The 72,089-nt window shown below is 39.0% G+C and overlaps 1 protein-coding gene and 1 pseudogene across 2 annotated transcripts; both read left to right on the top strand.

Moving 5' to 3' along the window:
* The first annotated feature begins 34,604 nt into the window (after positions 1 to 34,604).
* On the top strand, positions 34,605 to 63,392 carry RLIM (ring finger protein, LIM domain interacting). 2 transcript variants are annotated; one of them, XM_005593969.5, is made up of 5 exons: positions 34,605 to 34,790; positions 36,589 to 36,652; positions 52,537 to 52,729; positions 54,218 to 54,301; positions 55,539 to 63,392. In XM_005593969.5, the coding sequence occupies exons 3-5, from the start codon at positions 52,561 to 52,563 to the stop codon at positions 57,158 to 57,160; spliced, it is 1,875 nt and encodes a 624-aa protein (XP_005594026.2). In that variant the 5' UTR covers positions 34,605 to 34,790; positions 36,589 to 36,652; positions 52,537 to 52,560; the 3' UTR covers positions 57,161 to 63,392. The 2 variants fall into 2 exon arrangements, with proteins under 2 accessions (XP_005594026.2, XP_005594025.2); XM_005593968.5 differs by lacking the exon at positions 36,589 to 36,652.
* Positions 63,393 to 65,181: 1,789 nt separating this feature from the next.
* Positions 65,182 to 65,982, top strand: LOC141409453 (polyadenylate-binding protein 1 pseudogene; annotated as a pseudogene).
* The last annotated feature ends 6,107 nt before the right edge of the window (positions 65,983 to 72,089 follow it).

Raw genomic sequence — 72,089 nt, 5'->3', positions numbered from 1 at the left:
GGAAAAAATCTTAAGGGCAGCCAGAGAGAAAGGTCGGGTTACCCACAAAGGGAAGCCCATCAGACTAACAGCAGATCTCTCGGCAGAAACTCTCCAAGCCAGAAGAGAGTGAGGGCCAATATTCAACATTCTTAAAGAAAAGAATTTTAAACCCAGAATTTCATATCCAGCCAAACTAAGTTTCATAAGTGAAGGAGAAATAAAATCCTTTACAGATAAGCAAATGCTTAGAGATTTTGTCACCACTAGGCCTGCCTTACAAGAGACCCTGAAGGAAGCACTAAACATGGAAAGGAACAACCGGTACCAGCCATTGCAAAAACATGCCAAAATGTAAAGACCATCGAGGCTAGGAAGAAACTGCATCAACTAACGAGCAAAATAACCAGTTAATATCATAATGGCAGGATCAAGTTCACACATAACAATATTAACCTTAAATGTAAATGGACTAAATGCTCCAATTAAAAGACACAGACTGGCAAACTGGATAAAGAGTCAAGACCCATCAGTCTGCTGTATTCAGGAGACCCATCTCACACGCAGAGACATACATAGGCTCAAAATAAAGGGATGGAGGAAGATTTACCAAGCAAATGGAGAACAAAAAAAAGCGGGGGTTGCAATACTAGTCTCTGATAAAACAGACTTTAAACCATCAAAGATCAAAAGAGACAAAGAAGGCCATTACATAATGGTAAAGGGATCAATTCAACAGGAAGAGCTAACTATCCTAAATATATATGCACCCAATACAGGAGCACCCAGATTCATAAAGCAAGTCCTTAGAGACTTACAAAGAGACTTAGACTCCCATACAATAATAATGGGAGACTTCAACACTCCACTGTCAACATTAGACAGATCAACGAGACAGAAAGTTAACAAGGATATCCAGGAATTGAACTCATCTCTGCAGCAAGCGGACCTAATAGACATCTATAGAACTCTCCACCCCAAATCAACAGAATATACATTCTTCTCAGCACCACATCATACTTACTCCAAAATTGACCACGTAATTGGAAGTAAAGCACTCCTCAGCAAATGTACAAGAACAGAAATTATAACAAACTGTCTCTCAGACCACAGTGCAATCAAACTAGAACTCAGGACTAAGAAACTCAATCAAAACCGCTCAACTGTACATGGAAACTGAACAACCTGCTCCTGAATGACTACTGGGTACATAACGAAATGAAGGCAGAAATAAAGATGTTCTTTGAAACCAATGAGAACAAAGATACAACATACCAGAATCTCTGGGACACATTTAAAGCAGTGTGTAGAGGGAAATTTATAGCACTAAATGCCCAGAAGAGAAAGCAGGAAAGATCTAAAATTGACACTCTAACATCGCAATTAAAAGAACTAGAGAAGCAAGAGCAAACACATTCGAAAGCTAGCAGAAGGCAAGAAATAACTAAGATCAGAGCAGAACTGAAGGAGATAGAGACACAAAAAACTCTCCAAAAAAATCAATGAATCCAGGAGTTGGTTTTTTGAAAAGATCAACAAAATTGACAGACCACTAGCCAGACTAATAAAGAAGAAAAGAGAGAAGAATCAAATCGACGCAATTAAAAGTGATAAAGGGGATATCAGCACCGACCCCACAGAAATACAAACTACCATCAGAGAATACTATAAACACCTCTACACAAATAAACTGGAAAATCTAGAAGAAATGGATAATTTCCTGGACACTTACACTCTTCCAAGACTAAACCAGGAAGAAGTTGAATCCCTGAATAGACCAATAGCAGGCTCTGAAATTGAGGCAACAATTAATAGCCTACCAACCAAAAAAAGTCCAGGACCAGATGGATTCACAGCTGAATTCTACCAGAGGTACAAGGAGGAGTTGGTACCATTCCTTCTGAAACTATTCCAATCAATAGAAAAAGAGGGAATCCTCCCTAACTCATTTTATGAGGCCAACATCATCCTGATACCAAAGCCTGGCAGAGACACAACAAAAAAAGAGAATTTTAGACCAATATCCCTGATGAACATCGCTGCAAAAATCCTCAATAAAATACTGGCAAACCGGATTCAGCAACACATCAAAAAGCTTATCCACCATGATCAAGTGGGCTTCATCCCTGGGATGCAAGGCTGGTTCAACATTCGCAAATCAATCAACATAATCCAGCATATAAACAGAACCAAAGACAAGAACCACATGATTATCTCAATTGATGCAGAAAAGGCTTTTGACAAAATTCAACAGCCCTTCATGCTAAAAACGCTCAATAAATTCGGTATTGATGGAACGTACCTCAAAATAATAAGAGCTATTTATGACAAACCCACAGCCAATATCATACTGAATGGGCAAAAACTGGAAAAATTCCCTTTGAAAACTGGCACAAGACAGGGATGCCCTCTCTCACCACTCCTATTCAACATAGTGTTGGAAGTTCTGGCTAGGGCAATCAGGCAAGAGAAAGAAATCAAGGGTATTCAGTTAGGAAAAGAAGAAGTCAAATTGTCCCTGTTTGCAGATGACATGATTGTATATTTAGAGAACCCCATTGTCTCAGCCCAAAATCTCCTTAAGCTGATAAGCAACTTCAGCAAAGTCTCAGGATACAAAATTAATGTGCAAAAATCACAAGCATTCTTATACACCAGTAACAGACAAACAGAGAGCCAAATCAGGAATGAACTTCCATTCACAATTGCTTCAAAGAGAATAAAATACCTAGGAATCCAACTTACAAGGGATGTAAAGGACCTCTTCAAGGAAAACTACAAACCACTGCTCAGTGAAATCAAAGAGGACACAAACAAATGGAAGAACATACCATGCTCATGGATAGGAAGAATCAATATCGTGAAAATGGCCATACTGCCCAAGGTAATTTATAGATTCAATGCCATCCCCATCAAGCTACCAATGAGTTTCTTCACAGAACTGGAAAAAACTGCTTTAAAGTTCATATGGAACCAAAAAAGAGCCCGCATCTCCAAGACAATCCTAAGTCAAAAGAACAAAGCTGGAGGCATCACGCTACCTGACTTCAAACTATACTACAAGGCTACAGTAACCAAAACAGCATGGTACTGGTACCAAAACAGAGATATAGACCAATGGAACAGAACAGAGTCCTCAGAAATAATACCACACATCTACAGCCATCTGATCTTTGACAAACCTGAGAGAAACAAGAAATGGGGAAAGGATTCCCTATTTAATAAATGGTGCTGGGAAAATTGGCTAGCCATAAGTAGAAAGCTGAAACTGGATCCTTTCCTTACTGCTTATACGAAAATTAATTCAAGATGGATTAGAGACTTAAATGTTAGACCTAATACCATAAAAATCCTAGAGGAAAACCTAGGTAGTATCATTCAGGACATAAGCATGGGCAAAGACTTCATGTCTAAAACACCAAAAGCAATGGCAGCAAAAGCCAAAATTGACAAATGGGATCTCATTAAACTAAAGAGCTTCTGCACAGCAAAAGAAACTACCATCAGAGTGAACAGGCAACCTACAGAATGGGAGAAAATTGTTGCAATCTACTCATCTGACAAAGGGCTAATATCCAGAACCTACAAAGAACTCAAACAAATTTACAAGAAAAAAACAAACAACCCCATCAAAAAGTGGGCAAAGGATATGAACAGACATTTCTCAAAAGAAGACATTCATACAGCCAACAGACACATGAAAAAATGCTCATCATCACTGGCCATCAGAGAAATGCAAATCAAAACCACAATGAGATACCATCTCACACCAGTTAGAATGGCGATCATTAAAAAGTCAGGAAACAACAGGTGCTGGAGAGGATGTGGAGAAATAGGAACACTTTTACACTGTTGGTGGGATTGTAAACTAGTTCAACCATTATGGAAAACAGTATGGCGATTCCTCAAGGATCTAGAACTAGATGTACCATATGACCCAGCCATCCCATTACTGGATATATACCCAAAGGATTATAAATTATGCTGCTATAAAGACACATGCACACGTATGTTTATTGCAGCACTATTCACAATAGCAAAGACTTGGAATCAACCCAAATGTCCATCAGTGACAGATTGGATTAAGAAAATGTGGCACATATACACCATGGAATACTATGCAGCCATCAAAAAGGATGAGTTTGTGTCCTTTGTAGGGACTTGGATGCAGCTGGAATCCATCATTCTTAGCAAACTATCACAAGAACAGAAAACCAAACACCGAATGTTCTCACTCATAGGTGGGAACTGAACAATGAGATCACTCGGACTCAGGAAGGGGAACATCACACACCGGGGCCTATCATGGGGAGGGTGGAGGGGGGAGGGATTGCATTGGGAGTTATACCTGATGTAAATGACGAGTTGATGGGTGCAGCACACCAACATGGCACAAGTATACATATGTGACAAACCTGCACGTTATGCACATGTACCCTACAACTTAAAGTATAATAATAAATAAATAAATAAATAAATAAATAAATAAATAAAAAGAAATATCAATTGTGATAGGTTGAATAACGCTCCACCTTCAAGATGTCTACATCCTAATCTCTGGAACCTGTGAATATGTTATCTTACATTTTGAAGGGGTTTTCCAGGTGTGATTGCATTTAAGGATCTTGAGCTAGGGAGGTTATCCTGGATTTTCTGGATAGGCCCAGTATATTCACCAGGGTCCTTTAAGAGGGAGGCAAGAGTACCAGAATTGAAAGGGGATGTGACAACAGAAGCATAGGTTGCAGTGGTGTTATTTGAAGGTGGAGGAAGAGGCTATGCATGAACCAGGGAATGTACATGGCCTCTACAAGATGGAAAAGTCAGGAAACAGTCTCCCTTAAAGTCTTCAGAAGAAATGCAGTCCTGCCAACACCTTGATTTTAGCCCCCTAGGACTCATTTTGTACTTCTTTTTAAATTTGTTTTTCCATACGTAATTGGGGTACAGGTGGTGTTTGGTTACATGAGTAAGGACTTTGGTGGTGATTTGTGAGATTTTGGTGCACCCATTACCTGAGCAGTATACGCTGTACGCTATTTGTAGTCTTTTATGCCTCACCCCTCTCCCACCCTTTCCCCCAGGTCTCCAAAATCCATTGTCTCATTCTTATGCCTTTGCATCCTCATAGCTTAGCTCCCATATATCAGTGAGAACATACAATGTTTGGTTTTGTTTTTCTTTTTTCTTTTCTTTTCTTTTTTCTTTTTCTTTTTCTTTTTTTTTTTTTTTTTTTTTTTTTTGAGACAGAGTCTGACCCTGTCACCCAGGCTGGAGTGCAGTGGCACAATCTCAGCTCACTGCAACCTCCACCTCTCAAGTTCAAGCGATTCTGCTGCCTCAGCCTCCCTAGGAGCTGGGACTACTGGTGCGTGCCACTACACTTGGCTAATTTTTTGTATTTTTAGTAGAGACGGGGTTTCACCATGTTAGCCAGGATGGTCTCAATCTCCTGACCTCGTGATCCACCCGCCTCAGCCTCCCAAAGTGCTGGGATTGCAGGCGTGAGCCACCGTACCTGGCCCAATGTTTGGTTTTCTACTCCTGAGTTATTTCACTTAGAATAATAGTTTCCAATCTCATCCAGGTTGCTGTTTTCCATAGTGGCTGTACTAGTTTACATTCCCACCAGCAGTGTAGAAGTGTTCCCTGATCACCGCATCCATGCCAACATCTACTATTTTTTTATTTTTTTATTATGGCCATTCTTGCAGGAGTAAAGTGGTATCACATTGTGGTTTTGATTTGCATTTCCCTGGTCATTAGTGATGTTGAGCATTTTTTCATATGTTTGTTGACCATTTGTATATTTTCTTTTGAGAATTGTCTATTAATGTCCTTAGCCCACTTTTTGATGGGATTGTTTGTTTTTTTTTCTTACTGATTTGTTTGAGTTCATTGTAGATTCTGGATATTAGTCCTTTCTCAGATGTACAGATTGTGAAAATTTTCTCCCAGTCTGTGGATTGTCTGTTTACTCTGCTGACTGTTCCTTTTGCCGTGGAGGATCTCTTTAGTTTAATTAATCTTTGTTTTTATTGCATTTGCTTTTGGGTTCTGGGTCATGAAATCCTTGCCTAAGTCAATGTCTAGAAGGCGTTTTCCAATGTTATCTTCTAGAATGTTTATGGTTTCAGATCTTAAGTTTAAGTCCTTAATACATCTTGAGTTGATTTTTGTCTAAGGTGAGACATGAGGATCCAGTTTCATTCTCTACATGTGGCTGGCCAATTCTCCCAACACCATTTTTTGAAAAGGGTGTGTCCTTTCTCCATTTTATATTTTTGTTCACTTTGTTGAAGACCAGTTGGCTATATCTGGGTTTATTTCTCATTTTTTAAATTATGTTCCATTGGTATATGTGCCTATTTTTATACCAGTACCATGCTGTTTTGGTGAAAAATCGTATACTTTGAAATCAGGTAGTATGATGACTCCAGATTTGTTCTTTTTGCTTAGTCTTGCTTTGATTGTGCAGGCTCTTTTTTGGTTCCACATGAATTTTAGAATTGTTTTTTCTAATTTTGTGAAGAATGATGGTGGTAGTAATGGGTATTGCATTGAATTTGTAGATCACTTTTGGCAGTATGGTCATTTTCACAATATTGATTCTACCCATCCATGAGCATGGGATGTGTTTCCATTTGTTTGTGTCATCTATAATTTCTTTCAGCAATGTTTTATAGTTTTCCTTGTGTATAGAAGAGCTACCGATTTGTATACGTTAGTCTTGTATCCGGAAACTTTGCTGAATTATTCTATCAGTTCCAGGAGCTTTCTGGAGGAGTCTTTAGGGTTTTCAAAGTAAACAATCATATCGTAAGCAAACAGTGACAGTTTGACTTCCTCTTTACCGATTTGGATGCCCTTTATTTCTTTCTCTTGTCTGATTGCTCTGGCTAGGACTTCCAGTACTAGGTTGAAGAGGAGTGGTGAGAGTAGGCATCCTAGTCTTGTTCCAGTTCTCAGAGGGAATGCTTTCCACTTTTCCCCATTCAGTATTATTTTGGGCTGTGGGTTTGTCATAGACAGCTTTTATTACATTGAGGTATGTCCCTTGTATGCCAATTTTGCTGAGCGTTTTAATCATAAAGGGATGCTGGATTTTGTCAAATGCTTTTTCTGCATCTGTTGAGATGATCATGTGATTTTTGTTTTTAATTCTGTTTATATGGTGCATCATATTTATTGATTTGCATATGTTGAACTATCCCTGCATAACTGGTATGAAACCCATTTGATCACGGTGGATTATCCTTTTGATATGTTGTTGGATTTGGTTAGCTAGTATTTTGTTAAGGATTTTAGCGTCTATGTTCATCAGGGATATCAGTCTGTACTTTTCTTTTTTGGCTATGTCCTTTCCTGGTTTTGGTATTAAGGTGATGTTGCCTTCACAGAATAAATAGGGAGGGTACCCTCTTTCTCTATCTTGTGGAATAGTGTCAAAATGATTGGTATCAATTATTCTTTGAATGCCTGGTAGAATTCTGCTGTGAATCTGTCTGGTCCTGTACTTTTATTGTTGTTGGTAATTTTTAAATTACCATTTCAATCTCACTGCTTGTTATTGGTCTGTTCAGGGTGTCTAATTCTTCCTGGTTTAAGCTAGGAGGGTTGTATTTCTTCCAGGAATTTATCCATCTCTTCTAGGTTTTCTAGTTTATGTGTATAAAGGTATTCATAGTAGCCTTTGTGTTTCAGTGGTGTCAGTTGTAATATCTCCCATTTCATTTCTTAATGAGGTTATTTGGATTTTCTCTCTTCTTTTCTTGGTTAATCTTGCTAATGGTCTATCAATTTTATTTATCTTTTCAGAGAACCAGCTTTTTGTTTCATATATCTTCTGAGTTGTTTTGCTTGTTTGTTTGTTTCAATTTTATTTAGTTCTGCTCTGATCTTTGTTTTTTCTTTTTTCTGCTGGGTTTGGGTTTGGTTTGTTCTTGTTTCTCTAGTGCCTTAAGGTATGACCTTAGAATGTCAGTTTGTGCTCTTCCAGTCTTTTTGATGTAGGGATTTAGGGCTATGAACTTTCCTCCTAGCACTGCCTTAGTTGTATCCCAGAGGTTTGGATAGGTTGTGTCATAATTGTTATTCAGTTCGAAGAATTTTTTAACTTCCATCTTGATTTCTTTTTTGGCCCAATGATCATTCAGGAGCAGGTTATTTAATTTTCATGTATTTGCATGGTTTTAAAGGTTTGGGTTTTTTAGTTGATTTCCAGTTTTATTCCACTGTGGTCTGAGACAGTGCTTGATATAATTTCAATTTTCTTAAATTTATTGAGGCTCATTTTGTGATCTATCATATGGTCTATCTTGGAGAAAGTTCCATGTGCTGTTGAATAGAATGTGTATTCTACAGTGGTTGGATGAAATGTTCTGTATATACTGTTAAGTCCATTTGTTCCGAGGTATAGTTTAAATTCATTTTTTCTTTGTTGACTTTCTGTCTTGATGACCTGTCTAGTGCTGTCATTGGAGTATTGAAGTCCCCCACTATTATTGTGTTGCTGTCTATCTCATTTCTTAGGCCTATTAGTAATTGCTTTATAACTTTGGGTGCTTCAGTGTTAGGTACATATATGTTCAGGATTGTGATATTTTCTTGTTTGGCAAGGCCTTTTATCATTATATAATATCCCTGTCTCTTTTTACTGCTGTTGTTTTAAAGTTTGTTTTGTCTGATATAGAAATTCCTATCCCTGCTCACTTTTGGTGTCCATTTTCATGAAATGCCTTTTTCCATCCCTTTACTTTAAGTTTATGTGAGTCTTTATGTGTTAGGTGAGTCTCCTGAAGGCAGAAGATAGTTGGTTGGTGAGATTTTATCCACTCTGCAGTTCTGTATCTTTTAAGTGGAGCATTTAGGCCACTTACATTCAATGTTAGTATTGAGATGTGAGGTACCATTCCATTCATCATGCTATCTGTTGCCTGTGCACCTTAGTTTTTTTGGTTTTTGTTTTTGCTTTTTAAATTGTATTTTTGTCTTATATGTCCTGGGTGATTTATCCTTTGAAGAGGTTCTGTTTTGACATGCTTCCAGGATTTCTTTCAAGATTTAGAGCTCCTTTTAGCAGTTCTTGTAGTGGTGGCTTGGTAGTGGCAAATTCTCTCAGCATTTGTTTGTCTGAAAAAGACTCTATGTTTCCTTCATATATGATGCTTAGTTTTACTGGATACAAAATTCTTGGCTGATAATTGTTTCGTTTGAGGAGGCTGAAGATAGGGTCCCTATTCCTTCTAGCTTATAGGGTCTCTGCTGAGAAATCTGCTGTTAATCTGATAGGTTTTCCTTTATAGGTTACCTGGTGCTTTTGTCTCACAGCTCTTAAGATTCTGCCCTTCGTCTTGCCTTTAGACAACCTGATGACAATGTGCCTAGGTGAAGATCTTTTTGTGATGAATTTCCCAGGTGTTCTTTGTGCTTCTTGTATTTGGATGTCTAGGTCTTTAGCAAGGCTAAGGAAGTTTTCCTCAATTATTCCCCCAAATATGTTTTCCAAACTTTTAAATTTCTCTTCTTCCTCAGGAACACCGATTATTCTTAGGTTTGGTCATTTAACATAATCCCAGACTTCTTGGAGTCTTTGCTCATATTTTCTTGTTCTTTTTTCTTTGTCTTTATTGGATTGAGTTAATTCAAAGACCTTGTCTTTGAGTTCTGAATCTCTTTCTTCTACTTGTTCACTTCTATTGCTGAGACTTTCCAGAGCATTTTGCATTTCTGTAAGTGTGTCCAATGTTTCCTGAAGTTTTGATGGTTTTTTCTTTATGCTCTCTATTTCCTTGAATATTTCTCCCTTCACTTCTTGTATTATTTTTTGGATTTCCTTGCATTGGGCTTCACCTTTCTTTGATGCCTCCCTGATTAGCTTAATAACTAACCTCCTGAATTATTTTTCAGGTAAATCAGGGATTTCTTCTTGGTTTGGATCCATTGCTAGTGAGCTAGTGTGATTTTGGGGGTTTGTTAAAGAGCCTTGTTTTGTCATATTACCAGAGTTGGTTTTCTGGTTCCTTCTCATTTGGGTAGGCTCTGTCAAAGGGAAGATCTGGGGCTGAAGGCTGTTGTTCAGATTATTTTGTCCCACAGGCTGTAGTACTCTCCTCCTTTGCCTATGGATGTGACTTCCCTGAGAGCCACGCTGTGGTGATTGTTACTTCTCTTCTGGGTCTAGCCACCCAGCAGGTCTACCAACTCCAGGCTGGTACTGGGGGTTGTTTGCACAGAGTCCTGTGATGGGAACTGTCTATGGGTCTCTCAGTCGTGGGTACCAGCACCTGTTCCAGTGGAGGTGGCAATGGGGTGAAATGAACTCTGTGAGGGTTCTCAGCTTTGATGGTTTAATGTTCTATTTTTGTGCTGGTTGACCTCCTGCTGGGAGGTGTCACTTTCCAGAGAGTACCAGCTATGGCAGTATGGAGTGGAACCAGTGGTGAGTGGAGCCCTAGAACTCCCAAGAGTATATGCCCTTTGTCTTCAGCTACCAGAGTAGGTAGGGAAGGACCATCAGGTGGGTCCAGGGCTAGGCATGTCTGAGCTCTGACTCTCCTTGGGCATGTCTTGCTGCAGCTGCTGTTGGGGATGGGGGTGAGGTTCCCAGGTCAATGGCATTGTGTACCTACTAGGATTATGTCTACCTCTTCTGAGTCATACAGGTTGTCAGGGAAGTGGGGGAAAGCCAGCAGTCACAGGCCTCACCCAGCTCCCACACAATCTGAAGGGCCTGTCTCACTCCCACCATGCCCCCCCTAACAGCACGGAGTCTGTTTCCGGGCAGTGGGCGAGCACGGCTTAAGGACTTGCCCCAGGATACCTGCCTCCCAGCTGTGAAAGAAAGGGACTTTGGTTCTTCCCCCGCCTGTGGAGTCTGAACACAGGATTCACTCCCTCCCCCGAGTTCTGGCCAGGAGGCTTCTTGCCCAGTTCAAATTGTTACAAATTTCGGCTGGAGACTTCCTTCTCCCTGTGGCGTTTCTCCATGCCTCTGGCCACCCTCCCAAAGGATCCCTTTGGTGCCAGGCAGGAATGGTCTGCTTGGAGACCCAGCAAACTTTCAGGGCCTTTCCCACTGCTTCCTCTAACCCCGTATTTCACTTGGCTCTCTAAATTGACTCAGCTCTAGGTAAGGTCAGAAACTTCTCCCACAAACTAGAACTTCAGTTTCCCCAATGGGGATGTATGTTCTGGAGTGGAGGATCTCCTGTTCCCATTTCTGCAGTTTGGGCACTCACAGTATTTAGGGTGCCTCCCAGGTCCTGCAGGAGCAGTCTGCTTCTTTCATAGGGTCTGTGGGTCCTCTTGGGATTCTTGGTTTGTCCTTAGAGTCATTCTAGAGCTAAAATTCACGATGCAAGCCTCCGCACACTGCTCTGTCCATCCAAGTTGGAGCTGCAATCTAGTCTTGCCTCCTGTCTGCCATGATGATCCGTGATTCTCTCATTTTGTATTTCTGATTTCCAGAAGTGTACGAATTTTTTTTTTTTTTTTTTTTTGAGCGAGTGTCGCCCAGGCTGGAGTGCAGTGGCACGATCTCAACTCACAGCAAGCTCCGCCTCCCGGGTTCACTCCATTCTTCTGCGTCAGCCTCCTGATTAGCTAGGACTACAGGCGCCTGCCACAAAGCCCAGCTAATTTTTTGTATTTTTTTTTTTAGTAGAGACGGGGTTTCACAGTATTAGCCAGGATGGTCTCGATCTCCTGACCTCGTGATCTGCCCGCCTCTGCCTCCCAAAGTGCTGGGATTATAGGCGTGAGCCACCGCGCCCAACCCCGATAAATTTTTGTTTTAAGTCACTAATCTCTATACAACAATGGAAAACTAACACACCATTTTATATCCAATAAATAAATAAATATCTAAAACAAAAAATGATGATTTTATTAAGTGCTGGTAAGGATGCGGAGCATCTAGAACTCTTATATGCTGCTAGTGGAAATGTGAACTGGTATAATCATTTTGGAAAACAGTTTGGTAGTTTCTTAGAAAGGTAAAACATATATCTACCATATAATCCAACCATTTCACTCCTGGATATTTACCTAAGGGAACAGGAAGCATATGTTTATACAAAGACATATACATAAAAGTTTATAACAGCATTATTAATAATAGCTAGAAAGTAAAAACGATCCAAATGTCTGTTAATAGATTCGTGGATTAACAAAATGTGATATATGTATATAATGGAATACTGCTTACGAATAAAAAGGAACAGACTATTTTTACACACTGAAACATAGATGAATCTCAGAGTAATTATGCTGAGCAAAACAAGCCAGGAAAACAGTACATAATGTTTATCAATATATACATTGATATAAAAGTCTCAAAAAAGTAAAATAATCTAAAATTTTGACAGTAGTTGCCTATGGACAGGGGATGTGGAGATGGGGGTTGGAAAGTGAAGAGGGTTGTGAGGCAGGCATTAAAAAACAGTATGAGGAAACTTTGGAGTGATGCATATATTCCTATCTTGATTTAGAGATTTAATGGAAGTATACACATGTCAAAACTTTTTTTTCCAAAAAGCTCAACCTCAAGCATATATCAAAACTTATCAAACTTTATATATATGTGTGTATTATTTATACCCTCTCATGGGTATAAATTAATGCTTAATTAATGCATATAAAATTGATTTGTACAATACGAAGAAAACAAAATTGACAAGGGATTAATAACTGGAATATACAAGAAGCTCAAGCAACTCTATAGCCAAAAAAAAAAGGAAAAACAAATAATACAATCTGAAATGCTCAAAAGATCTGAATAGCCATTTCTCAAAAGAAGACATGCAAATGGCCAACAGATATATGAAAAAATGCTTACTGTCTCTAATAATCAGGGAAATACAAGTCAAAACCACAGTGAGATATCATCTCACTACAGTTAAAATGGCTTTTATCAAAAAGACATGCGGTAGCAGATGCAGGTAAGGATGTGGAAGAAGGGAAACACTGGTACGCTGTTGCTGGGAATATAAATTAGTACAGCCACTATGAAGAACAGTATGGGTGTTCCTCAAAAAAGCTAAAAATAGAACTGCCATATGATCCAGCAATTCCACTACTGGGTATATATGGTATATATCCAAAAGAAAGGAAATCAATATATTGAAGAGATATCTGCACTCCCCTGTTTATTGCAGCACTATTCACAAGAGCTAAAATATGGAATCAAACTAAGTGCCCATAAACAGATGAATGGATAAAGAAAATGAGGTATATGTACACAATGGAATATCGTTTAGCCATAAAAAGATGAAATCCTGTCACTTGCAGCAACATAGACGGAACTGGAAGTTACTATGTTAAGTGAAATAAGCCAAGCACAGAAAGACAAATATTGCGTGCTCTTATTCATATGTGGGGGGTAAAAAAGTGGATCTCGTGAAGATAAAGAGAAGACTGGTGGTTACCAGAAGTGGTTCCAGGTTCCTGGTTAACCTGGTGGTTCCTGGATCCTCTGGTAACCACAGAGGTGAAGAGAAGGTGATTAATGGGTACAAATATACAGTTAGATAGAAGGAATAAGATCTAGTGTCCAATAGATCAGTAGAGTGATTATAGTTTGCAATAATCTATTGTACATTTCAAAATAACTAGAAGAGAATAATTCAGATGTTTCTACCACAAAGGAAAGACAAATATTTAAGGTGATGGCTCTCCCAAGTACACTGATTTTATGTTTGCAAATTATATGAATATATTAAATTATCAAGTGTGCCCTCTACTATTACACACCAATAAAAAATATTTAAAATAAAAGCTAAGTTCCTAAGAAAAAATTACGTACAAACATGGACAACAGATGGATTAGAAAACTAAAAGTGAAAGGTACCTGCTTTGTGCTGCTCTAACAGAATACCTAAGACTGGGTAATTTATAAAGCACAGAGAATTATTTCTTACAGTTCTGGAGGCTATAAAGTTCAAGCTCAATGGGCCCCCATCTGGTGAGGGCCTACTTGCTGCATCATCCTATGGCAGAAGTTGGAAGAGAAAGAGAGCACACTTACTCAAGAGAGAAGAGAGAGAACAAGTAGAAGAGGAGGACAAACTTGCTTTTTTAACAAACTCACTCTTGCAGTATGAGCTCACTCTCACGATAACATGAATCCATTCACAAGGGTAGAGCCTTCATGTCCTAATCACTTCTAAACGGTCCCACCTACCAACACTGCTGCACTGGGAATTAAGTTTCCAACACATAAACTTTGGGGACACATTTAAACCATAACGGTAATACTATAACTTTAATAGGAGATGGAGAAAAAAATATTTGTGACCTGGGAGTGGGGAGTAAATTGGGGGAAGAACTTTTTAAACAAGATCGCAAGAGTGAAACCATAAGGCAAATCTTTGATTCATTTGAATATGTTAAAATTAAGGATTTCTATTCAACATAGAACATCACAGAGAACATTACTAGGAAGATGACAAAATTTAAGAAAATGGGTGCGGTGGCTCACACCTGTAATCCCAACACTTTGGGAGGCCAAGGCGAGAGGATCACGAGGTCAGGAGTTTGAGATTAGCCTGGCCAACATGGTGAAACCCCGTCTCTACTAAAGATACAAAAAAAAAAAAAAGTAAGAAAGAAAAGAAAAAAAAAAAGAAAAGAAAAATTAGCCGGGTGCGGTAGCGTGTGCCTGTAATCCCAGCTACTCGGGAGGCTGAGGCAGAAGAATCGTGTAACCCAGGAGGCAGAGGTTGCAGCAAGCTGAGATCGTGCCATTGCACTCTAGCCCGGGCAACAGGGCAAAATTCTATTTCAAAAAAAAAAAATTGAAGAAAATATTTTCAATGTCTAAAACTGACAAAGAATTGATACCTAAAATATATAAGAACTCTGGCAAATTAACAATAGCAAAAACTCAGCAACTTCAGCAGAAAAAAATGGGCAAATTATATTTATAGGCAATTTACATAAAAGCAAATCCGAAAGACTGGTAAGCATATGTAGAGATGCTCAACTCATCCCGAATCACAGAAATGTAAATTTTTAAGAAACAATGAAAAATAACTTTGTATCTATTAAGCTGACAAAATTTATTTTTTTATTTTTACAGAACCAAGGTCAGCAGAGATAAATTGACAAAATTTAGAAAGCAGGGGCCAAGTGCTGGTGGAGACTGGAAATATAGGAACTCTCATGCAGGTAAAAGTGTAGATTTGTACTATTATTCTGGAGAACTAACCGAAAGCAAACAGTCAAACTTGAGTCATGCCCCACACCCCAGCAATTGTGTTCCTGAGTCGGTATCCCAGAGAAATTATCCCATGAATTCAGGTACAGGTATGTTCACAGCAGCATGGTTTGTGGTGGTGGAAAGTTGGAGATGCTGGGAGAGTGGACGCATATTGTGGAGTACCATGCAGCAGAAGAAAGCAATGAGCTAGATTGGACATATGAACATAGCAACATGGATGAAGCTTTTAAACACAGTGCTGAGGCAGAAATGAGAAATACAACACAATGCTATTTACATACACTGAAAAATATGCATCCAAGATACTTAGTTTGCAAGAATGCCTAAAAATTAAAAGATATACATTAAACACATTAGAATAGCTGTATATGGAGTGGGAAAAGGAAATGGCTATTGAACATGAGGATGGAGAGAAATAACTAAACAAGGGATGGGCATAGCTCAGACCAATAACAATGCAAAAGTAAAATACCAGAATATAAAATCATTCATCCAGCTAGGCGTGGTGGCTCATGCTTGTAATCCCAGCACTTTGGGAGGCTGAGGCGGGTACATCACGAGGTCAGGAGTTCAGAACTGCTTGAACCCAGGAGGCAGAGGTTGCAGTAAGCCAAGATCATGCCACTGCACTCCAGCCTGGGCAACAGAGTGAGACTCTGTCTCAAAAAAAAAAAAAAAAAAAAATTCCATCCAGGAGGTAATAAAAATAGCCAATGTAGGCCGGGCGCGGTGGCTCAAGCCTGTAATCCTAGCACTTTGGGAGGCCGAGACGGGCGGATCACAAGGTCAGCAGATCGAGACCATCCTGGTTAACACGGTGAAACCCCGTCTCCACTAAAAAATACAAAAAACTAGCCGGGCGAGGTGGCAGGCGCCTGTAGTCCCAGCTACTCGGGAGGCTGAGCCAGGAGAATGGCGTAAACCCGGGAGGCGGAGCTTGCAGTGAGCTGAGATCTGGCCACTGCACTCCAGCCTGGGCGACAGAGCTAGACTCCGACTCAAAAAAAAAAAAAAAAAAAAAAAGCCAATGTATAGATTTCAAGAACTACAAAAGCCAGATTTCTAACTCTTCAAAAATGTGTAGGATAAGGAACAAAGAGTGGCTATGTGAGTGGCTTAGCCTAGAAGCTGAGCTGCTAAAGAAAATATCTAGAACTAATATCCTAGAAAGAGCTAACACTGCCAAATTTTGGAGTGAAGATTCCTTTCTTTTTCATGACTTATCTATCTTTGCCACTTCTGTGTTTAGATATAGAAACTATTTTGAATCTAGAGTCATATATTTGTGAAGCTGGGACTGTAGTCCCTGTCTCTTGAGTCCATGAGTTGTGGAATTTAGATATAAGAAAGAATTTTACACTGGGTCAAATAATTGAGGGAGTTTGCATCTCTGAAATCTTAAAAAGCAGAAAACACTGTAAGTTTTCCAGGTCAATTTAAAAGCTCTGGTCCCTATGACATTTCCATGCCTCTAGCAATCCTGACCATCATTTACCTGACTTATCCCTTCAGTGATCATTTTGTGTCTACTCCACTAAGTGTAATATACAGAATGAGAAATAATGTAATTCCTTTTACTTTGAAGTTTTATGTAGATCAGAAAATAAAAGTAAGGAAGTATTCTTCCTTCATGGGTAATTTATCATTTTTATTTACAAGTAAGGAAAAATAAGAAACATGGCAAGGTGCTTGGGTAGATGCTCACATGCTCAGTGGTCATTTCTAGACAATCCCTTAATCAGGGATCTAGTCTCTATAGTTGGCCACACGTTTTAAGATGGACTACATTTGGAAAACTCACTTATATAGTAGTCAGCTTAACACTAGCAGGCACTGAAAAAGACCATCTTTCTAGATTCAATTATTCATTCATCTAACAAATGAATATATATTTAGTGCCTAACATGCAAGGGTGAGATGGAGGATAAAGTCAATAGATTAGAGACTCTGAGTATATTCCATAAGGGTACAGTCTCCACCAATAGCATAGGAAATTCACAGGACAAGGGTATAAGTGGGGCCACCAGCTTTTGGACCAGGAAAATTATTTTTTAGTAACTGTATTGCTTAGAAATCCTAGAATTCTCACTGATTCTTGTGCTAGTCCCCACATTTCCTTCATAACTAGGGTAACCCCTGCCTCTCCCCAGAAAATGGGAAGTATAAGATTTTTAGCAGATAGCATTCCCAATGTAAGATCTGATGTGGTTGAGGGGCCTCAAAGTAGGTTAGGATTTTTAAGAGTTTTAATTATTTACAAATAACCCTTTCTGGTTAATTTGATAAAGGAATAAATTTGAGTCGCAAAAGGCCTCACTAGTGCTCTATGACATTAAATCTTTGCTGATATTGGGGACCCTGCTGCCAGGATTTTGGTGTGGAAGACTAATAGGGTTTGCTGATGAGCAAAGGGAATAGTAAGCCAAGGTTTGCTGCATAGCTCTTTGGATTTTAATGGTGACATTTTATACCTCAACAGCCCAATAAATATGTAAGATAGTGGCATTAGCGTGTCCCCAGATACAGCCTCCAACGGGTTAACATAATGAGGCAGTATAAATTCAGTTGGTCAATCTGCCCAGATTTCTAAACTCTCCACTTTATTGTGTGAAAATTTCCTACAGGAGATTTCAGAATCAATAATTCTCTATCGAGGATTTAAGGAAGCAAAAGAAGCCCTACCCAGTTAACTGCTGTGTCTCTGAGGGAGGCCAGAGTCATGATTAGGCCCCAACCCAGCTCCTCAGCTCAGCTGCAGCTATAATTAAGGATAAGCCATAATCTGCCTTTAAAATATCTTCCACTTTTCATGCCTTCCTTTCACAACCATAACTATTTAAAAAAATCAACTTATCAAGGGCTCAAATTGGGTCTTTATCCTGTCCTCCTATTTCAGTTATCAAATGTGTAAATCCTTGAGCTCTGCTGTCTGATTCTGAAGAGCCTGTTCAAGTGCTTTTTAATAATTTAGTGGTTTGAGGGATTTCAACACTCATTCTCCCTTGGGCACCTGCTGATATTCTGAAGTAAAAACTTTGTACTCCAAAGAGTACAGAGTATAGAGTTCTGGAGTTAACAAATGAAATGTGACTAAAGACCTGCTAACCTGTCCTGCTTGCCAGACTCCCAACGGAACAAGGTTCTTGTTACTTCAGCTGATTTGACACTGACTGTGACAAGGAGCCCAGAGTAGGCAGAGTTGCGGTGGTATGGGACTTTTTATTTAAACATTTTCAGTAGAGTGCCCAGACAGGCTAATTAGTAGAACCATTAAAAAGGTGGACCCAATCTCACCCAAAGGAGATAATCCAAGAAAATAATTGCTTGGGCTGAAATGGACAAACTTGACTGGTGTGACCCCAAATATTTAATGATTACTCCATACCCTTAGCCTTGGCAAGTACTGTTCCTTTCCCAACATATGGCAAAAGGCTCATGGCACTTTTCAAAAACCTGCCTTTCACTTTTTTTCTCATTACTGATGAGAAAGCGGTTGGTATATTTAAATATGCATGCCCACATAGGTACATAGGCTTATATGTATGCATATGCACGAATGCAGTTAGTCAACATTTATTGAATGCAGAACACTATGTGGCAGGAAGTACCAGGGGAAATTAAAAAAAAAACACGTAATCTCTGCCCACATGATAGTTATAGTCTAATGGACAATTTGTGATGCATAGAAAGATGAACAAAAATTGATTACTCTAGAGATAAAAGCCTGTCTTTTGTAGCACTTTTTTTTTCTCGTGAGTACAAAAGTAATGCATGTTTCTTACAAAAACTTTGGAAAATAATCACCTACAATGCCAGTGCCCAGAAATATATACTGTATTAACGTTTAAATATACATCCTTCAGACTTGTTTTTTTCTATGTTCATAAAATGTCTTTAAAACGAAATTGGACTCATACTATGCATACCATTTTACAAACTGACTTTTTCATTTGACAATGTGTCTAAACATTTTCCATGTCATTAAACTTATAAAGTATTTAATGATACTATAATATTTAACCATACAATGTGTGATAATTTATTAACAAATACTCTAATTCACAACAATGTGAATATACTTAATACTACCTAACTGTTCACTTAAAAATGGTTAAGGTAGTTTTTAAAAACTTTGAAAAACAGGGCTGGGCGCAATGTGGCTCATATCTCTAATCCCAGCAGTTTGGGAAGCCAAGGAGGGAGGATAGCTTGAGCCCAGGAGTTCCAGACCAGCCTGAGCAACAGAGGCAGACTCTGTCTCCACAAAAACATTTAAAAATTAGCCAAGCATGGTTGTGGGTGCCTGTTGTCCCAGCTACTTGGGAGGCTGAGGTGGGAGGATTGCTTGAGCTGGGGAGGTCAAGGCTGCAATGAGCCATGTTCGCACCACTGTACTCCAGCCTGGGCAACAGAAGAAGACTTCATCTCATACACACACACACACACACACACACACACACACACACACACACACACACACACGAAACACATAATTATTGAAGAATGTTAGGGTGTTGTAGCTTTTTGCTATTATAAATAGTTCCACAATGAAAAATCCCTTAGCGTTATTTTTGTGCATGTGCATATCCCTGATCCTTTAGGAAAAATTCCTAAAATTGGAACTGCTAAGCTAAAGGTATGAACAAAACTAGAAATGGCTTTTAGAATTTTTATTGACCTCTGTACAAACACACACACAAAATATTTTTATTGCTTATGATTTTAAAAAGAATTTATGCTTGTAATTTTTTCAGAAAACAGCCAAAAATATTTGAAAAATGAAAGTTACCTTTAACCCCATGATTCAGAGATAAACACTATTAATATTTTGGTGAATATCTGTTCAGACTTTTTTCTCTTCCTATGTATTATTATACATACTTAAAATAGGAACATACTATATTTGGTAGTCTATATTTTCATATTACAACATATCATAAATATCTTTCCATATCAATTAATATAGGCAGACTTAGACATATTTCATTTCTGTAATACATTTCACTGTACAATTGTGCCATAAGTTATGTAAACAATACTGTACTTTTGAATATTTAGACTGTTTCTGGTTTTGCATTATTATTAACAACGTTTTGATGAGCAGTCTTATCTACACAGCTTTGTGCATTTATGTGATTATTTTTCAAGATAAGTTCCCAAACGTAGAATTGCTAAGTAAAAGGGCATACACATTTATTTTATTTTATTTGTATTGATATATAATATTTGTACATTTTGACATGCACTTTTTAAGGCTTTTGGAATATGATGCCAAATTTTACGTCAAAATGGGTGAACCACTGAACATTTTCACAAATTGGAGGAGTTTTTTTTTTTTTTAATACTTTAAGTTCTAGGGTACATGTGCACAATGTGCAGGTTTGTTACATAGGTATACTTGTGCCATGTTGGTTGGCTGCACCCATTAACTCGTCATTAACATTAGGTATTTTTCCTAATGCTATCCCTCTCCCAACCCCCCACCCCACGACAGACCCCAGTGTGTGATGTTCCCCGCCCTGTGTCCAAGTGTTCTCATTGTTCAATTCCCACCAATGAGTGAGAATATGCAGTGTTTGGTTTTCTGTCTTTGCAATAGTTTGCTCAAAATGATGGTTTCCAGCTGCATCCATGTCCCTGCAAAGGACATGAACTCATCCTTTTTAATGGCTGCATAGTATTCCATGGTGTATATGTGCCACATTTTCTTAATCCAGTCTATCACTGATGGACATTTGGGTTGGTTCCAAGTCTTTGCTATTGTGAACAGTGCCGCAACAAACATGTGTGTGCGTGTGTCTTTATAGTAGCATGATTTATAATCCTTTGGGTATATATCCTGTAATGGGATGGCTGGGTCAAATGGTATTTCTAGTTCTAGATCCTTGAGGAATCGCCACACTGTCTTCCACAATGGTTGAACTAGTTAACACTCTCACCAACAGTGTAAAAGCTTTCCTATTTCTCCACATCCTCTCCAGCATCCGTTGTTTCCTGACTTTTTAATGATCACCATTCTAACTGGCATGATATGGTATCTCATTGTGGTTTTGATTTGCATTTCTCTGATGATCAGTGATGATGAGCATTTTTTCATGTGTCTGTTGGCTGCACAAATGTCTTCTTTTGAGAAGTGTCTGTTAATATCCTTTGCCCACTTTTTGATGGGGTTGTTTGTTTTTTCTTGTAAATTTGTGTAAGTTCTTTGTAAATTCTGGATATTAGCCCTTTGTTAGATGGGTAGATGGCAAAAATTTTCTCCCATTCTGTAGGCTGCCTGTTCACTCTGATGGTAGTTTCTTTTGCCGTGTGGATGCTCTTTAGTTTAATTAGATCCCATTTGTCTATTTTAGCTTCTGTTGCCATTGCTTTTGGTGTTTTAGTCATGCAGTCCTTGCCCATGCCTGTGTCCTGAATGGTATTGCCTAGGTTTTCTTCTAGGGATTTTATGGTTTTCGGCCTAACATTTAAGTCTCTAATCCATCTTGAATTAATTTTTGTATAAGGCGTAAAGAAGGGATCCAGTTTTGACTTTCTACATATGGCTAGCCAGTTTTCCCAGCACCATTCGTTAAATAGGGAATCCTTTCCCCAGTTCTTGTTTCTGTCAGATTTGTCAAAGATCAGATGGTTGTAGATGTGTGGTGTTATTTCTGAGGTCTCTGTTCTGTTCCATTGGTCTATATCTCTGTTTTGGTACCAGTACCATGCTGTTTTGCTTACTGTAGCCTTGTAGTATAGTTTGAAGTCAGGTAGCACGATGTCTCCAGCTTTGCTCTTTTTGCTTAGGATTGTCTTGGCAATGTGGGCTCTTCTTTGGTTCCATATGAACTTTAAAGTAGTTGTTTCCAATTCTGTGAAGAAAGTCATTGGTAGCTTGATGGAGATGGTATTGAATCTATAAATTACCTTGGGCAGTATGGCCATTTTCATTATATTAATTCTTCCTATCCATGAGCATGGAATGTTCTTCCGTTTGTTTGTGTCAGGAGGAGGTTTTTTAAAAGAGACATGGTCTAGCTCTGTCACTCAGGCTGGAGTGCAGTAGCACAATCATAGCTCACTGCAGCCTTTAACTCCTGGGCTCAAGCAGTCCTCCTGCCTCAGCCTCTGAAATAGCTAAGACTACAGGCGCATGCACCATCACAGCCAACAAAGGTTTTTTTTTTTTTTTTTTTTTTTTTTTTTTTTTTTTTAAAAAGAAAATGTACAAAGAGAGGGTCTCGCCTTTTTGCCTAGGCTGGTCTGTAATTCCCAGGCTCAAGTGATCCTCCTACCTAGGCTTCCCAAAATGCTGAAATTATAGGTATTGGCCACTGCACCCAGGCCATTTTTTACATAACATGGTTTTATCCATATGGATACTATTTTTGGATTTTTGTTGTTCAACGTTAATTAACTGACTCAACATCACTATTAAAAAGTAATCTATTATTCAGTTGATCTGAAATGCCATCTTTATCAGATATGTACTTGGAATATTTGTGTATGATTTGAGTTTCTATCCTTGCCCCACTATCTATTCATTCCTGTATCTAGCACTACTTCTTTGACATTCTCTTAAAATAATAATAGTATATCACATTTGCTCCCAATTAAGTTCTTCTCTAGGGACTCAATTTCACAGAACTAACCTTGCCTACAGTGTGTAAGTGCCTAGAGTGTGATTTGATATCAAGCACTCCCACCAGAAAATGTCTTCGCCACCAAACTACTATGGCTCCCAAAAGACCTCCCTTTAGGTTATACCAAAGTTCCCAAACAGGTTGCACATTCAAATTACTTTTTTTTTTTTTCAATACAGATACTTTGACTCCACCCCAGACCTACTGAATCAGACTTGCTCTGGTACCAGTGATTTGGAACTTGGAAGGTCATTGGTTTCAAGAACAAAAGGCAGCAAGTATCTCAAGCATGCAAGAGTTAAAACCCATATGTATTACCTGGAGTCTCCTCCAATCTTCTCTCCTAAACTGGAAATTGGTTTATCCAATCTGTGCTAATGAACACTTTCGACTAGGCCACTAAGGAGGCTTAAACCCTAAGAGGAAAAACTGTAGAACTAGCTTACTTTGGAAGGGAAGGAAGAAGCATAATGTAGTAACTTCTGGACAGGAATGGAAAGTCCAAAAGGGTTTCAAAAGTCCAAAAGTCCAAATTGACTTTCCAGGCCAGGAAAGTCAATCCAAAAGGGTTTTTTCTTGCTTATGTTATTCAGCACGTCTTAGGTAATATTCAGATGAACATTCTGTAATTTTTTTTTTTTTGACGGAGTCTCGCTGTGCTGCCCAGGCTGGAGTGCAGTGGTGCGATATCGGCTCTCTGCAAGCTCCACCTCCCGGGTTCACACCATTCTCCTGTCTCAGCCTCCCAAGTAGCTGGGACTACAGGCACCCGCCACCACGACCGGCTAATTTTTTGTATTTTTAGTAGAGACGAGATTTCACCGTGTTAGCCGGGATGGTCTCGATCTCCTGACCTCATGATCCACCCACCTTGGCCTCCCAAAGTGCTGGGATTACAGGCAAGAGCCACCATGCTGCCCGGCCCAAACATTCAGTATTTTAATAATTATGTGTTGATTTTTTTGACTATCATCCATTTATGGCAAGTGATACTGGTTTTCCATTTGTAATAGTGATATAAAATATCGCTTTAATTATTATATTTACATTTTAATACGTAAGTCCTTTTCTAAAAATCAAGAACAGGATATAACAAAAGTTTTAAACGTAGCTAAGAGTAATTAAAGTCGGGTAAGCACTGACAATGAGATTCCTGGGATAGATGCTTGAAAGTTTAGTTGGGGGAGGGATGCTGAAAAGACAACCAAAATAGGTTTTGTCTATCTGACAAATTTGTTTAGGGTCAGAGCTAATATTAACTCTTAGGTCCCCCACCTCATTTTGTATTGGCTTATAATGCATTTGTTCAGTGGGCGGCATGTCAAGCAGTACAATTTCAATTCCACATGAATGGAAAATGACCAATCTATCTATGCTGCTGCCTAAGTCTGATGTTCTATTTATGACTCTAGGCTTCTTGCTGAATCAAGTTCTGGACCAAAGAAAAGAGTAGGAGATTTAGTTATGTGCCTTACTATGATGATATTTTTATTACTGTGTATCTTTTTGTAGAAGATTTTGTTATAAAAAAAAAAATTGAACAGTAATCCAGGACTGTGGCATTCTGAGTCAGAGAAACTCCTCACTCTTTGCTCTTTGAAAAATAGACTTAATTCTATCTAAAAAGAAGACTTTTTAGGTGTTCAAAATCAGGCAGCTTCAAGCAATAATCCTTCCTTCAAAAGTGCAAGTGTGCCTTCCAGTATGGGAGTAACTGAGAGACCATGATGGAGAAGATAGTGCATTGAGTTAAAAGGAACATGAAGTATTTCTTTTTCTCTGTTCAGTGCTCAGACCACCGCAGGTCAGCCACTATTCAATATGAAAGGGCTATAAGGGAGGTAGGCACTTAACATTTGAGAAACAAATGCATCTGTTGGCCCAGTGCTCTGTGGGGAATACAAAAGCATCTAAAATAAAAATACACGATTCCACTGCCTATTCTGGGTCATGTGGGTGTGTCTCTTTAATAAGCCACTTGCAGTTCTTTTTCTGTCTAAGGTGTGCTATTTTCCTGAGAGGTTAGTTTGTGGAAGTAGATAAAGTACTTAAACACATGGTCTGAACTCTAAAGTCAGACAGACTCAGTTTGAATTCCTGGGTCTTCCACTTACTAGCTGTATTACATTGCTAGTTACTTTAAACTTTAATTTTCCCAGCTGTAATATGGGTATAATAATACTTATGCCACAGGTTTATCATGAGCCTTAAGATACTTAGTACAGAGCCTGACACATTTTAAATGTACAATAAATACTATTTTTATTAACTACTTATTACCATTTATGTAGGTAGTAAGGTGTATTTTTAAATAGCATATTTTATCCTTGAACTAAGAGTTATAGAAGATTGATAGCCATTTTCTCACAGCTGGATTATCTAGAGTGCTTGAAAATATGTAGTGCAGCACTGCCAGTGCATTCCTGAAGTCAAACACTGCATCCTTTTTCTAAATATTTCCAAGTGCTCTTGTTCTGCCAAAAAGAAAAAAGTAATGAAACTGGCCAAATAAATAGGTGACTTTGGCTGATTTCTGCCATAAGGAGAGAAAGAGGAAGAGGGGCAAGAGGTGAAAGGGAGAAAGGAAGGAGAGAGAACTTATATTTGAAAAGACCATGCCAGCCGGGAGTGGTGGCTCATGCCTGTAATCTCAGCACTTTGGGAGGCCAAGGCGGGAGGATTGCCTGAGGTCAGGAGTTCGAGACCAGACTGGCCAACATAGTGACACCCCATCTCTACTAAAGATAGAAAAATTAATGGGGCCTGGTGGTGGGTGCCTGTAATCCTAGCTACTGGGGAGGCTGAGGCAGGAGAATCACTTGAACCTGGGAGGTGGAGTTTGCAGTGAGCTGAGATCGCACCTCTGCACTCTAGCCTGGGTGACAGAGTAAGACTCTGTCTCAAAAACAAAAAAACAAAAAAACAAAACAATCAAACAAAAAACCATGCCCATTCAAGATCGTTAGTAGTATAAGGTATACAGATAGAACTTCTGAGGAAAGAAATTGCCAGCAGAGCCAAGTTTTCCATCTATTAAGTAATCTTTAAGAAAACATTTTTTAGATTTATGATTCACTTGAGACCTGGTTTAGGAGCTAGGAGACCTGCCTGGGTTGTTAGATGCAGCATGCACTTAGAGTCCAAACCTGTCTCCTTTATTTACTACTGGTGTGATTGCAGATAAATTTTGTTTTTCCTGTTTTTTCTCACTGCTCTGGGCTTCATTTTCCTCACCTATAAAATGTTCATAACATCTTACAAGGTTTTTTTTGTGAGAAGTAAATGAGATAGTGTGCCTATTTCTGGCACAAAGTAGGTACACAATAAATGGTAGCTATTATTGATTTAAGTATACCCGTCTTCCAAACACTTCTCTGCAGATAGCCTGCATCTGAATTTTCTGGAGAGTTTATTCAAAATGAAGATGCCTGAGTTCCACCCGAAAATGTCTAAATCGGAATCCTAGAATGGGGCCTGGAATCTATATTTTAATTAAGCACCAGATGAGTTCTTGGGGGAGAGGAGGTTTTTGGGAAGCTGGCACTTTTCGGTCAAAGTACTGAGAAGGAGAAACTCTCTACTAAGGGACTAAGAAAGCTGGAGAATGTATTAGTATTGAATGCACTGTTTCAGAGGGCTTGGTGGAAATTGTTGAGAGCATAAAGAACAGTGTAAGTGGAGATGAAAGTGGAAGCTGACCTCTATGAAAATGGAAGTTTAGGTGGATGTGGGACCAGATGGACTTGAGGTTTTTATGGTGACTGAGGAGAATCAAGAAGCAGGGATGGAGTCATTTTGTCTTTGCAAAGAGAAACTTGGTATGCAGTTGTTTGGTGTCAGAGGCAGTGCATAATCAACCTAGTCTACTGTAAACCTTTTATTCTTCACAATTTAAATAATTAAATGGAGGGGAACCTATTTATTAAAATGGATTACAAATTGGAGCTAAAGTGAGTATATATTATCTAAATCCAAGCCTTTTGTCTTCTCCCTATTATACTGCTCTTAATTTGTTCTAGAAAGTTTACTTTCTAGTTGCTTTGGCATGAGTTGGAAAACTACCCTGTGCTTTCTAAACCAGCGCATCTGAAACATTTATGTTTGGATGTGTAAGGCACTTGATATTGCTTCACTGGGCAGGTTACTTTTATATTCCCAGAAAGCGTAGAATGTGAAGAGAAACCTTTCGCTGCTGCTTTAATAGCTGGAGGAAAAAAATACATGACAGTAAATCTGCTTCGAGTTCCCCTGATACTAACATAATTAACCAAGCATGGGTACATATTTTATTTCTACTATATTTGAATATTTGCAATAACATTTCCTATTTCTAGAATATACTTTAATGGGGGATAACAATCCCAGTTAATTAAGTTCCAGGGCATTTGTGGGAGGAATAATATGCATCATAATACACCTTTTCAAAGAGATACATTGAGCTCTAGAGAAACTAGGTTTTCAATAACAATGCCAATATAAACAAGACATTGTGCTGCTAGAAACAAAGGCAATTGTAATCTTTTCTACTACCATAAAATGAATATATACGATGCTGTTTTAAGGCTTTTGGGTTAAAAATACCTTCTACAGATGTTAACGAATAAAACGGCTTTACTCTTAAGATTTGCGTGCTATACTCTTTAAACTTTGATTTATTTTTAAGATCTCTGACATTCAACAGGTACAAACCTCCTAAAGGGACTTCCTAAAGAGTGATACCTGGGCCCCTGCAATGAAAGCAACACATCAACTTTAGCTTTCACATATGTTTACAAAATGACTAGATGAAATTACATCCTACTAGGATGCCTCTCTTCTCCTGGTTTGTGAGCATGTTCAGGGCAGAGATTACAGCTCCAGAGCCTAGCACAGAGTATTGGGACAAAATAAGTATCTGTTGAATGGGTGACTTAACTGAATGAATAAATTAATAGATCAGTGATTATCTTTCACTTGTCTTTCCATCTTGCTATTCCCCTCCTCAGGGCAAACTGAAGCAAACGCTTAGAATTCATCCATATCTTGAATTTTATTGTGAACTCCTAAAGGTGCAAACTTTGGCAAAATGGAAGCACTAAGAGACAGACATTGGTTTTCTTGTCAAGTTGATTTTGCCCAGTGATTCTTATTCAAAAGATTTAAAAACCTCCCTAGCCATTAGAGGCAATACTTAAACTAAATAAATATTTTGTGGGTGTCTCTTAAAAAGTCCAGTTGGCTGGGCGCGGTGGCTCATGCTTGTAATCCCAGAACCTTGGGAGGCCGAGGCAGGTGGATCACGAGGTCAGGAGTTTAAGACCAGCCTGGCCAACATGGCAAAATCCCATCTCTACTCAAAATACAAAAATTAGCCGGGCATGGTGGCATGTACCTGTAATCCCAGCTACTTGGGAGGCTAAGGCAGGAGAATGGCTTGAACCCAGGAGGCGGAGGTTGTGGTGAACTGAGATCGTGCCAATGCACTCCAGCCTGGATGATAGAGCAAAACTCCCTCAAAAAAAACAAAAAACAAAAAACAAAAAAAACAAGACAAAACAACAACAAAAAAAACCCCTCGAGTTTCTTAAAGAAGTATTGTAATCTTAAAACAGTGACCGTATCCACTATAAAGAAAAAGAAAAACACTGCTTCAAACACATAGCAGCCAAGAAGATCTTTTTTATTTTGAAAAACAATTGAATCAGATCATATGGGGTTCCTTTTAAAAAACTCTTCAACAACTTCTCATTGCTCTTAGGATAAGATCCAAAATGTCTAATATGAACTACAAGCTAATTTGTTGATTCATTGAAGAAATATTGATTGAGTGCCTTTTAGGTATTTTAGGCTGGGAATATACCGCTGAGGGGGGGTGGGGCAAAGTCTCAGTTCTCACGGAGCTTACACTGGCCAGAAGTGGGGGCGGGCCAGCGGAAACACTGACAGACTATAAACATATAAATAAAATCAACAAACAAAATCAACAAATAACAAGACAAATTCCTTTCTGACGACTACTATAAAGAAAATAAAATAGAGTATTTGCTAGAGAAAACAAGCTATTCTTTCAGTTCCCCAGGTTCCTTTCTCTCATCCCATGGAATTTGTACGAGTTATTCCCTCTCCCAGGGTTCCTCTCTCATCTTCCTCTCATCCGGAACCATCATTCCGTCTTCAGGTCTCAGCTAAAAATGGCAGTTTCTTTTGTTTAAATGTTCCTTTCATATACTTGCCATTGTCCCCTTATGTCTCCTTTGTAATGTTCATTACATTTAAAAGTATCTCTTCAATGTCTTTCTTGCCATAGGGAAGGGTCTTCTAGTGTATGTTCTACTGATGGTGGTATGTCCCCAGCGAACAGAAGGTAGCAGATTATCAATACATTTTGTTAAAATGAACAGAAGGAAGATTGGGAAGATCTTTTCTTTTTTTCCTGTTAAGGGCCACTTGACCAAGAACGGGTAAAAATCATTTGAAGGTCACACATACATAAAAAGAGCATGGGGCTGGGTGCTGTGGCTCAGGCCTGTAATCCCAACACTTTGGGAGGCCAAAGTGGGCGGATCACCTGAGGTCAGGAGTTTGAAACCAGCCTGGCCAACATGGCGAAACTCCGTGTCTACTAAAAACGCGAAAATTATCCAGGAGTGGTGGGTGCCTATAATCCCAGCTACTCAGGAGGCTGAGGCAGGAGAATCTCTTGAACCTGGGAAGCAGAATTGCAGTTAGCTTAGATGGCACCATTGCACCTCAGCCGGGGCGACAGAGCGAGACTCCGAGACTCCGTCTCAAAACAAACAAACAAAACAACATGGGAGGGAAATGCAATTAGGCTAAAAAGAAACCAAATAAGTATTTAGTAGTCGCTTTGGTAGGTTCTAGAGTGGCAATGAATGCCACCATGGGATAAATTGTTTTCAGAAGTACTTTCCTTGATATCGTAAGTAAAGTAGCTCCACATTTATAAAAGAGCACGAATGAATATGTGGAAAAGGAAAAGAAAGAAAGTACATTTGAAGCATGGAAAGAGTAAGTGGTAAGGGAGATATGTATTTTTCAAATCCAGGCAGATTTTTCTTTCAAAATAAAAATGGCTCTACTGCTTTCCAATACCAAGTAATAATGCACATTGTAAAATGTTGAAGACAATACTGAAAGAGGTAGAGAACATAAAAATGGGCCCTGAGCAGTGGCTCATGCCTGGAATTCCCGCACTTTGGAAGGCAGAGGCGGGTGGATCACTTGAGGTCAAAAGCTGGAGACCAGCCAGGCCAACATAGTGAAACCTCGTCTCTACTCAAAATACAAAAATTAGCTGGGCGTGGTGGCACGAGCCTGTAGTCCCAGCTACTCAGGAGACTGAGGCAGGAGAATCGCTTGAAACCAGGAGGTGGAGGTTGCACTTAGCTGAGATTGCGCCACTGCACTCCAGCCTGGCTGACAGAGTGAAACTCCATCTCACACACACACAAAAAAAGTAACCTGAACCTATTTACAGCTCAGGTACTCATTTTTAATGCCTACATAGTAGTCTATTATGTGGTTATACTGTAACTAATTATTGTTGAATTGTTATTTTTTCTGATTTGTCAATATTTCGATGTTATAAACCACACTGTAATTAGCATCTTTGCACATTCGTTACATACATATTTGCAAATTTGTCCACTTCTTTCCTTAAAATAAATTTCTGTACCTGGACGTGTTGCTCAAATACTATGAATATGAGTCCTTTGAAACACATTACCAAATTGCCTTAAGAAAACTGATACTGGTTGGAAGCGGTGGCTTATGCCTATAATCCCAGCACTTTGGGAGGCTGAGGCGGACAGATCACAGTATCAAGAGATCAAGACTATCCTATCCAACACGGTGAAACCCCGTCTCTACTAAAAATACAAAAATTAGCTGGGTGTGGTGGCGCACACCTGTAATACCAGCTACTCGGGGGGCTGAGGCCAGAGAATCGCTTGCACCTAGGAGCGGAGGTTGCAGTGAGCCAACATTGCACCACTGCATTCCAGCCTGGCAACAGAGACAGAGTGAGACTCTGTCAAAAAAAAAAAAAAAAAAAAAAGGCAACTGATATCAATTTGTCCCACTGGCGATACAAATGCACCCATTTCATAAGATCTTCATCAACAATTAATATTATCAATTTTTTTATCCTTGACATTCTGATAGGCCAAAAAAAGGAATTTTTAAAAAATTTTTTAGTTCATTAAATTTTTTTGTTTTGTTTTGGTTTTTCTGAGACAGATTTTCACTCTTGTTGCCCAGGCTGGAGTGCAATGGCGCAATCTTGGCTCACTGCAACCTCCCCCTCCCGGGTTCAAGGGATTTTCCTGTCTCAGCCTCCCAAGTAGCTGGGATTATAGGTGCCTGCCACCATGCCCAGCTAATTTTTTTTCTGAAGTTTTAGTAGAGACGGGGTTTCACCATGTTGGCCAGGCTGGTCTCAAACTCCTGACCTCAGGCAATCCACCCACCTCAGCCTCCCAAAGTGCTGGGATTTCAGGCATGAGCCACCGAGTCCAGCAGTTGTTTTTTAATTATTGTGGATACATAACAGTTGTACTTAATTGTTTTTATTTTTATTTTTGATTAATTACTAGTAAGGCTGAATATATTTTCATCAAGTATAAGGTTATTTACTAACAAGAAAAAAAGAATATATTGTCATATGCTTATCAGTCACGTGTTTTATCCTTTTATGAATTACCCATTCATGTTCTTTGCACATTTTGAAATGGAAGTAGTTATCTTTTTGTTTTTTGTTTTTTTTTTTTTTTTTTTTGAGATGCAGTCTTGCTGTTGCCCAGGCTGGAGTGCACTGGCACAACCTTGGCTCACTCCAACCTCCGCCTCCCGGGTTCAATCAATTCTTCTGCCTCAGCCTCTCAAGTAGCTGGGACTTTATGCGTGCACCACCATACCCAGCTAATTTTTGTACTTTTTAAAGTAGAGACGGGGTTTCACCATATTGGCCAGGCTGGTCTTGATCTCCTGACCTTGTGATCCGCCCGCCTCGGCCTCCCAAAGTGCTGGGATTACAGGCGTTAGCCACCGCACCTGGCCGGTATTTATCTTTTTAAAAATCAATGTTTAACAACTCTTTATAGACTAATATTAGCCATATGTGTTTATTTCATATGTAACATTTTTGCTAGTGTTTCATTTATCTTTTTATTAAGTAAAGATATTACCCCCTGGCTGTAATATGTCATTTTGAAATGATTTTTTTCAGTTTATCATTTGTCTTTTAACTTTACTAACCTTGTATTTTGACATTTAGAAGGTTTACTTTTATTTATGAAGTTGTACTTAATAGTCTTTCCCATTATGGATTTTGTGTTGTATTTCGAAAGTGCTTCTGCATCCCCAAGGCTATAGAAATATGAACCTAGGCCGGAGTAGTGTCTCACGCCTGTAATCCCAGCACTTTGGGAGGCCCAGGCAGGCGGATCATGAAGTCAGGAGTTTGAGACCAGGCTGGCCAACATGGTGAAACTCCGTCTCTACTAAAAATACAAAAGTTAGCTGGCCATGGTGGTGTACACCTGTAATCCCAGTTACTGGGGAGGCTGAGGCAGGAGAATCGCTTGAACCCAGGAGAGGGAGGTTGCAGTGAGCTAAAATCATGCCACTGCACTCCAGCCTGGGCAACAAAGCAAGACTCCAAAAAAAAAAAAGAAAGAAAGAAAAGAAAAGAAAGGAAGGAAGGAAGGGAGGGAGGGAGGGAGGGAGGGAGGGAGGGAGGAAGGAAACATAAATAGTAACCTATATTTTATTCCACTTCTTTTGTGATGTTATATTTTACATTAAGCCACATAAGCCTCAAGAATACGTTAAGGAGTGGCTAATGTTATTGCCATAATCAGAATATCAGGCTTAATGGCAATTGCAGGCTACTGAAGAATTCATTTTACACGTTCTAGGTAAACGTTCTAGTACATGATTATGTAAAATAAGACAATAATCTGAGTAGATACACAGCACCTAAATCATGTATCCCTCTGCCAAAAATGACAATATCAATGAGTCTTCTAGGGAGTTGGGCAGGTAAGTATGAGGGATATTGTTTTAACTGCTTGGAGTGAAATACTTATATTCCAGGCTGATATAACATCTGTCAAGCTGAGGGGGTAATTCTCCCAAAGTATTTTGAGGGCTTACTGTGTGGTCGCTGGGGACACAACAGTGAACAAAACAGAGAGGTTTACTTCTCAGAAAGGGTGAAGTAAACAAATAAATAACATACTTTCAGATTAAGTGTTTTATAAGAAAAGTAAGCAGGTAAGGAGATGGGACAAATCGTTATTCCTTTTTTCTTTTTTTTTCCTCAGACCCTTTTCCGCCTTCAGGAAGAAGTTATTTTATGTAGGGTGGTCAGGGAAGGCTTCTCTAGGAAGGTAATAATTGTGAGGCTTGGATGATGAAAGCAAAGATATGAAAATAAAATATTCCAGCAAAGGTAAAGTAGTTGAGGTAGGAAGAAGTTAGCTTTGCTGGAAAAACAGTAAGAAAGCCAGCATAGCTGGCATGCTATTGGAAAACAGAAAAATTGGGAAAAGGAAAAGAACCTAAAAACTTGGGTAAGGTTTTCCTTTAACTGTGACAATGGGAGTGGCATGCTGTGTGGCGCGTTCCCTCAATTCTTTCAGGCATTACTACCGAAGAAAGGCCTTCTTTAACTGCCCTTTTACAAATTCCAACGTTATCAGATTTTCCCACCCTTTTACAATCACCGCCCTTTTTCGAATACTTTTAGAGTTACCGCCTCAAAGTTATCAGTCTTTTAAACATCGCGAATCCGTTTGCCCCTTGAAGGAACTCTTCCGTCCCCCTTCTCCTTGATTTTTCTCCTTGGTATTTACCACTATTTTATATATATATTTATTTATTTATTTATTTATTTTTGTGTGTATATATATGTGTATATATTTGTTTGTTTCTAAATTATTGTCCCCGGCCCTCAGTAAATTATAAAGACTCAAGAACTGGGATTTTGATATTTCCTTTTTTTTTTTTTTTTGAGACAGAGCCTTGCTCTGTCACCCAGACTGGAGTGCAGTGGTGTGATCTTGGCTCACTGCAACCTCCGCCTCCGGGGGTCAGCTATTCTCCTGCCTCAGCCTCCCGAGTAGCAGGGATTACAGGCGCCGGCCACCACGGCTACTTTCGGTATTTTCAGTAGAGAGTGGGTTTCATGTTGGCCAGGCTGGCCTCGCACTCCTGACCTCAGGTGATCCGCCCGCTTCAGCCTCCCAAACTGCTAGGATTACAGGCGTGAGCCACCGCGCCCGGCCTGTTTTCTTTCTAAATTTTGGTCTATTTTAATTTCCTAAGCAGCTACAATGGCGTTTGACATACAGTTGGCATTCAGTAAATACATGTTGAATAAAACGTAGGCTACTGTATGAACTGGTCTGGACGGATCGTGTGAACTGATGTGATGTCAGGTTAGACTAATATCACATTTCTCACTCTCTGAAAATGTCTTCAAGCAGTCAGACAGTGACGTCCTTCAGTTTTCAAAATGGGAAAGCGAAGGTTCCCACAATTCTCACAACGCAAATTTCTCGCCACAATTCAAAATGGCGGAGGAGGGTGGGGCCTGTCACATGGTGGGCGTCATAACAGCTTTCCTTTTCCAAACCGCCGCGTCGTCTGCCGTCCCCCTCCTCCTCCCGCGGAGCCTTTTCGAGGAATCGACTGGGATTGGCTAATAGGCTGGGAGTGGGGCTGCGGTGCCGGGACGCGGCATCATCACTTCCTGTTGTGGGCAGTCGTTTCCTGTCGCTGCTTGGTAACAATGGGGAAGATAATGGCTGCCTGAGCAACGTCTCCGAGCAGGCGCTGGGCTAGAGGCGGGTCTCCACCAGCTACTCATTGGAGCGGGCTTGAGAGCGGCGGCCAGGGAGGTGCGGAGCAGCCTCGGCGGCGGCGGCCGAACCAACCGAGTCGGATCCTGACCCTAAAACCTAGTAAGTGAAGACTTGGGAATCCTGTGAGAAATGGATGTAGAGCGAGAGGAAGACAGCGGAGCCGCGGCTGCCGCGTTCTCTCAAAATGGCCCGAGTGACGCGTCGTGGCAGAGGCTCAGCGCCGCCTCCGGACCCCAGGCCCGTTGCTGCGGGGGGCTCCGTGGCGTAGTCGCCGCTGCCATTTTAGTTGAGTGGTATAGTCGACAGGCTCTTTGAAGGGGAAGAAGGTGGGTAGTACTTCCTCTCCGTGGCCGCGCGAGCTGCAGCCCAGGCCCTCCCGAGCCTTAGGAAATCAGGGGAGGCGGTTTTCGAGTTTTGGCCTCAGGCATCAGAATCTTAGAGCGTCTCAGGCTTTTTCTTCTCTGTTCTCTGGAGGCTTCCCTGACCTCCCCGCGTTTTTCATGGCGGGCTTGGGTTTGGGAAAAGGGAAGTAAAAAATCAGGCTGCCCCAAGTGAGATGCTGGGAACTCCTGGGCCTTTAGATTTCCCCAGATTTGCAAAACCTCGTTTTGTGCCCTTCTGCAGGGTATTACCAATTAGGCGCCCCCTGGGGCCGCGATGACATCTTCCCTGAGGATCTGAGGCAAATGTGGTCTTGCTCGAATAACCCTGGCATATCCTTTGCCAGGTATCACTGGAAGGATCCCCTGCAAAAGAGAGGGAAAAGCCGTTAGGTGTTTGTTGTTTTCTGCTGGGTAAGGGATGGAATTAGGCCAAATTATTTTCAAGTTAATTTCTGTTTAATCCACCAACAACCCAATCCCTCCCCCGTTTAAAAAAAAAAAAAAGTCTAAGGGGTCTCTGCTTCTGCAGGCGGTACCTGCCACGCACGCCATAGCTTAGTAACTAGTATTAACCGGTTGGGCTTCTGCTTCCTGAATACTCGGTCCCTTTTTCCCTTATGCTGATTAATTTCAAGATGGAGGAGACAGCCACGTTCCTTCCCTAGACAGTTTCACCATACTTATTCCACAGGTTAGTCTGGGAATGTGAGGCCTAGCAGTCCTGTTATTGAGGTCATTTTTTTTTCGTTTTGGGGCAAGAGGAAGCAGTTATATCAGATTGTCATCTACCATTTGCAAGACCCCACAATGATTTTTTGCCAGAAATAAGGAGCCCGCATTTCCTGAATCAGAATTAACCGCAGTGCTTTGGACTGATTGAAAGGGGGAAGAAATAATAAACCTACTGCTACTAATCATTTCTTTCACTCTTCGTGATTATAGACAAAGTAACTACTTATCACCCCATTAGGTACATTGTGTCTTCCCTGGAAGACTGGCACAATTATAGCCCCTCCCCCTCCCCGTGACTTTTCTAAACTGTAAAAATATAGCTTAGGTAGGTAGAAATACCAATCCACTTTTTAAAACTTGATTTTAGGACACTCTCCACTTACTGAAAAATGTTACAAAGATTTTTTAGCCCATGATGTTCTGATGAATTTTAATACTTTAGTCCCTACCTTAGGCTAGTGTAATGTGCCCGATAAGTTCTTGAAAGTGACTATCAGAATCTGAAAATAATTACTGATATGATAAGAAAGGCCTATTTTAAGCTTATAATGAAACGTAAATTGTCTCTCAGTCTTAAAAGACATGTTTTATCTAACTCCTGGTCCCCTCTGACCTTCTTGCTCTCACCAAATGCCCTAATACTAGCATTGAGTGAGGTTGGGTTGTGGTGTGTCTGTATTGTTTTTTGTTTTTTGTTTTTTGTTTTTTTTAGGTTGTGTCTGATTCAAAGAAAATATGTATCTTTTAAAAGAGGAAGAATAATGGATTCTTTTTTTTTCTAGAGCAGAGTGTGAAGAAAACTAAAATCCAGTTTATTGTATTTCAATACTATGTCATAACAGTCAGGTAATTTATTTTTTGTTGCGTCTCCTGATGATTTATGTGTAGAATGCATGTTTACAAATATTTATTGTTCTATTTTGCAGGCCCTGTAATTCGATGGGCTCATTGGTAGATGTTAGATGGTGTTGGGTATTCTTCATGATAAGAATGGGTACTTTTCACTGGGAATTAAAAGGGTAATGTTTCTGGATACCTGGAACTCACCAGTGCTTTATCTGTGCATTTGACTCTTTAATGTCTGAGGTTTACCAATACCTGTATAGAACAACAAAAAAATTTGTTGTCTTATATCATTGTTGGAATGGCATGAGTATAAGTAAAATAACATTTAAATGTTCATTGGATAACTAAATGAAATATCAGTAGAATAGCTTACAAGAGTATGATCTTACATTACTTTGGTGGTTGATTTTTTTCCTTTAAGATTCAAAAATTCATAATTGATACATGATACTCTTAATTGGTATTAACTCCTTTCATTATTATTATCATTGTCATTAGGGTAACCACATAATTTATTGCCCTAACCAAGACACTTTTAAGAACAAAAGGAACATTAATAATTCCTGGACAACAGGTGCAAACCTTGATTGTCCCAGACAAACTGGGATGGATACTTAGCCTAAATTCATAACCAACTTCTGCTGAAGGCCTGTGATGCTAGGCTATGTGCTTTACATGCATTATTTTATAATCCTCACAACAAAGCCTTATGAGAATGTTAACTGTTTTATAGAGGAAACCAAAAACCCAAAGAGGTTAAGTATAATTTGTCCTCAGTTAAATAGCTTTAAGTGGTAGAGCCCTCATTTTATCCCAGGCCTGTGTGACATTATGCTTCTAGGTTTGATTGCTGTCTAATTAGATAGGAAATTCAATGAAAATGAAAGGTTGTAGTAAAAAAGTCTGTAGGTTATGTTGCATCAGAAACTTTTATTAACACTTAAAGATTATCCAGCAATCCCCCCTTTTTGTCTGTTACATTCCTGTTTCAGCTATTATGCATGTTTACAAATATTTATTGTTCTATTTTGCAGGCCTTGTAATTGGATGGGCTCGTTGATAGATGTTAAATAGATAGCTCTTTGTATATAATTTGATAAACTTAATTTAAAATCAGAAATTATTTTAAGAAATAGCTTAATAATGAAATGATCCGGAAATATTAGGCTGGTTGGATGTCTTTGAGGTTAGTGAACATGTAGTGAACCTTAAATAATATAGTAGGTCAAATGAGGCATCTGCCTTTATGGAATTACATTATGTGTACATTAATTTTTCCATGGCCATGGTGGATCAGAAATAGAGCAAATCACCAACCAGCCTCCTCCTGTTCTCTTCATTTAAAATAGAGTGGATGACCAATCAGAGAATAAAAAGTCTTCTGTCAAACCCAAACCAATGAGGTCCTAGAATTTTGTGCCACTGCATAGAACTGGACAAGTTTTTCTTTAACACAAAGATTTCCAAAACCTATGGCCCATTGATTTCAGAAAGTATCTAGTTTACATAATAAACTGAAATTCTGATGTCCAATATAAGAAAGCAATAACACTTCTGTGTCTATTTTTCTTTCATTTTTTTTCTCAACCTCAAACATGAAAGTTTCCCAGATAATCCAGCAATTCATTTCTCTTTTCATCAATTGAGGTATTTTTAAAATACACCTCACTTGGGGGAATATATTTATGAACTTGTGGTTTTTCTCCTGAAATATATAGTTGGTATTTTTGCTCTAGATTTTCTTATATTTTAATGCTCCAACCCAAGGTGGGTTTTTTTGTGTTTTGGTTTTTTTGGTTTGGGGGAAGGGCAGGACAAGTTTTGCTCTGTCGCCCAGGCTGGAGTGCAGTCGCGTGGTCTTGGCTCACTGCAACCTCCGCCTCCCGGGTTCAAGCGATTCTCCTGCCTCAGCCTCCCAAGTAGCTGGGATTACAGGCATGTGCCACCACGCCTGGCTAACTTTTGTATTTTTGCTGGAGAAGAAGTTTCACTGTGTTGGCCAAGCTGGTCTTGAACTCCTGACCTCAGGTGATCCACCTGCCTCAGCCTCCCCAAGTGCAGGGATTACAGGTGTGAGCCACTGCGCCCAGCCCCCAATCCAAGAGTTTAATCTCATTAGTCATAATAGCACCTACATATTTGTGAGACAAATAATCTGTAGGCGGAGAGCACTTGGTGCATTATATAGATTCGTGAATTTCTTGCAGTAATTTTGCAACTACAGGTTGGGTTGCTATTAAAACATTTGACAGGCTAATGGTGTTTCCATGATGGTGAACATGTTACTTCCTGGGAGAAAGGAGGTATTTGTGTTTGATGTTTTAAATTTTTTTCTGGAATGACAAAAGGTCCCTTCTGATATCCCTTGACTGTAGGAAGAAAGGTGTTAACTACAATTTTCATGTTTTATTGATGAATAAAAGTTCCCTTTAGTGCTGATTATAACTAAGACCGTATGAATTATCTAAACTGGGACACTTTTGAGAGTGAAAGGGAGAGCCATATTACTAATTGCTTCAGTACAAGTGTAAACCATTACTCTTCTGGACATAGGTATACTAGTTCAGGAAGGACAATTGTCATCATGGTTGGTCTTAAATACAAAATTATTTCTTCAAATAATATAACTGATTGGTATAGATAGTATTTTTTAGTTAAGTGATTTTAATTTTAAAAATTGGCTTCACTCTTTAAAAACTTGATTTTTGATGGAAAAATCTTAGGTCCTTAAAATAGTGCCTTAGTTACTGATGAACACCAGCATTGTCAGTTATCAGTGATTTTTACATTAATAACTTAAACACATGCACTCTGGGTTTTTGAGTCATTTTCTTTTTGACTTCTTAGGAATAATGAGAGAAGCAAGTCAAAATGAGTTTATGGATAAGACCAAATTTTAATTTAGTGGCATAGCTCGATAATAAAAGAACATAAAATGGGTAATTGAAGATTAAATTCACTGTCTAGATTAAAGTATTTGACTGAGATGAAATGTCATAATGGTTTCCTTTTTTAACTAACTTGATCCTGTAGATCGACAGAATTTGGCATGGTCTTCAGTCTTTTGATTTACTGAAGTTCTTAACACTCTTTCAGTTTAACTGTTTTAGAGGGTTTTCGTAAAAGTTGTTTGAGCTGCAAGTCGGTAGGTACATGAGGAACATTCCTGAGTCCTTTTAGTTTTTCTCTGTCCTTTTCAAGTGGTAAAGATAGAAGAATGTAAATGGAGGCTAAGCTAACTGCCATTCAGAATCTCTTATTGCTATAGTAGCATGAGCAGTGGTGGATGCCTTGGTAGCATTTTCTGATAGACCACTCTTGGAAATTATCAACAAATTGTTTAGTTGGTGAGAGGTATCATGCAATAAGGAAAGTCAGTGAGACATTAACCCTTCCTGTTCTTTTTTTTTTTTAAGAATGCTTTATATTTCTTTTCAACAAGTTAAGATAACCACATAAGTGGAGGTAGAAGTACATTGAGTGAAATGGTAGTGAGAAAAGCAGAGCTTATAAGCTTATGTCCTAGTTATTTGTGCTGTTTCCTAAACCTAATTTTTCTTAATATCGAAATATGGCCTAGGTTATATCTTATTTACAGTCACAGATACATAGAACTGGAAAGTACCTTGCAGATGGTTTAATCCAATACTCTAATATTGGTGGGGATTCTGTGGCACAAGAGGTTAAATGAATTGGCCAAATCCACATAACCAAGTTATAGCCAAGACTAGATTTCAGTGTGTCATTTTTCCTTTCACAGAGCTGAATTTCACCCTGCTACCCATGTGTAGAATAAAAAAAGATACCTGGTTGTTATCAAATATTTGTCTGTTACAAATACCGTAGCATTTGAATTAAACATTCTATATATGAAGAATCCCCAACACTTTTGGTGCCTACGTACATGATGGTACTTTTGTTTTCTGGCCTGAAATTCAGCAGTTCTTTGTGATTTAACTTTTAAAAAACTGAATAAAGTATTTTTCATTTTGGTGATGGTATTTAACATTTTCTTCATTGACACAGATCACATGTTATTAGTTCTTATCTCCTTTATGAGGTTCTTTTTTGGGTTTTGTGTGTGTGTGTGTTTGTGGTGCGTGGTTTTTTTGTTGTTGTTGTTTGTTTTTGAGACGGAGTCTTGCTCTGTCACCCAGGCTGGAGTGCAATGGCACGATCTCTGCTCACTGCAACCTCCACCTCCCAGGTTCAAGCGATTCTCCCGCCTCAGCCTCCCGAGTAGCTGGGATTACAGGCAGCCACCATCATGCCTGGCAAGTTTTTGTATTTTTGTAGAGACAGGGTTTCACCATGTTGGTCAGGCTGGTCTTGAACTCCTGACCTCAGGTGATCCGCCTGCCTCAGCCTCCCAAAGTGCTGGGATTACAGGCGTGAGCCTCTGTGCTTGGCCTCCTTTACGAGGTTCTTAATGAAGCTCTGTTGCAAACAAAATGGATTGCCCTTCTCTTGTCAGTGTGACACATTTTTGTGTTCATACCTGTAATTTTTAAAACATTGGCATGTCCTGCTTTAGAACTTTATTATAGAATTTGGAGCTTGAATGAACACATGCACAAGGTGAACATATTCAACACGATTTAGTAGTTACTTGATGTTAGGTTACCTTAATTCCTCCCTCCCACCCACCCCTTTTTTTTAAAAAAAAAAAAAAAAAAAAAAAAGAGGTAATTTCTTCCAGGTGACTTTTTAAATTTTGATATGGAGTCTCACTCTGTCACCCAGACTGGAGTGCTGTGGCGTAATCTGAGCTCACTGCAACCTCTGCCCCCAAGCTCAAGCAATCCTCCCACCTCAGCCACATCAGGTCCCAAGTAGCTGGGACCACAGATGGGCATTACCCTGCCTAACTAAGTTTTTGTATCTTTGGTAGAGACAGGGTTTCACCATGTTGCCCAGGCTGGTCTTGAACTCCTGGGCTCAAGCGATCCGCCAACCTCGACCTCCCAAAGTGCTGGGATTACAGGTGTGGGCCACCACACTCGGCCGGCACCATGCCCAGCCAAGATGACTTACTTTTTAAAATTGGTTTTTACACAAGCATTTCACTTGGTGTTTCAGAATTTAGTTTTGTAAGGTCTGTTTTATTAATGGTATTTTTGGATGCCTTAAGTCTCCTTAATTGGGTACTATAGTGTGTCCATCAAATATAACATGCCTGTGTTTATGCTTAGCACCAGGTCTCCTGACCTGTTAGTACTGAACAATATGTTTTAAATGACTTTTTGCCTTAACATTATAACAATTAAATTTTTAAAAGTTTGGTGTGCATGGATTAGAAGAATTAAATGAGATATTACATTTAGCAGTAATCAGAAAGTCATTTGCACAATTTATATTAATATATAATAATAATGACTAGAAGAAGTTGGGATTATTAACAATACTTTAAAATTCTCAAGGTGAATAAAATCTGTTTTAAATAAATCTCAGGCTTGGTGTTCTTGCTGGCCTTTCCTCCCCAGAATTAAATTTACCTGATACAATCCCATTCATTGACCAGATGAGTAGCTCTTTGAAATGATTGGGCAGAATTTCTAATTTGGTTTCTTGTTTCCAGGAATGGATTTGGATATATTGGCACACAGTACTGTAAAAGAAATAAGCTTAATAAAATATGCTGTTTATCTAAGGAGCAACTGTATTTTTAAAAATTACTAAAAGTTGACTTATTTAAAAATAAGTCCATCTAGGTTTGTGCTGCTTATAAAAGGTGTTTTGTCATTTTGGAATTTTTCATACAGGGAGTGAACATGCTATAAAAAGCTCATAGAATAGTTTAGTCATCTCTATTGGGATTGAAGGAAGGAATGTGTTTTAAAGTATAGAGTCTTGGGTTATGTTGGAGGGCGGTTATCTTAGTGAAAAGTTGACTGGATTTGGAATGCAGAGACCTGGATTTAATTACTGGCCCTTTCCATTTACTAGCCACATGGTTTTTGGTAAATCACTTTCTTTCTCTGTGCTTCTGTTTCTCACCTGTAGAGGTGGTGATTCTTACTTCATGGGATTATTGTGAAGATTAAATGAAATACAGGTGTATGGGCTGTGTAAATACAGGGTGATGAGTATTGCTTATAGCCAGAGAGAGACCTAAGTGACTTCAAAACAATTATATTTCATTGTCTAAATTACTGTATGTTTCACTGGTAATCTTTGTAGAAAAACAGCTGATGCTAATCATATGCTGAAGTCAAAATTTCTGACTTATGTGAGATAAGAAATAGATTTATGACCTTCTCTTTTACAGTGATGTTGAAAGATCCCAGGGATGTATAAGGATTCTTTTTTACCTCTTACTACTTAAACTAGAAATGTACCACAGTGTTACTTACTGTAAAGTAGAATCTGGAGACCTGTTTTGTTAATATGTTATTCTTCACTAATATTTTCACACCCAAAATGGAGATAGAGCTGTATTTGATCATTTGGACTATGGTTTCCTGATATTTTTGGCATGCCTAAACTTTAAAATGTTTGTTTGCACTTAGTAAACAATAGTGGCAGATTACATCTACCTGGGGCAGAATTTGTGGTTTTTAGATTTATTCCATTTCTTTTTTTTATGCCACTTAGTGAAGGAGTGCTTAAAATAAGACCGGGCTCATTGGGTGTGTGAGAGTAAAATTATTTTACAAGGCATTTGAGAGCATTGCCTGAATTCTTGATTTCCATTTTCTTTGCAAATGTAATTACCTCTAGTCCAGGGGACCTCTGCAGGTATTGTAGCCGTAGCTTACTCTTTAAATTCCCTTTTAAGGGAAGGAGTGCCTTGCCAGTGCTGAAATGTCTTGACCCCCGATTCCGGTCCATGGGAAATGCTAAGTTAATGCAGAAAGGATGGAATCTTTGAAATAAGTGTGTTGCAGGAATATCATGGGGAAAATATTTTCCTTGATTGTCTCTGGCATATATATGGAAGGGTAGGGGGAAAGGAGACAGCAGCATATTATTATTATTGAAGAGGTAGTGATTTGGATTTGTTCACATGTTGCTTTATGAGTGTGTCTCATTTAAATTTTGAATTAAATAAAATTTAGAAATCCCTCTTTCATGGAATGAAATCCAAGCTCATCAAGCAGGAGCTGTTTAGGATTCAGAAATCTCTGAAATCACAGTGTCAGGAAAATTTTGAATGGAGGTGTTTTGTCTCTAGTTTCCATGTAGGAAATAGTAGAAATTCTAAAAGGTCAAGAATGAATCTTGAAGATTCATGAGCATAGGAAAGACTTATCTATCCCATGAGTATTGAACATTGTAAGGTATTGAACCTTATTGTTTTATTTTTGGAAAACATAAAGGGGATGCAAATAGTGGGTTTGTAGAGCATGAACAATATATTGGTCACATTTAAAACTCTCCCTATTTGGGATTTCTCTGTCTTACAAAGAAATACTTTAAAGTTATGCTGCCCAATATGGTAGCCACTAACCACTGTGTGACTGTTAGACACTTGAAATAAGACTAGTAGACTAGTGAAACGGAAATTTTAAGGTTTTTTTAATTTTAAGTTTAAAAAACTGAAGAAGTGTAAAATGTTTTTCCACGAAACACAACTTTAGAACTACATTCCATTTTATCTTTTGAAAATTTAGCATCCAACTTGTGATAGGCTTTAAGTGTAAAACACACACCAGGTTTCAAAGACAGTATTTTTTAATGTAAAACATCTAAATGATTTTTTTTATGTTGATATGTTGAAATGATTTTTTTTCTTTCTTTCCTTTTTTTTTTTTTTGAGACAGAGTCTTACTCTGTCACCCAGGCTGGAGTGCAGTGGCTTGATCTCGGCTTACTGCAACCTCCACCTCTTGGGTTCAAGCAATTCTCCTGCCTTAGCCTCCAGAGTAGGAGTAGCTGGGACTATAGGCGCCTGCTACCAGGTCCGGCTAATTTTTGTATTTTTAGTAGAGATGGGGTTTCGCTATATTGGCCAGGCTGGTCTCAGAACTCCTGACCTTGTGATCAGCCTGCCTCGGCCTCCCAAAGTGGTGGGATTACAGGCGTGAGCCACCGCAGTCAGCTGAAATGATTTTTTTTGGTTATGTTGAGTCAAGAAGATACGTTACTAAGATTAATTTCACATGTTTTTACTCTTAAAGCAGCTGCTTGACATTTTAAAAAATTACCTATATGGTTCAAATTGTATCTCTTTTGGACCGTGCTGTTTCAGACAGATTACTAAGGGAAATGAACTCAGTGTTCACATTGGATTACTTTCAGTCATTTAAATATCCACAATATGCAAGGCACTGTGCTAGTGGCATTTGGCAGTTTTTAAGGGACTGTAATTCTGGTTCATTCCCTAAAAGAAATTACTTGGGAAGAGAAGACACATACACTTCAAAAATATAAAACATTATGGAAGGCAGGAAGTGCCACTCTAGTAGCATAGACAAGTGCTATATGCAGAGATGGATGGAAAAATTGCTAGCTGAGATAGTAATAGCTCCTTAGGAGGGAATATCTCATTGGATCTTGAAGGGTAGGTGAAATAGGGAGAGGCTAAGAGGGGGCTGAGGGGAATAGCAGTACATTGTGACAGTAGTAAAGCACAAGGTATGTCGGGGAAGGGGAGTATGGGGTAGAGGCAACCTAAGCGGATTGGTGTTGCTAAGAAAATGTTGTAATTTTGTGTCACTGGAGTATGTAGCTTACTATGACCCTAAGCCCAGAATAGAAGACCAAGAGACTTCACTACCCTGAATAGCATTTTAGTCCAAATGGTCTTTTGGAATCAGTCTCTTCTGGCTCTCACCTAATAACGAATCGTTTTTTTAATATCCAGCTTCTGCTTGATTATCTCTGGAGACAGATAGTTTGCTTGCTTCAAGAGACTGGTAGCATCTCTCTTTTTTTGACAATTTTGTTAGATTGTTTTACTGAAAGGAAGAATTATTTGCTTCCACATGTCTTTAACTATTGACTCTAACCCTGTGGTTGCGCTCTCTTTCATGTTATTCCTCTTTAAATATTTGAAGATGGTAATTGTGTCCATTTTTAGTCTTTCTGCAGGCTAAGTACCTCCAGGTAATTCATCCATTTCTTTTGTGATGCTCCCAGGCTTCTCACTAGTGTTTCACTTACTCTACATGTAGTCTGCTTTTGTTTTTGAGACGGGATCTCACTCTGTTGCCCATGCTGGAGTGCAGTGATGCAATCTTGGCCCACAGCAACCTCTGCCTCCCAGGTTCAAGCGATTCTCCTGCCTCAGCCTCCCGAGTAGCTGGGACTACAGGCATGCATCACCATGCCCAGCTAATTTTTTTGGTATTTTTTTAAGTAGAGACTGGGTTTTGCCATGTTGGTCAGGCTAGTCTCAAACTCCTGACCTCAAATGATCCGCCCAACTCTGCCTCCCAAAGTGCTAGGATTACAGGTGTGAGCCACCATGTCCGGCCTTCTACATGTACTCTGAACAGCAAGTTTCAGTGGGGCTGTTACCTGCTTTTATTCGAACACCATTCTATGAAAGCAACTTATGATTCTCATAGGTTTTATAGCCAGGTCAGACAGGCTTTTTATTGAGCTTGTGTTAACCAAAAACTTGAGGTATCTTTCATGTGAACTGCCAAGACAGGTTCTTCCCCGACTGTATACTTTTACTATGGGCCCTTCATTAAAGTGTCTGAGGTAGGATATTTACCATTGTTTTTATTTCAGCCCATCCTAGGAATCCACTGATAATTCGTGCTAACTCACAGCTTCGAGTTGTTTATGGATTTGTTTACCATGTCTTGGGCAGATTCATCCAACTGGTTCATTTAAAAATGCTAAAGTTTATAGGGCTGTTTGCAAGTTAACATTGCTTCATAATCTTCGAGGGTGGTATTCAACAACTGTTAATCTGTTTAATTGTATTGTCATCAAGCTCCTTACTACTCAAAGAGTGTATGATTCTAGGTTCAGCATCAACATCACCTGGAGGCTTAATAAAAATGCAGAATCTCAGGCCCTACCCCAATCTACTGAATCAGAATCTGTATTTTAACAAGATTTCCAGATAATTCCTATTACACTGATCTATATTTCTTCATAATAGGAAGAAAAAGCTCAGATCCTGTGCAGAAATCAAGTCAGTAAGTCAGCAGTGTTATCCTGATGTACCTATCAAAGAGATTCTCATCCCTGACTTTCAAAATAGAATTACCTGTGAAATTTAAAAAATATCCATGTCTAACCAACCCCAGAGAAAGTTCCCTAAGTAATTCTAATGTGCAAGCCAAGGTTTGGAACCATCCCTATGTAATGCAAATAAGGTTAATCTTTTCGGGGATTTTTTTGTATTTTTTTAAGTTTACCAGCAGTGAACTCCACTTCTTGTGAACATACTGTCTTCTACATGTTTGTAGTTTATCTGATAATGTATTTGCAGAATTTTCCCCTAGATGTATTGTTAGATTTTACTGCTCTGTAGTTTATAGATCTCACTTTTTTTGAAGATTGGATCATTTAGCATCTCTCCTGTTCTCTATGACATCTCAAAAAGATTGTCATTAGAAATTATGCATTGTTGGCTTTTGATTTTCTTTGAAAAGTTATTTTTTCCACTCTTTCCAGTTAGATGATTCTCATTGTTGAATAAAACAGAAACAAAATGGAAGTTGAGTGACTCTTCTGTCTTCTGTGAATATATCTGATACACCCCCCTCCATACTCAGTACAAGACCCCTTTCTTGCTTCACATTCAGTGTTTTAAGTCTTTCGCATATTTTTGCAAGTTTCTGTTCCTTCTGGGCTTTTACCTCCCTGATAACTCTTTTTTTTTTTCCTTTGAGACGGAGTTTCGTTCTTGTCGCCCAGGCTGGAGTGCAGTGGCATGATCTCGGCTCACTGCAACCCCCATCTCCCAGGTTCAAGTGATTCTCCTGCCTCAGCCTCCCAAGTAGCTGGGATTACACGCATGGGTCACCACACCAAGCTCTTTTTATTTTTAATTTTTTTTTTTTTTTCTAGTAGAGACAGGGTTTCATCATGTTGACCAGGCTGGTCTCAAACTCCTGACCTTAGGTGATCCACCTGCCTCGGCCTCCCAGAGTGGTGGGATTACAGGTGTGAGCCACTGCACCCAGCCCCCTGATACTATTATTAAGACTTTGTGCCACTGCTGTAACTGTCCTTGGCATGTGAGTTTTCTCTTTTCTTTGATTCATGTCCTTCACATGTCAGAACTTAACCAGATATCTTTGCCTTCTTTGGAAGATTTATATTTTTCAAGCCTTTTAACCCTGCAGCTATTTTCAGAACTATTTACGTATCCTACACAAGTGAATTTTGTCTTAACTTTCATGCATTAGCGTTCAAACTACTAACTGCTTTATTAAGAACATTGGTTAAATGTTCTTAGCAAATTTGAGAAATTATGGCTGACTTTTTTTTTTCTTTGTGCTCTTCTGTATTTTTAAAAATCAGCTGCCTTTACCATTTCCAATACCAAGTTGTATTGCCTGAGATTCATGTGGGAAAACTTGGCTTCCTTTACTTTTTTTTTTTTTTTGTATTTTTTAGTGCTTGTTTTTTGTGTGTGTTTTATTTAAGCGTCAAAGTTTCAAGTATTATAAAGTAAGCATCTGTCAGAAATGTATATAGTATAATCTTACTACAATTAAGCAATCTCAATTATGAGATTAAGAAACTCCAAAAATATTGTGATCTCCCCCCACCACCACCACCACGTTTCTTGACATGCTCATCTTAATTAAACAATGATAGGATAGTTCTAAGAATAATGATCTAAGGAAAACAGTGGAGATCTAGGTATGCCCATGTCTAGACTAAAATCTGTTTAGGCTTAGCAAGCAGGCAGGGTTTGACAAGACAGGCTTCTTTGTGTTTTTATATCTGGAGTAAGACTTGACTTACTTTTCTCTTTAGAATTTATTTGTGAACATTCTGGCACTTCAGGTGTTGTGTGTGGGTGTATGTGGGGTTAAGTCATAGTACCAATATAGACTACCCTTTTTCCATAAGTCAAATTTTCATGTTGTCCTAGTCTGTTCAGGCTGCTGTAATAGACTATCGTAAACTGAGTGGCTTATAAACAACAAAAACATATCTTTCACAGTTCTGGAGACTGGAAAATCCAAGATCAGGGTGCCAGCAGATTTGATATCTGTTGAGAGCCCAATTCCTCATAGACAGCTGTCTTCTCACTTTAACCTCACATGGCAAAAGGACAAAGGAACTCTCTGGGGACTGTTTTATAAAGGCGTAAATCTCATTCATGACGGCCCAATCCTTATGACCAAAGGCCCAACCTCCTAATATATTCATCTTGGGGTTTAGGATTTCAACATGTGAATTTGAGGGGGACATTCACATGTTGGGGTTTAGGATTTCAATGTGAATTTGAGGGGAACATTCGGTCAGTAGCACATATGTTCATGGAATTTAGTTGTGTTTGTGGGGAACGTAAGGGGAATCTGGGGTTGTAAGGGGAAGAATCAGGATGAACATTTTTGTTTGTAGTCTCCCTGTATTTTAGATTGTTGACTACCATTGTTTTTTTGTGTGCAGTTAATTGATGAATATGTGTGGAATGTCTGCCAATATTCTGGTTTCCTTAAACTCGTACAAATAGTGAATGACAAGTAAGAATTTTTGGCTAAGTTTATGTATTACCTAGAACAGGAGTTGGCATACTTTTTCTGTAAAAGGCCAGATAGTATAATATTTTAGGCTTTGCAGATCAAAAAGCAAAATTGAGCATATTGTTACTTACACAAAAAAAGAGAGAAACAAAATTCTCAGTTTTTCCTGGTAAAATTCAAAATGTAATAACACTAATTGAGTACAGTGTTTTGTGAGATAGGTTTACTAATGAGAAGAATGACACTCTTTTGAGGGTAACATTTTGCTTAATTGGGATTCATAGCTAGTCTTCCTTATTAGTCATTTGCAAATGTTCATTTATGGCTGACTTAAATATTTAATATTTGAAAGTATCTTTTCATACATATAGGTATTATTATCTTAAGCAATCCACAAGTGTATGATTTTAGTGAAGTGTATTCATCTTTTAGAAGGTATCTACAGAATTTTGTTAGATTTTTTATGGGTTTTTTGTTGTTGTTGTTTTTGTTTTTTTTTTCAGATGGAGTCTCGCTCTGTCACCCAGGCTGGAGTGCAGTGGCACGATCTCTGCTCACTGCAAGCTCCGCCTCCCGAGTTCACGCCATTCTCCTGCCTCAGCCTCCCGAGTAGCTGGGACTACAGGCGCCTGCCACCACACCCAGCTAATTTTTTGTATTTTCAGTAGAGGCGGGGTTTCACCGTATTAGCCAGGATGGTATCCATCTCCTGACCTCATGATCCGCCTACCTCGGCCTCCCAAAGTGCTGGGATTACAGGTGTGAGCCACCATGCCCGGCGATTTTTTATCTTTTAATTTTTTATGAAGATGGGGTCTCACTATGTTGCCCAAGCTGGTCTTGAACTGCTAGGCTCAAGTGATCCTCCTACCTCGGCCTCCCAAAGTGCTGAGATTACAGGTGTGAGCCACCACACCTAGCCAGATGATTTTAATATTTACCTTTTGGCATATTACCACTGCAGAGATACCACTTCCACTTCCAGTTGAGAGTTAGATGGAAGCTCCTCAGTTGCACAGTTAAATGGATTTTGAAATAAGGAAATTTATTTTGTGCTTACATTGGGGTCTGCAAAACACTTCTGGAATTGTAGCTTGAGCTCAGAAAATGTATGTGTTACAAATTTGTATGGGAATGGAGCTGTCATTACTTTGTCAGCACATGAAGTATATAAAACAGCTTGACATTACATGTGATACAAATGTTATTGTTGAAATGGCTTTACCACAGTGTAAGTTTCATATATAAGTGTTTTTTGCTTTGTTGTTTTAGGATGAATTCATTAAGAAACATTATCAAGTCTGCAGGAAACACTAATTTTCCAAGCTATTCATTGTTTGATAATAGTAACTGAGAGCAGTTCTCACGCAGAAAAAAAATTCCATCTTTGCCTTGAGCACAACAAGTCACAATAAAACTTTACCAATATTAGCCCATCAAAATGCTGTGTGGTAGAGCAAGACAAGATTTCTGACAAAAATTCATGGAACTTGAACTTAAACCAGAGTTTGTAAGAGAGAAGTTCATCATTAGTGCTACTGGTTCAGTAATATGATAGATTGAAATATTTTCTTCAGATCACCTGCTGATGAGTAATAAAATAAATAACCATAAACGTTAAGTACCTTACATTTTCATAAACTTGGTAAATTTGTCCAGCTAGATCTTTTTCCATTCCATATGTATTTTTACCATTCCAGTAGTAACATATCTTATTATCAGATTCTGCTTCAGGTTGTGCTGAATTAGAGTTTTCTCAGCTTTGAAAATATTCTCACCTATGATTATTTCATGTAGACTACACATAGAGGCTAGTTCTGCAGTTCAGACTCCTTGAATAATCAACACTTGGTTCTTTGAATAAACAATAACTTTTAAGTAGTATCAGTTACATTTTGTCAACAAATCAAGAGCCAAAGAGAGAACCACTCCATCATTTACCTTATTTTTCAGTTGATTAGTGACGTTGCTTTCAATATTCCCAACTTTTTGGACCACTATACTCAACAAAATTCCAATATTACATTTATTTTCTCTGGACACAGTTCTTCAGCTTCTGCACTCAAACATAATTTCACTAACTCACCATCAATAAACAGCTTTCCTTGCTTAGCCAATAAATGAGCCGCTTGGAAATTTACTTTGACTGAAGCCTCATTTTTATTTTTGTGAAGAAATATTTTGTGATGAGATTTCACTTTAAATTTTCTAACTTTTTAAACTGTAGCTTTCCTGTGAATTGGGAATATTGTCACTAGTGTTTAATAGTGTCAGTATATATTGTATTTAGTATATAGTCTTTTTTGCATAATCATGCATTCTTTGCCATCTAATCTGATTTTTGAAAAATCCATCCTCTGCTGCACCTTTAAGCATGACATTCAGAGTCCACTTTTCTCTTTGTTTGAGATGATGAGCGTGTACTCAGTTTTTTTTAATGTCACAGTATGAAAGCACTTGAAATGCTGTCGTTATAACTACATCATTGCAACTTGGAGTGCACAGAGCAGCAGTCCAAAGCAATGGAAGTGCCACATACAGTCTCAAAACTGCTCAACTCTGCCATTATAGCACAGAAGCAGACATAGATAACATGTAAATGAATGTGTATGACTGTGTTCCAATAAAACTTTATGAACACTAAAATGTGAATTTTGTATGTCACAAGTTAGTATATAAAAACCATTCTTAGATTGCAAGGAGAATAAAAATATGCAGCATGAGGCTGGGTGCAGTGGCTCATACCTGTAATCCCAGCACTTTGGGAGGCCAAGGAGGGCGGGTCACTTGAGGTCAGGAGGTTGAGACCAGACTGGCCAACATGGTGAAACCCTGTCTCTACTAAAAATACAAAAATTAGTTGGGTGCGGTGGCAGGTGCCTGTCGTCCCAGCTACTTCGGGAGGCTGAGGCAGAGAATCACTTGAACCTGGGATGTGGAGGTTGCAATAAGCCGAGATCACACCACTGCACTCTAGCCTGGTTGAGAGAGCAAGGCTCCATCTCAAAAAAAAAACACAAAAAATACCACAGTATGTCTGGATTTGGCCCAAGGGCTTTAGTTCGCCAACCCTGTCTGGCTCAAGGGCTGTAGTTTGCCAACCGTTGACCTACTCTTAATATAACAGTGCTTTTTAGGAGTTTTTGTTAGGAAATTTCATTTGAGGTCTGAAAATCCACATCTAGACCTACATTCTGGATTTTTACATAATTAAAACTGTTGTATAGAATGCATAGTGACTTTTATTTTCAAGATTAGTCTCCTTTCTCTTTTCAGGTAATTTTCCACTTGTTCATCAATATGGAAAACTCAGATTCTAACGACAAAGGAAGTGGTGATCAGTCTGCAGCACAGCGCAGAAGTCAGATGGACCGATTGGATCGGGAAGAAGCTTTCTATCAATTTGTAAATAACCTGAGTGAAGAAGATTATAGGCTTATGAGAGATAACAATTTGCTAGGCACCCCAGGTATGCTTACATATATTTAAGGATTTATAAATGTAAATTGCTGGTTTAAAAAAAAATACCTGAACCTGTTTTAAAAATCCATTTCTTTAGCCATTATGAAATATTATTTAATATAAGGGATATGGAATGACATTTATTGCTGTATTTATTACCTGATTGTATTTACTCATGTTTGGAATTATACTATATCAGAGAGATTTTTAACTTATGAATTATAATATGAATTTTTAGTGTTCTTAGTTAGCTTTATCTAATTTACTAGATAAAAATCCAAGTGTAGAATAGCTAATGGGAACTTAGGTTTTAGGAAAGACTTATTCTATTTTGTTAAATCTCTGATTTTTTGAATATGTCCCAGTTGTAATACTCCAGAGCTAGCCTTGGGTAACATAGCAATGAGAAGTTTGTGCTTGATTATCTTTTACCCCACGAAGTCCCATTTGATCCTAGTTAAAACTCAGTGTCTGTCTTCCTTCTCATTTCTGTTTAATTCTACTTACCTTTGAGTAATTGCTTAGATTTTAAAAGGTAAGGTTTTTGCATGACTTTTAAGAGAGGGAGTGTGTTTTGAGCCAACAGTACCAGGCTTGAATCAGAATGCCTTAGTTGGAGTTCTGGCCCTGCTGTTTGATGTGGCTTCTGGCAAGCCAGTCTATCACTCAGTCTGTTTCTTCATTTTAAAATGCAGATAACAATATCTTCCTCTCAAAGCTTCAATTCTTAAAAATTATTTACTTATTTACTTTTAAGACAGGGTCTCATTATGTTGCCCTGGCTGGACTCAAGGGATTCTTCTGCCTGAGTCTCCCAACCTAACAAGCTGGCACTACAGATGCAGTACCACTGTGTGCCCAGCTTAGAATTGCCTTTGCCTTTTTTTTTTTTTTTTTTTTTTTAAGCGGAGTCTTGCTCCATCGCCCAGGCTGGAGTGCAGTGGTGCAGTCCCGGCTCACTGCAACCTCTGCCTCCCAGGTTCAAGTGACCCTGCTCCTCAGTCTCCTAAGTAGCTGGGATTACAGGCGCTCACCACCACGCCTGCCTAATTTTTGTATTTTTAGTAGAGATGGGGTTTTGCCATGTTGGCCAGGCTGGTCATGAACTCCTGACCTCTGGTGATCCAGTTGCCTCGGCCTCCCAAAGTGCTGGGAGTACAGGCGTGAGCCACCATGCCTGGCCTAGAGTTGCAATTTTTAAAAGTTAGATCTTATATGCAAAAGAACTTTGTAAATTGCTTGTAATATGTTTCCAAAGAAGTGAATTTTTCCCGGGTCCTACCTACTCCTTGGTTTTTCTCTCAGAGTTGGGAACCACTGGTTTTCTTTTTTCTTTCTTTTTTTTTTTTTTTTTTTTTTTTTTACGTTTTCTCTTAACTTTTAAAAATATGATTTTTTTTCTAATCATCTTGTGTCAGATTACTATGAGTCACTGATAAAGTATTTGATTGTCATACCCCTAATGTCATTTTTGCCCTGTGGTGTTAAATTTCAGGTGAAAGTACTGAGGAAGAGTTGCTGAGAAGACTACAGCAAATTAAAGAAGGCCCACCACCGCAAAACTCAGATGAAAATAGAGGTATATTTTGGTTTTGGTGGGGAGGTGGATAGATGATAGAATGATAGGAGCTTTGTAATAGTAAATGTCAGCCAAAGATTATCCAAATTTGGCACAAATTAATTTGGTGCTAAGTAACTGCTCATAAAAAGAAAACTGACATTTTCTTAGTGAGAATGTCAGCATTTTTTTTCTATCTCACCTTTGGGATGTTTATGTTAATTGGAACACAGTGAGAAATGGCCTATTTAAATGTGATTTTGTTTGTTTTTCACCTCCATTGAAATTTATTCCTACTTAATTCCTTCTTTATAAACATGCGAGTTCTTCACCAGCAAAAAGAAATGTCTAAACCCAGTGGCTCCTAATGAGATATAATTTTGTCCCATGTGGGACATTAGCAACGTCTGGAGACATTTGTGTAGAGGGCAGGAATGCTGCCAAACATCCTGACATGCCATAATGCACAACACAGCCCCCATGACACAGAATTAACTGGCTTAAAATGTCAAGTAGTACCACTGTTGAGAAATCTTGCTCTAATCTCAGGTCTGGTGTTTCCCTCCCAGTGTCGAGTAGGGATTTTGACTGTGTAACCTTGAGAGGCTACGATAATAATTTGGTTCTTGAGCATGCCAGTGTATGTGCTATGCAAGGTTCAGACTACTTATTTGATCTGATCTTTAATTTCATGTCCATTGAAAACCTTGGTAACTTTAAGAAATATGCAAATGCTTTTAAACCTATAAATCTTGTTTGTATTTTTCTTATGGCTACAATAAGTAGTCTTGTATTTTAAAACAACCTCAAATGTTATCGAAGGCACAGTATGTAGACTAATAAAAATTTGACAGAAATGTAGCTTGAACTAAATGTGACTATTCTTTAAACACTGTCTCCTTACCTAGTCTGATTACATTAGTGTTTTGGCAGAGGACTGAAAAAATGTCTTCTGGCCATCCCACAGTGGTATGCTTGGCCTTTATATGATAAAATACTAGAAACAGACTTCCTCTAGATTCCCTTTAAAAATCAAATAATTCTCTAAATTTCTCTAATATAGATTGCTCTTTTCAAATGGAATTAGAATTTTCTTGCCTTATAAGTTTATGCAGTGTAGTTTGTAAAAATCTGTAATTATGAAATGTGTTCCGAATCTTTAAATTCTTTAATGCAGAGTTTTAGAGCACTTATTATATGATTGTCCTCATTTTAGTAGTTCCTTTTTCTCCCTCTCCCCCTCCTTTGTTTTGAACAGGAGGAGACTCTTCAGATGATGTGTCTAATGGTGACTCTATAATAGACTGGCTAAACTCTGTCAGACAAACTGGAAATACAACAAGAAGTGGACAAAGAGGAAACCAATCTTGGAGAGCGGTGAGCCGGACTAATCCAAACAGTGGTGATTTCAGATTCAGTTTAGAGATAAATGTTAATCGTAATAATGGGAGCCAAAATTCAGAGAATGAAAATGAGCCATCTGCAAGACGTTCTAGTGGAGAAAATGTGGAAAACAACAGCCAAAGGCAAGTGGAAAACCCACGATCTGAATCAACATCTGCAAGGCCATCTAGATCAGAACGAAATTCAACTGAAGCATTAACAGAGGTCCCACCTACCAGAGGTCAGAGGAGGGCAAGAAGCAGGAGCCCAGACCATCGGAGAACCAGAGCAAGAGCTGAGAGAAGTAGGTCACCTCTGCATCCAATGAGTGAAATTCCACGAAGATCTCATCATAGTATCTCATCTCAGACTTTTGAACATCCTTTGGTAAATGAGACGGAGGGAAGTTCTAGAACCCGGCACCATGTGACATTGAGACAGCAAATATCTGGGCCTGAGTTGCTAAGTAGAGGTCTTTTTGCAGCTTCTGGAACAAGAAATGCCTCTCAAGGAGCAGGTTCTTCGGACACAGCTGCCAATGGTGAATCTACAGGATCAGGACAGAGACCTCCAACCATAGTCCTTGATCTTCAAGTAAGAAGAGTTCGTCCTGGAGAATATCGGCAGAGAGATAGCATAGCCAGCAGAACTCGATCTAGGTCTCAGACGCCAAACAACACTGTCACCTATGAAAGTGAACGAGGAGGTTTTAGGCGTACGTTTTCACGTTCTGAGCGGGCAGGTGTGAGAACCTATGTCAGTACCATCAGAATTCCCATTCGTAGAATCTTAAATACTGGTTTAAGTGAGACTACATCTGTTGCAATTCAGACCATGTTAAGGCAGATAATGACAGGTTTTGGTGAGTTAAGCTATTTTATGTACAGTGATAGCGACTCAGAGCCTACTGGCTCAGTCCCCAATCGAAATATGGAAAGGGCAGAGTCACGGAGTGGAAGAGGGGGTTCTGGTGGTGGTAGTAGTTCTGGTTCCAGTTCGAGCTCCAGTTCGAGTTCCAGTTCGAGTTCCAGTTCGAGTTCCAGTTCCAGTCCTAGTTCCAGTTCCGGTGGTGAAAGTTCAGAAGCTAGCTCAGATTTATTTGAAGGCAGTAATGAAGGAAGCTCATCATCAGGCTCATCAGGTGCCAGGCGAGAGGGTCGACATAGGGCCCCAGTCACATTTGATGAAAGTGGCTCTTTGCCCTTCCTTAGCCTGGCTCAGTTTTTCCTCTTAAATGAGGATGATGATGACCAGCCTAGAGGACTCACCAAAGAACAGATTGACAACTTGGCAATGAGAAGTTTTGGTGAAAATGATGCATTAAAAACCTGTAGTGTTTGCATTACAGAATATACAGAAGGCAACAAACTTCGTAAACTACCTTGTTCCCATGAGTACCATGTCCACTGCATCGATCGCTGGTTATCTGAGAATTCTACCTGTCCTATTTGTCGCAGAGCAGTCTTAGCTTCTGGGAACAGAGAAAGTGTTGTGTAATTAAGATCTGAACTCTCAGCTATGTAGCTGATATAGTGATGGGCAAATAGGAATCACTTGCTTTTATGTCCACTTTTTGAGTGGTACTTAAATGTAAAGTAACAACCTGAATTGAGTCATTGCTTTCTGAAGGAATCATTGTCCTTTCTCCAGTTTTTGTTCCAGAATAAAAGGAAGTATTTTAAAAGTCACGTTTTAGGACCTAAAAATCTGATTTCTGTACCAGTTAAATTGGTAGCATCACTGTTACTGTTAATTTATCATATACACTCGTTAATTTTTCCTTTGTTATCTTAAAAGATCTGCCTTAGCAATGGCTCCTGTTTCATGTTGATCTTTAAATTTTCCCACGCCATAAGAGAGAGGAGCGAAGGAAATTACCAGTTTAGACTAAGTTACAGTATGTGTTTCATAAGTGATTAAAGCTATACCATTCCTAGTTATTAGTTGACACAAATTCAGCCACATTCTGAATATTGTTTGTTCACCTTTCAGACTTGGTGATACTGGACATGTCAGTGTAAATAACACTAAGGTTAGGATCTTCTAAGTGTACAACTGTCTCCTAAGCCCATCACTGTGGCACACTGTAGAGTGAGCTTATAGTTTAATTGAGATATTTATCTTGTGGAAATATTAAAAAGCCTATGCTTGTGTAAGTGAAAAAAAAATCACATTCATTTGTTTAAAAATGTAAAGCTATTTTGTAGAGGCTCAGTACTTTTCCAATGCACTGTTGTATGAATGCATTAAAAATTGTAAAGTACCATGCTTAGAACTGAGAAAACTGCTTTTTGTGAGCCAACATAGTAACAAACACACCAAACAAAGTACAAAGCTGCTTTTGTAAGTGTGTAGATGTCAAGAGCAGAACATATCTATAATATTTAATGTATGTGAACAGCTACTGTGACATGCAAAGGAAAGGACAGTGCAGAATCAAACTGTGTTGAAGACCAGTGGAAATCGTATAATTTAACTTGGATTTAGGCAGGAAGTGAAAGATGGGAGGAATAAAGAAAACGGCTCTGGAGGATTTAAAAGTTTTCCTGAAGACGGTAATAATGCAGACACAAACTGGTTTCATATGGTGAGAGCAGCCGCAGCAGCAGCTTGACCTGGTATTCTACCTGAGTAGACGAAGCAGAAGATCAGCAAATTTGGCAGAGTTCTGGTTTAAGAAAAACAAACCACTACCACCTAGCACAAGTTAAATTGATGTTTTTACAAGTCTGCTCCTCAAAAATGAAAAGATGGAGGAAAGAGACTATAAAACCACTTGTAGCATATGAAATGCAGTTGGTACACATGTGTGTGTTAATAGGAAAGTCTTGAATTTGTGTTATTTTTGAGATTTGTCATTTAAGGTACCATTGCACACTTGATAATATTTCATTACTATCTCTTAACACAGACCTAACATCTCGAATTTAAAGACCAGTTGAAGATTAAGGGATTTTTATCCTTTGTTGAAAGTGAGTCATGTTGGGTTATTTGAAATTCAAGTTTTAATTGTGCTGCCCATATATGAAAATGAGACTGCTGACTCACTATCTATGGACATGCACTTTATGTTGGTTTCTTAGTAGTAGGAGTAACTTCATGATAACCCCAGTCCTCTTGCCTAGTTTCTTTTTTGAGGCTAGCTGGGGTTAGGATTAGAATGACTATGGAGCAGGTATTTATTCTTCTGGGAAAAGCTTTAACAGGCCAAAATAGGGATTGAACTTGTCCTTGGCCTTTATCAAAGCAAGCTAGCTACCCAGACATAGTCAGATACTCTACAAAATAAACAAGTCTGCTTTAGGAATTGTCTGGCTACCTTCACTGTTATCAACTTAGCTGTAAAGATTATTTCAAAGCTCACTCTTTCATGATTTCTTCTGGCTTTCAATCCTACCTAAGTATCAAGGAAATTAACTTGTAAATATGGTAGTTGTTTACTAAGGATATGTACTGCTCTTGCAAGGAAATAATGTCCAAACAAAGCTTCACTTATTTTTTTTATAAGCAGATTTCACTGTTTATGGCGCTTATGTAATACATTTTATCTTTTTAAAAATGTGTCCGTGTAAAGTCAGGATTCCTTTATATTTGTGAGCCTCCTTTTCTCCTTTCCTAAGGATGTAATCTACAGTTTTCAGATCTGCAGGGTAGTCTTGATTGGCTAAAAACAAATCAGTTTTCTTCTTGGCATAAAGTGTTTCATTATTATAGGGGCGTTCATTTTAAATAGTTTAAAAACAATTGCAGCACATTCTAAGCATAAGAGAAAGTTATTGACAACAGATACCTTCCTAACCTCCCAAGATGTACAACTGATTTGTGAAGTATTAAAGTAAGAGGTAACTCAAGCAGAATGCTGGCTATGAATGTAGATATTGAAGCTATTCATAAACACTGGAAATAGAATTTTAAGCTTGTAGCCTTCAGTGGAATGCACACATTGGACATGTGCATGTGAACACCTTTTTCAATAGCACTCACGGATTTCCATTCGATTGTATAGAATGAATACAAGTATTTTAGTGGAATTTGCTACTTAATTTTTTAATCTTGCGATGTCCATGATTATTACATGCTTACTGGTGTTGTGGACATTGAAGACAAGGTCATTCGTAGGTGTCAGATTACGGTGGAGAACAAAAATCGTTTTCCCCCCACCAACATCCAATCACCATTCTCGAGGGAACATTTCTTGCAGAACACCTTATATTTCATTTTCTGTCTTTGCACTTTTTCTTAAGTACAGAAATGTTGTCTTTAAGACCTAGTTTGAACTTCATGCAGTAAGAGGAACAAGGATAAACAATGTTGGGAGTTCACATTGTTCAAAGCATATGGAAAAGTACCAAAACCCAAATTTTCTTGAATATTTCAGATGTTTTTAAAAATTCACTTACTAGTCTGAAATGTTTGAAGTGTTTTAACTGAGCAGCTGACAAAGTTGAGGTTTTTTTGTTTTGTTTTGTTTTTTGAGACAGAGTCTCACTTGGTCACCCAGGATGAAGTGCAATGGAGCGATCTCGGTTCACTGCAACCTCCACCTCCTGGGTTCAAGCAATTCTCCTGCCTCAGCCTCCCGAGTAGCTGGGATTACAGGTGCGTGCCACCACACCTGGCTAGTTTTTGTATTTTTAGTAGAGATGGGGATTTCACCATATTGGCCAGGCTGGTCTTGAACTCCTGACCTGAAGTGATCTGCCTGCCTCAGTCTCCCAAAATGCTGGGATTACAGGCATAAGCCACCATGTGCGGCCAAAGTTGAGGTTTATTAGTACTATTAGAAACAAAGTTGAGCAAGGTAAGTTAAAAGTTTGCAGACTTTCTATCAGCACTATAGAAGATAAGCCACCTTGTTAATTTGGAATATTGCTCTAAAAAGAACATGTAAGTTATACCTCAATGGTGTTAATGGAGGTGGGGATTGAGAAAAGTGTTCACATTAGTGTTGGAATGTAGGTAATTGTACAGTTCATAAGAAAACCTTCACCAGGAAATAAAATATGTGTGTGTGTACACACACAGTTTTTTAAAATGATTATTGGAATTCATCCAAACCTTAAGATAGGAAACTGGTTGGCTGTAAGTGTTGCCTCAAGTAATGTGTCCCCCTCCCCTGGAATAACATGTCTTTTCTGTGCCAAGTATCCTCTCCTAGTGTCAGTGTCTCAAATTATATTTATGGAGGGTTGTCACATAATATGCTTTGTATTTAACTACCTGCTTCCCGAGCGTCCATGACATGAAATGGGTCAAGCATCAGCCATGACTTTCAGTCAGTTCCCAAAATACCCATATGATAGGGAGGTAAAGATTGCAAAATTCCTCTTAAAAGGCCATTTTTACAGCTTGCTAAAATATAGTGGCACCTTGTGGTTAATATTTTTTCTTTTAAAGATGGAGAATGTTTTTATTCTTCCCCTTTTCTCCTTTGTTCTTTTGCGAACAAAAAAATTTATAATCTGCCTTATTTGATTTTTTTTTTTTAAGTTTTACCTTACAGGCTTCCCTGTCACATGTTTTATCATATTAAGCACATAGAAGCCATGTTTGCAGGGCACTTTTATTCTCCTAGTCTTATAAGACTATGCTGATTGTTACTTTCTGAAGTATTCTGTACCTTCGTATGCAAGATTGTTAAGGCACATGTTAAAGTGTCAGGTGTGTTTTTTTTTCCTTTAATTCTTCAGTATGTTTATATTCAATAACAGTATTGTAATTCATTGAATTAACTAGTAAATTGTGTGCTTTTGAAAAAACATGAAAAATGTAAATTGACAGCATACTTCATTTGGAAAAAAGTAAAAGATCAGAGGAACTAGTATGTCACTTATTTATTTTTATTTTATTTTATTTTTTACTTTTTGAGACAGGGTCTTGCTCTGTCACCCAGCCTGGAGTGCAGTGGCATGGTCACGGCTCACTGCAGCCTTGACTTCCTGGGCTCAGGTGATTCTCCCACCTCAGCCTTCCAAGTAGCTGGGACTACAGGCATGCACCACATCACCTGGCTAATTTTTTGTGGAGATGGGGTCTCGCCATCTTGTCCAGGCTGTTCTTGAACTCCTGGGCTCAGGCAATTCGCCTGCCTCATTTTCCCAAAGTGCTGGGATTATAGGCATGAGCCCCTGCACCCAGCCTCACTTATTTTTAAATCAGATTTTTTAATCAACTAAAACAGCTGTGAGTTAAGTACCTGCCCTGCAAAAATTTTTAGGATTATGAAATTAAGAATTATTTTCCTTAACTGGAACAGTTCTAAAATTTATCTGATACTCCTCTAACAAGTGAGTGATCTCATTTAAGTAACCCCAGTTTGTATCTTAAAGGCTACAGCATGGAATTGAACTGTTTAACAGTGTTAGAACTGTCAAGTGATAATCACAGAACAGTTTGTATTGGTTTTATAATTCTCATGTCTTGATCAAATCTGAAGGAACTAGGCATACCCTCCAACACTCTAAAAATTAGTGAGATATTTATTTTTATTAGGATTTGTTTATTAAAGTTCCACAAGCTGCTTTATGGTCAGTTGGGCTGAGTAGTAGATATCTTAAAGACATGCAGTGAAAGTGAACCCTGTCATACCATGGTGCCTCTTGATTTCAAGGTTCCTCTATAAGTTCTTCATCATGCAGAATTATTTCAATACCAAGATATGGGTGAACCAGCTGTCCAGCCTTAACTCTATTTAGTGCCCCATTACTAATGTTCTTTTAACTGGTTTGTATGTGTTTTAACTGTCCAGTGTTTGGATTTTACCTCTTGATAGCTCCGTTTGTCCCTGGTGCTGCTTTTAAGGATGTAGGGCCATGTGATCAGGTATCAAGTTGAGTAGGTACGCAGTTGGCTTATTGATGTATCTGTGCCTGTTTTATCTTCTCCCAGGAAGAGCTGCTTTGGTATAGTTGTTTACTTGGATTCATACAAAGAACAGGGCAGCAATCTTGGAAAGCTTTCTGAAGCTTATAAGAACCTGAAGGGATTTGGAGGGGGAACAGTAACAAAGGCTGCCTTTATGTCTTTGGACACAAAGCACATAGATGTATGTTCTGTAAAGACTAAAGTGATTGTTACACCAGGGCTTCCTGACCTTCGGGAGAGACTCAAAAAAGCAGAGAGCAGCACAAAGTGAAGTTAATTTGGTTGGTTTGCTTTATCTGGTTTCTCATTTTCTTTCAATTTAAACCTGAACATAACACCCTTCTCCAATATCTATCCAGCAGACTCCTGGTTGGGAAGCCCTGTATTAAATTTTGAGAATGTACACAGTTTTCTTTTGTACAGTGCTTTACACCTGCTAAAAGTTAACTTGTTTAATGCAAAACAAGACCTTGAAAGGTCAATCATATTAAAGCTGGTTTGATTATTAATAGTTATCTTTTAGGAAGAAGCTTTTTTCCCTATGTAAGATGTCATACTGCAGATTTAAAATATAGACTATCAATAAAATGCATGAAGTGATCATTTGTGCTTGATCATCTCTCCTTGGGTTTTTCTTTAAAAAGGGGAATCTGCTATAAAGGTTCTGTTGCTTCAAACCAATGTCAAATAGACTTGATTTTTAGAATCAAATGGAATTACAGTGCAACCTTGGTTTTTATTCCCTTCACTGCTATAAGTGTGGGCAGGTACTGGTTTATATGTTATAACTTCTGTTTTATCTGTGTTGTGTAGTTGAATGGCTTAATCGTTGAGTGGTAAAATAAAAGACTATATTCCAATACAAGAATCCTGGAAAGATTTATGTGAATGACATTTTAAGTAGGTGCATCTTTGCTGTTTCTTGTATTCTTGCCATTGCTCTGACACCTCCCTTGCTTGCCCTCTATATATACAAAAACTTGTAGATGTGCACATGTGTTTGTACTTCTGTCTTCCATTTCTATCTTCAACCTCTTTTTTTTTTTTTTTTTTTTTTTGAGACGGAGTCACTCTGTCGCCCAGGCTAGAGAGCAGTGGCGGGATCTCGGCTCACTGCCAGCTCCGCCTCTCGGGTTCACGCCATTCTCCTGCCTCAGCCTTCCGAGTAGCGGGACTACAGGCGCCCACCATGACGTTCGGCTAATTTTTTGTATTTTTAGTAGAGACGGGGTTTCACTGTGTTAGCCAGGATGGTCTCAGTCTCCTGACCTCGTGATCCGCCCGCCTCGGCCTTCCAAAGTGCTGGGATTACAGGCGTGAGCCACTGCCCCTGGCCCTATCTTCAACCTCTTAAACATATTGCTTAAGCCACTAAGATTTCCTTGTTTCAAGTAAATCATCTCATTGTGATTGATACCTGGTGTATTTTTTTTATAGTTTCATTTCCTCTGAAACTATAGCAGAGCCATCTGTCATTGGCATCATAACTCAGTTTCTTAGGATAGTTTTGATGTAGTCAGCTCTTCAACTCATGACCTTCCCGGGTTTTAAGTTTAGTGTCATTCATGATTTTATTATTTGAAACTCAGTACCACCACCAAAAAGTTTGTGCTGTAGACGGTGAAGCCAAAGCACAGGCATCTTAGGTCAGTGAAAAGGATCCAGACATAAATTAGCCAGGTGTGGTGGTGCATGGCTGTGGTCCCAGCTACTCGGGAGGCTGAGGTGGTAGAATCACTTGAGCCCGGGAAGTCAAGGCTGCAGTGAGCTGTGATCACGCTGTTGCACTCCAGCCCGAGTGACAGCGAAACCTTGTCTCAAAAAAAAGGCCCCAGATACCTAGAAGAGAGGATTCGATAAATCTGGGTGGATTATAAACTGAACTCTTATAATGGTCATTTTAAAAAATAAGAAAGCAAGTCCAGTTTATTTGAGGTCTTTGAATTTAGACAAGATTTAACCATAAGACCTTTTATGGATTACTAATAACTATATTTGAATTAGCTAAATTTTTCTGGTTGCTGTTAGACATTGTATTAAGTACTCTATATAAATTATTTAATCATCACAGTGACTGAGGTGAAAGTATGCCACCCATTTTATAGGTAATGCAGCTGAGATACAGATGTTTGGTAATTTGCCCAGGTCACATAGTAAGTAGCAGATTATTTGCAATCATCTTTGATGCAGAGTTATCTTCCTTGTGCTCTTAATCCCACTACTATATGTAATATTTATCCCAAGCCCTAGACTAGACTGCTTATGAGGTGTAATTTCTTAGAATAAACATCAGTTTTGGCTGGTTTGCCAAGAAAAAAAAGGCCAAATCGGTTTTTGTTTGTTTGTTTTTTTGAGACAGAGTCTCGCCCTGTTGCCCAGGCTGGAGTGCAATGGTGTGATCTCGGCTCACTGCAACCTCCGCCTCTGGGTTCAAACGATTCTCCTGCCTCAGCCTCCCGAGTAGCTGGGATTACAGGCGCCTACTACCACGCCCAGCTTATTTTTGTATTTTTAGTAGAGACAGGGTTTTACCGTGTTGGCCAGGCTGGTCTCGAACCCCTGATCCCATGATCTGCCCGCCTCAGCCTCCCAAAGTAGTGGTATTACAGGCGTGAGCCATCGCGCCCGGCTGCAATTTTTTTGTTTTTTTTTTTGGAGGATTAATGGTAATATACTGTAAATTCAGTAAAGCACTGGGCATTACCAGATACACACACCTTAGCACTGTGAATAACATGAACTATCATTTTAGCAGTTTAAGTGTACCTTGTAATCAGCCCTAGGGCAAATGGTATCGAGGTGTTTTATTTCCAGAAGTCTCAAAATAGGCTGGAATAAAAATTTGGGGAATTCATCAACACAGACAATGGGTCCACGTCCTGCAGCTGCAGCTGCTGCAGCTACTCCTGCTCTGCACACCGTTCCACAGTATAAACATGATGCGGGAGTTCGCAATACTCAGCAACATCTTAATGCACAGCCACAAGTTACAATGCAACAGTCTGCTTATTCATGTACAAGGTCAGGAACATTTGATTGCTTCCATGTTGGCATCTGCCCCTCCTCAAGAGTAAAAGCAAATGTTGGGTGAACGGCTGTTTCCTCTTATTCAAGCCATGCACCATACTTTTGCTGGTAAAATCACTGGCATGTTGTTGGAGATTGATAATTCAGAACTTCTTCATATGCTTGAGTCTCCAGAGTCACTCCATTCTAAGGTTGATGAAGCTGTAGCTGTACTACAAGCCCACCAAGCTAAAGAGCCTGCCCAGAAAGCAGTTAACAGTACCACCGGTGTTCTAACTGTTTAAAATTGATCAGGGACCACGAAAAGAAACTTGGCTTCATCGAAGAAAAATATCTAAACATCGAAAAACTTAAATACTATGGGAAAAAATTGCAAAATATAAAATAAAAAAGGAAAGGAAACAGCCTTATGTACCGAGCAAATGCCAGGTCTAGCAAACATAATGCTAGTCCATGATTAAAAAAAAAACACACACAACAAAGTAAAATATAAAAAATTAATGTTTTATACACCCTGGGAAAAAGAATTTTCAGCAAAGTACAAAAATTTAAAGCATTCCTTTCTTTAATTTTGTAATTCTTTACTGTGGAATAGCTCAAAATGTCAGTTCTGTTTTAAGTAACAGAATTGATAACTCAGCAAGGAAACGTAATTTGGATTATAAAATTCTTGCTTTAATAAAAATTCCTTAAACAGTGGAAAAAAAAATTGGGGAATTGTTAAACGGTTATCTCAGCCCCTTATTACATGTGCTCTTGGCCCCAATTATGACAATTTGAAATATTAAATGACTAGAAAGATTGAAATGCAGCTTTTTAAAAATATACCCTGCTGGGTGCAGTGGCTCACATCTGTAATTCCATCACTTTGGGAGGCCGAGGCAGGCAAATCACAAGGTCAAGAGATCGAGACCCTCCTGGCCAGCATGGTGAAACCCCACCTCTACTAAAAATACACAAATTAGCAGAATGTGGTGGCACACACCTGTAGTCCCAGCTACTCGGGAGGCTGAAGCAGGAAAATCGCTTGAACCTGGGAGGCAGAGGTTGCAGTGAGCCGAGATAGTGCCACTACACTCCAGCCTGGTGACAGAGTGAGACCATCTCAAACAAAATATAAATATATATGTATATATATGTGTATTTATATGCATATATATGTGTATTTATATGCATATATATGTATACATATACGTGTGTGTAGATATACACGTATATGTATATATATACACATATACACATACATATGCACATATATACATACACATATGTGTGTATATATGTGTGTGTGTGTGTGTGTGTATGCCAGCCAGTTTATTAGTATGCAAGTAAATGCACTTTAAAGTTAGTTGCCTTGGGCAGCCATCAGCATTCCAAGAACTTTATTGCTGAGAAGATATTTAGAACTCGTTTAAATAGCTTTTAGAAACAACTTTATGAACCACTGCAAAAAGCAACCGTATTCAATTTGTTCACTTTATTTGCTACCCTTGAGATGAATCTGCTGTTTCCAAGAATTATCTTTTTTTTTCTGGATGAATGGAGATTTGCCATCCTTAAGCATATTCAGAAATGTACTATGCACTCTAAAAGCAATAGCAAACAAAGCATTTCCAAATAATCAGTTTAGTAGTATTTAGAGTAAGTAAATGGCTGCTGAGGGTAGTACTTTGAAAAGATTATTACAGCTCCTTCAACATTTGAAGCACAGGGAGAAAGACAATCCCCACCCACAAAGAACCAGCATTTAGTGAGGAGACATGTAAATAGATAAAATAGTAGGCTGGGCACAGTGGTTCACGACTGTAACCCTGGCACCTGGGGAGGCTAAGGTGAGCGGATCACCTGAGGTCAGTTGTTTGAGACCAGCCTCACTAACATGGTGAAATCCCATCTCTACTAAACATTCAAAAACATTATCCAGGTGAGGTGATGTGTGCCTGTAGTCCCAGCTACTCGGGAGGCTGAGGCAGGAGAATCGCTTGAACCCAGGAGGTGGAGGTTGCAGTGAACTGAGATCACGCCACAGCACCCCAGCCTGGGAAACAGCAAGACTCTGTCTCAAAAACAAAAAATAGATAACATAGTACCAAAACCTTAAGAAATGTACATACTGTAATTATCCATCTCCATTCAAATATGTTGTAACTGCTAGATCTGGTGTGTGTTTGAGGAGTAAAGTTTATAGGTGAATAAGGGCTCATCTGAATCTCGTTTGTTTTCTTGTTTCCTCAGGAGATAAATGTGTATTGTGCTCCTACTATTAATACGTTCTTGGCATTCTGCTGGTCTGTGGTTTCTCTTCCCTGTGTCTTAGGTAGGGTGGGGACCTGAAGTCTAAAATATTGCTGAGTTTCTCAGTGGACAGTGTTGGTAACTGTGGTGTACCTACTTCTTAAAATTCACAATTTGTCTTCTATATGCACCAAATGCTCTAGAATAGCACTGTCCAGTAGGATATAATGCATCACCACATGTAGTGTTAAATTTTCTGGCAACCACATTACAAAAGGTAATGTGTAAAGATACTAATTTTAATAATGTTTTCATTTAACCCAGTAAATATTTAAACATGTAATCAATATAAAAATTATTAGTGGAATATTTGTATTTTTTTTCATACTGAGTTTTCAAATTCTGGTGTGTATTTTACACTTATAATACATTTCAATTTGGACAAGGCACATTCCAAATGCTTAATAACCACAAGTGGCTAGTGACTACCATACTGAACAGTGCAGCTCTAGAACAATATGGAGGAATGTGATTAAGGTAAGTAGGATGCAAATGGGGTTGACTTTTAAAAGTTCGCTCATGAATGTGCATAGGCACATCTTACCTGCTCAAGTACACCACGCCAGAACTAAAGCCTCATTCTTTTAATTGTGCATCAAAACTGTCCAGGCTTACAAGGCTTCCACCTTTCTCCTTCCCTTTAAAAAAAAAAATTAAATTTTTTTGAGACAGAGTCTCACTCTTGCCCAGGCTGGCATGCAATGGTGTGATCTTGGCTCACTGCAACCTCCGCCTCCCGGGTTCAAGCGATCCTCCTGCTTCAGCCTCCCTAGTAGCTAGGACTACAGGCGTGTGCCACCACACCAGGCTAATTTTTGTATTTTTAGTAGAGACAGGGTGTCACCATGTTGGCCAGGCTGATCTCGGACTCCTGACCTCACATAATCAACCCACCTCAGCTTCCCAAAGTGCTGGGATTACAGGTGTGAGCCACTGTGCCCAGTCCCCTTCCCTTTTGCGGTTAAAAGAATACACTCCCAGCTGGGCGCAGTGACTCATGCCTGTAATCCCAGTACTTTGGGAGACTGAGGCGGGTAGATCATCTGAGGTCAGGAGTTTGAGACCAGCCTGGCCAACACGGTGAAAATCCATCCCTACTAAAGATACCAAAAATAAAAATTAGCCGGGCGTGGTGGCGTGCGCCTGTAATCCCAACTACTCGGGAAGCTGAGGCAGGAGAATTGCTTGAACCTGGGAGGCGGAGGGTGCAGCAAGCCGAGACTGCGCCACTGTCCTCAAGCCTGGGCAACAGAGTGAGACTCCATTTCAAAAACAAATACATATATACATACACTCCCTACCAAAGTTTGAAATCTATTAAGAATTAGCAAAAGCAAAAGAACTTGGCTGGCTGAGGATCCTGTGATTAGAAGTTAGGAAAGCCTACCTCAACTGCAGCATTATATAGCGGCCGATAAATAGCAGTTGTTTATTTATTGCAGGAATGAGCACCCAAACTTTTACATAGAGCTTCTCTTAGTTCAGTTCGTAATATATGTTAAAATAATACAAATAAATAACTTCCAAGCAGTTCATCTGAAATAGCTGTATTTGAATATTCCTGGCATTTGTTAGGAACAGCTAACCTGGATTTACCATCTGTTTCCACTTTGTAGTTAAGTACTAAGTGATACCATATGTTTAAGTGAGTTTTAAGTTAGTTTTCTGGGGTGGAAGGAGAAAAGTTGACAATATGAGAATAAAGGGCTGCCAGATCAGAATGAAAGCAAGTATTTTCCAACACCAAGTCTCTAATGCCATTTCTGAAAGTGTGTTTTGTTTTGTTTTGTTTGGCAACATGGAGTGAAATATTAACAGTCCTCTGAAGAAAGAGCCTTTGGAGTTGAGGTTTTGGAGAAAGATGATTCGTTTGACTTAGTTTGTGCTTTCTGTGTGAGTGTAACATAACACTTTCTGTGGCCTTTTTATTTAAGAATCTGAAAACCAGCCGGGCATGGTGGCTCATACTTATAATCCCAGCAATTTGAGAGGCCGAGGCAGGAGGATCACTTGAGGCCAGGAGTTTGAGACCATCTTTGGCAACATAGTGAGACCCCGTCTCTATATAAAACAAACAAAATAATCTGAAACCCTACTTAGTAGTAGAGGACAGATGTTGGTTTCTAGCGTGGGTAACTCCAACCTGTCTGTAGTACATGAATCCAACTGCTTACTTGGAAGATGCCAGAGAAGCACATCACTCAGTCTTTCTCTTTTTCTCTTTCTTTCTTTCTCTTTCTTTCTTTCTTTCTTTTTTTCCTTTCCTTTCCTTCCCCTTTCTTTCTTTCTTTCTTTCTTTCTTTCTTTCTTTCTTTCTTTCTTTCTTTCTTTCTTTCTTTCCTTTCTTTCTTTCCTTTCTCTTTCTTTTTATAATCTTGGGTGTAGCCCGATCTAGATTGAAGGTAAAAATTCAGGAAAATTCATTCATTCTGTTTTGCCTTGGCCCTCCCCTTTCCTGGAAGAAACAAAATAATGGAACAGTGTCTGTTGGCACGCAGGTACAAGATTGCTCCTAAAACGGGAGACCAACTCAACAATCAACTAAGCCCAAATTCTGCCCAATCGTTCTGATGGAAAAGAAACTTTCCCCTAATAATGACGCTATCTTTTTTTTTCCTTGCTGCAGTAGGCACTGAGAAGTTATCTTCTTCAGCATCTGAATTAATCCCCTTTCCCCACTTTTGGGGACCAGAAGCATCTATGTATTTAAACAGGAAAATCACTCAGTCTGATCTGCTAAATAGAAATTACATTCCAAGCTTCATTTTAGTATAGGTGCTGTTTAATAGCCCTTGTACAGACATGGGCCCTGACTGAACCCTTTCTCTGTCTTTTAAAGACAGGTCAAAACCACCTGCAGGGAAAAAAAAAGCTGGAGAGGACATTTGGTTCTTTGCTTCTAACCTACCCCAAGATGTTCCCTTCAGTATTGTTATTGGTATGGTTGATTTTTTTTTTTTTTTTTTTTTTTTTTTTTTGAGAGAGAGAGTCTCACTCTGTTGCCCAGGCTGGAGTGCAGTGGTGTGATCTTGGCTCACTGCAACCTACACCTCTTGGGTTCAAGTGATTCTCCTGCCTCAGCCTCCCAAGTCGCTGGGATTACAGGCCCGCACTACCACACCAGGGTAATTTTTTGTATTTTTAGTAGAGACGGGGTTTCGCCATGTTGGCCAAGCTGGCCTCAAACTCCTGACATCAGGTGATCCACCGGCCTCAGCCTCCCAAAGTGCTGGGATTACAGGCGTGAGCCACGACAGCTGGCCGGTATGTTTAGTTTTTTAATACCTTATAAGTTAACTGCCCAGCATATATAAACTAGACCTGACTTAGGCCTTATTTCATGTTCCAAAATTTCAGCTTATAAACCAAAGCCTAGAAATGAGTGGGCTAGATTCCTGACTCTGACATCTTTGTGGATGACTCAAATATCTACCTATAACTGTTCCAAAGAGGTACCATGAGACTCACAGGAAAGTATACTGCAATTTATACCATCCACCCTCTCCGGTCACCACCACTCTACTACACACTCTTTGCTCCCACTGAAAGGTTAACATGAACTGCCAGCGTGTCCTTGAAAGGGAGGGGGAGATAGAGAGATGGTTACAGATTGATGAGTAGGTCATATACCAAAATATGTTGAATGCTTATTAGCTGCCAGGCCTTTTTACATTTGTCCTCTTAATGTGTTATTCATAACAATTTGGGAGCAATTGGATATTTGCATTTTATAACAGAATCAGAGGTTAAGTGACATGCTCCAGGTCCCACTGCCAGTATTGATCATTCAAGAAAATATTTAAGCTGGGCACAGTGGCTCATGCTTGTAATCACAACACTTTGGGGGGCTGAAGTGGGAGAATTGCTTGAGGCCAGGAGTTAAAGACCAGCCTACACCACATAGTGAGATCCTGTCTTTACATAAATAAATAAATAAATAAATAAATAAATAAATAAATAAATAAATACTAGGAATCTATGTCTCAAGCACTGTTCCAAGTACAAGGGGTACTGTGGTCAACAAGACCAAGACCCCTGCCATCATGGAGGTTGCATTCTAATAGGGATAGGCAGATAATATTTTTGTAAATACAAATTCAGATAGTGCATTAATGCTGGGAAGAAAAGAAAATGGGGTGATGTGATTGTGACTGAGATGCGATAGGGTGGTTGGAGAAAACCTGAGGAGTTGATCACAAGCTGAGACCTGAATGAATAGATGGAGGCAGAACCTTCCAAC

The sequence above is a fragment of the Macaca fascicularis genome, chromosome X (genome assembly GCF_037993035.2).
Source record: "Macaca fascicularis isolate 582-1 chromosome X, T2T-MFA8v1.1".
Classification (NCBI taxonomy): Eukaryota; Metazoa; Chordata; class Mammalia; order Primates; family Cercopithecidae; genus Macaca; species Macaca fascicularis.
The sequence above is the reverse complement of the archived record's forward strand: the minus strand, read 5'-3'. Positions and strand labels throughout refer to the sequence as shown.

Coding starts and splice junctions, on each gene's coding strand:
- RLIM (XM_005593968.5), top strand. CDS start 52,561: ATGGAAAACTCAGATTCTAACGACAAAGGAAGTGGTGATCAGTCTGCA. Junction 52,730..54,217: donor CAATTTGCTAGGCACCCCAG/GTATGCTTACAT, acceptor GTTAAATTTCAG/GTGAAAGTACTGAGGAAGAG. Junction 54,302..55,538: donor AAACTCAGATGAAAATAGAG/GTATATTTTGGT, acceptor TGTTTTGAACAG/GAGGAGACTCTTCAGATGAT.